Source organism: Capsicum annuum, chromosome 8, assembly GCF_002878395.1.
Source record: "Capsicum annuum cultivar UCD-10X-F1 chromosome 8, UCD10Xv1.1, whole genome shotgun sequence".
NCBI lineage: Eukaryota > Viridiplantae > Streptophyta > Magnoliopsida > Solanales > Solanaceae > Capsicum > Capsicum annuum.
The window spans coordinates 6,710,697-6,782,785 of NC_061118.1; the positions used below are offsets into that span (position 1 = coordinate 6,710,697).

Sequence of the window (72,089 nt, forward strand, 5' to 3'; positions counted from 1 at the left end):
TTATACATAGGGTCAGTCTAATAATGACCTTGTAATATTTTGCAAATCATGACTTATCTGTTGGACTTTAAGTTCACTTTTTTGTATGAGGATCTATATAGTTCATTCCATAAATTTTAGCTATTAATCATATCTCTTCCTAATGTTAGGAAATCTAACACTCACCCTAACCTTATTTGGGGATCCATCTTTGTGTGTGGTAGAAATTGTACATTCAAATTTTTAGATAAGTTTATTTGACTCCTGACCCTGAATCAATAATATACGAAAACCTTGTTGGCTTGATGCATACAAATGCTGCTACATTTAAATAAATTTGTCTCATATCAAATTTTCTTTTGGGAAGTCTTGTTCTCATGATCAATGGTTCAGCTATAATTAGAGACATAATATTTTGCTAAACAAATCAACAGTATCAACTTTTATAGTTTGAAATCACGCTCTCAATTTAACAATTTGAGCAAACAACCTTACAAGAATCAAATTGCAAGTTGATAGTAAAGTGCATGTGACAAACCATAGATGCATTTCATTTAATGGTAAACAATCCACATGATAGGTGAATGGGCATGGATATCTAATCCCAACTAAATATAGAATTAAAGTATAATTCGTAGAGATGTATAATCAAATTGTGTTCTAACTTACTTCACTAGAAACAATATTAACAATAATATACTACTATATGAATTATTACTACTAATGCAACTTCTTAATTTGCCTGATGTAGTTTACCTTTAATTATTGGATTTCGTGATGATAATATATTAAAATTAATCTAAGAGTAGCAATATGAAAGAAGTAAACAAGAAAATAAGGAGACAAAACCATATATGAGAGCTTTTCATTCTTCTAATTGTCCAAGTGTACAAGTATATCAAGTCTATATAATATGAAACCTTATACCTCTAGTCATAGTGTTATATAGAGGCATACAAAAGGTTATCATAAACATGACATTAACCATTAACATAATGGAGGAGGTTATGGAGATGTAATGTTAAAGAATAATGATCATGAATGGTGAAGATTATCTTCATAATGGAGGGAAGTAATGAAGTAGCGAGACTAATTTGTAGAGCAGTGGACATCCACACTTATTAATTTTACAACTTGATCATTTTACTAAAAATAATTATTTCAATTTATGAAATCATAATATTTGATAATGTTAATTTAATAACATAAACTCCTAATAAATATTTTTGTCAAAGTTAAAATAATCCAAATAAATTAAGCTAATGAAATATAAAACATGAAATATAAAACTAAGGGATCGTTTGGTAGAGTGTATAAGATCAATGCAAAATATAGTGTATTAGTAATGCTTCCATTAGTAATGTTTGTATTACTTATACTTTTATTAGTTATGCATGTATTATTTCTTATACATTGTTTGGTTTGATGTATAAGAAATAATACATCTTACATAATTTCTATAAAAGAAATGTTTGTTTACAAAAATACCCTTCTTTGATTTTATACATTTTTTTGCAACAAAATTTCTTTGCCATCTCAAATGTAATTAGTACTGTTGAACTAGTATATAGAGGTTTCAGATTAATTGCAAGACCTTCGTCTTTGCGCATGAAACATTACGCCAACGGATTAACATAGTCAAAATAAAAATAAAAATAAAATATAAGACGTAAAATTAAGAAATAGTCTCAATATATCGTCAGCCCCTATGACGAAGCAGACGCGTGATGAAGTGCTATATTTTTGTTATTAAAAATTGGGGAAAAGGCATCGTTTCCACCCCAAACTATACCCAAAAAGTCGAAACCACACTTAAACTATACTAGTGACCTATTACACACCTAAACTATCAAAAAGTGATACTATTACCTCCCCGCGACACCCATGCCCAGTTTTAATGAGTGGAGTGTACTCCACTTACCCCTATGCTGATGACACGTGTTAATATAATTTTTCTATTTAATTAATAAATAACCCTTGTGATTAAAAATAAATAATCAAGAAAATACATTAATTCAACAACTCTTTCTTCTTCACTCTTTCTCTACTTCATTTTCATTTCAAATAACCAAGCAATTTCAACAAGAAAATTTTGATTCCTTCTTCTTCACTCTTACTCTATTTCACTTTCCCTTCAAATAACCAGGCAAATTCAACAAGAAAATTTCAAGGGAAGAAAATATTCAACAATTCACCATTAAAAATATGAAATTGTTGAATTGTTCACTTATTCTCTACTTCACTTTCCCTTCAAATCCACTTCCTTTCTCACTTTCTTCTCTTCATCAACAACTCGTCCTTTTTCACTTTGAGTAAAAGGAGATGAAAGATGTGGTTTCTGAAAACGCGTGGGTAACTAGGTATTTTCAAATTGGACGATTTGACGAGTTAAAAATCACACCATAGATTGGAGATGAAAGATATAGTATTCTCATAAATCTATGGTGTAACAAATCACACCATAGATTTCTTGGAAGACTTTGGGCTTTGGGTATTCTCAGATTCGTCAATTAATGGAGTATTTGACGAATTAAATGTTGTAATATGGAGTGTTGTGATTTCGGGTATGCACAGTCGGATTGACAATTGTGATTTCGATGGCAATTTTATTGACGATTTAAAGCTAAGATTTAATTGCACATATTGTGATTCTGATGTCAATGTTAGTAGTGGATATTGAATTTTTATGGTGGTTGTTTGTGATTTTTATTATATTAATGGTTGTATTGTGATTCCGATAATGAAATTTGGATTTTTAAAATTATTGTGGTGAAGATTTGAATTTGATGATTTAGTGGTGGTGTTTTAATGATGATTTTGTTGGAGAAGAAGCAATCGAAGGCGGGACCCATATATTAAAATAATAAATAAGAAAATTTAATTTTATTAATATTTTTTCAATTGCAAAAATAATTAATCTAATTGTATAAATTAAGAAGAATATTAGTATTATTTAATGATATAATGACAAATGAATAGTGACGTGTATGGAAGCTGCCATTTTAAGGTTTTTTTTCTTCTCTCACGCACCTTAGGAAGGTGAATACACCTTCTCTGCCACATCACCTTCTAAGGTGAAAATAGTATTACTATTTTATAGTTTAGGTGTGTAATAGGCCACTAGTATAATTTAAGTGTGATTTCAACTTTTCGGGTATAATTTGGGGTGAAAACAATACCTTTTCCCTTAAAAATTGAGGATACAAAGGCTTATGTTGAAAAAATTTAGAATTTCATCATTTAACCCAAGTTACCAAAATATATATATATATATATATATATATATATATATATATATTAGAACTGTCAATATAGGTCGGCCCAACCCAGCCCACACGAACTTTGAGTTTGAAGGGCCAAGCCGGGCTATAGCCCATCATTTTGATGGGCCAAAAAACACCAAGCCCATGGCCTGCAGCCTAGCCCACTTTTTAAAAATAATATTTTATAATTTAATTTTAGAATGTTAATAAACATAAATATTACCAGATAATATTACATAGTGTTAATACTTGTTAATCAAGTCTCCAACACCCCAAAAAATACTCCTAATAGCGAAATTAAATAACTTTTGACATAATATCCTTCAAACCAAATAAAAATACTTATAAGAAATCTAAATAATTTCATGTATTTGACTTACGGGCTAGCCCAACCCATATTACTCAAGCCCCACAGTCCACGGGCTTATCCAGACCGGGCTAAAATGTCCTATTCTTAAATGGACTGCAAAAACTAAAGTCCAACTCCATCAAATTACAGGCTGGGTCATGCCCCGCCCATATTGACGGCTCTAATATATATAACTAAGGGAGATAAGTGTAATATTTCAAACCACAAGGAAACTTGGTGTTATTAAAACAGGCCAGAGGGGAGGTTTCTGAAACTATCCCATTACTAATATGTGCACCAATTTCATGGTGACATGCCCATTTTTCAGAAAATGTCTCAAAGCTGAGTCGAGTGAATAGGCAAACGTCACAATGTTGAAGTCTAGAAATGAAACAAAAGGTAGACATTCGGTACACTTGGCAGAAAAGGAAAAAACTTCTATTTACAGTCTCATTTCTGATGCTGTTGGAACCCAGCAATGTCAACTGAAAACATGACTATCAGGTCGTCTTCACTCAAACTGGGCCCTTACCCAATTTCTAACAGAATTTACAAAATACTAACGAAACAAACCTAAGGTTTCTCCATTTCTTCAGAACTATGACTGCTGACAAATGAATCACAAGCACCCTCTGATTCTGAACATATGGAACCCATTTGCCGGTTATTTGGGCCTTGATCGAACTGCTCCTCTGTCTTCAATCGTGTTTTGAAAGGCCTCTCAAAATCTTTTGCAGCCCCAGGATCCATGACTAGTTTACCAAGTTTCTGCTCCTGTAACAATAACATCAAGGGCTTTCATGCCATTAACCAATTATGGGAAGAAAGTGAAACCTAAAATTGGTCAGACTGCAAGTGACATCCAGCATAATTCATGCACACACATTCTAATGTATACAAGGAGAAATTAATACATACCATTAACAATTGATGCATAACATGGAAAAATACATTAACTGTGGACAAGTTATACTCTATAGCCACCTATGTGGTCTTCTAATTGGGTGATGGAAAGAAACTCAGGTTAAATATGAGCCTTGAACTTAGAAATGGGAAGAAGCTGAGATTTTGGGAGTACACATGGTTGGGACACGGGCCTCTGAGAGACCAATTTCCTAACAAGAAGCTGAAACTATTGCACAGTGCAGGAACAATGGGAACAGAATCTGAAATTCGGAAACAATGGCAGAACTGTGAACTGGACAAAGTGGAATGGGAAGGTGAGAACTATGAACTAGATGATCTGACCACACTGTTATGGATGCTGGAAAAAGTGGAACGGGAAGGTGAGAAGCAAGACAACTATTTGAGGCAATAGCACGGGAGATATTTAGTGAAGAGAGAACATAAAAGTTCAGGAAAAGAAGCCAACAAGAAATAGACAGCTAAACACCTTGGCCATCAGTTTGGAAAGACAAGCACCAGCAAAGCTCTTAATGTGCAAGCCTTACATGATGCACACTTGACACAACATGAATTGTGAAGAAAAGGTTTTACATATGCAACAGATGCTATAAGAGCTGTAAGGATATGGAAGACACAACCCACAAGTTCCTACACTGAACAGCAGCAAGAGAAATATGGAACATGTTCTTGATCCGAAGGAGAAGTAAGTCATTAACCGTATCCAAAAAAGAGGGTATTGATCTGAACCAACTGAAAAGAAGAAGGGAATTCCAGCAGAAAGGCTGTCCTTTTTGCTGTAGATACATCATCTAGTTGATGCTAATGTGAATAAAGTTTCAGTTAACTTTTCCAAAAACAAGAACGAAGAAAGAAAAGTATTTCAACTACTCCTTAGTCCCAAACAAGAAATGAATAGAGGGGAGGGATATTTCCAATGTAAGAGAAATGCAGTATCCTGAGGTGGAGTTCAACTACTAGATTCAATTGGGAAGTTCCCAGACTTGCTCAACTTTTGAAAGATTCAGAAACCTGACTCAATGAAAAAGCCAGGATTGCAATACATGGTATTGACAGAAGAACGGAAACTTCGCTGTAAAGGCATGCTATAAGTTTCTTAACTCGGGGGGGAGGGAGGGGTATGGCTCTTCCAGTTGACCAAATAACTCACGGAGTGTAAAGTGCCGTAGAAAGTTTGTGGTTGCAGGCTCATGATGCATGTAGGCTAATATATTAACCTACGGAGGAGAAGTTATGTTATGGAGAAGGTGCTTCATGTGTATCAGTGACGTAGAGTGCACCAGCCATCTTTTTTGTCCTGCCCAGTGGCTGGTCAGATGTGGGCGCTGTTTTCCAATCCCTTCAAGATAAGCACGGTTATGCCATCCACAAGTAAGGACCTACAAATCTGTTGGAGTTCTAGGGGTACTGACAAAGCTCGTAGGAAGATTTGGAGCACCATCCCTGCCAGAATATGCTGGAGTACATGGAAAGAACAAAATGCCAGGTGTTTTGAGGGAAAGACAGACAGAATATGTTGCAGTATCAGTTTCAGAAAAGGAATATACTGGACTATATGAAAGTGCTTATATATGAAAGTGCTTATGGCTTTTGGTGTCATCTACAGGATGTCAAGAATCTATATATATATAAAGGAGAAACATAGAGGAGGTGATGTGGCACCACTCTATGATCTCCATTGGCATTTATCTTTTTTCTCCTTTTTTTGACATTTTTTCCTTCATTCTTTTCTTTTATCAATTTGTTTGATAAATAAAAAGATCTATTGCATTCATTATATCTAATTACATTTCACGAGTTACAAAAAACCTACATCCATTTGCATTCTCTATTAAATATTCTCTTTAAGTAACATGTCTTTTCAACTTTCTTTATCTAATTTTTATGACTTGAACAACCTCTATATATGTACAGTGATTTATTTGGAGGACAATATTGAATTTTGTAGCCATGGTTGGACGTAAAAGAAGAAAATTGAGGTTGTAAGATTTTAGTATATGTATTTTTGGGCATTAGACATCTTTCTTTTTCTGTTTTTTGAGCTTAAATTGATTTGAAATTATTTGAGTTGTACTTGATATTTTAGATTTATAATCATTTGATAATCTTAACAATTTGTTTTGTGTCTTTTCATATATTTGTGATGGTATGATCATTTCTTTCTTTTCATGTATTTACAAGTACAGTGATTTACTCGGAGGATAATATTGAATTTTGTAGCCATGATTGAACGCAAAAGAAGAAAATTGAGGTTGTAAGTTTTTAGTATGTGTGTTTTTGGGCATTAGGCATCTTTCTTTTTCAGTTTCTTGAGCTTAAATTGGTTTAAAATTATTTGAGTTGTGCTTGATATTTTAGATTTACAATCATTTGCTAATCTTAACAAATCGCGGTGTCTATAGTGCACCGGACTGCCCTTTTTTTATGGTCATTTCTTTCTTTTTATGTATTAACAACTATACATACTTTAATGTATGGCATAGGAACAACTGGTAAGAAGTTGTCATTCTTATTATTGAGTACTAATATTGTTAGCTTTATGCCATGAAAAATGTTGATGTGTAGTACTCCTGTCAGGCCTAAAGCAATATATCATGTGGCTCTAACGACAAAATAAATTAATGACAACAGATAGATTGAGCAAGTGGGGAGTGCGAGTAGAGAAAGGATGTGTTTTATGCAAAACACGGGATGAAGACAGAAACAACCTGTTTACTCATTGTAATTTTGCCAGAATGTTATGAAATACGCTACTATATGATTGCAATTTTTAAACTCTTATGGGAACAAGTCCTAACATTAAAGATGATCAACAACACTAAAGGAAGGTCAAAGTAAGCCAAAATCTTTAGAATATTTTATGCTCTATATACATATGTCATCCCCTTTCCCTAAGCCTCCAGCAATATAGATTTTCTTAGTATTTGTTTGATAATAGCATAGGAGTTATTAGAAATCGAGAGGTCTGAAGGTGTTTTGCTTTATGCTTTACATTATATTTGTATTGAAATTTATCATGAGTAGCAATATACAAAATCATGGAAGGACCAATTTAATTATTGAACCTCAATTTGGTGTAAAGAACTATAGAATTTCACTTTCTCGAATAGTGAATATTTTTCACCTTCAATTTTAAGGTTGCGGACTCAAATCCACCATGGAAGCAAAAAGGTGAGAGATTTTAGAAAAAAATAAAAAGAAATTTATTTTACTTTTACTCTTGCTATCTAAGTTAATCACTCAAATACTACTCCATCTTAGTGTTACTTCAGTCATAGCTTTTAGACTAACACTAATTTTTCTTTCTTATTACTCCCTCCGTTTCATTTTAGTTGGCCCTTATTGACTCGACACACCCCTTAAGAAATTATTTAATAGAGGTTTATTTTACTAAAATAACCCTATTAATTATGCATTGAAAATATGAATTTGAGTAAATGCACTTTGTTTAGTTATTTAATGTTGAAGGTAATATTGGAAGAACATAATAAAATCCTCTTGATTTCATCAAAGGAACAACTAAACTGAAACAAATATTTCTAGAAAGAAGGCCAGCTAAAATGAAACTGAGGGAGTATTTTTCATGTGGTAGTTTAGGCTATCGAAAAATTGTACATTAAGATCAAATGTCAAAGCTAGCTTTTATGAAAAGTGATGCGACACATTTTTCGGTTAAGAAAAGCTAGCCTTAATTTATATTTTATGTGTAAAAAATAGTCAAAAGTCACTCCTTTTAACTCTCTTTATTATGTTAAACGTGTTATGTTTATAATTTTTTTTTATCTCTCTTAATTTTTGTTGAATTTTCAACAGTCCATTTAATTATAATTTTAGTAGATATATACAGATTGGAGTCATGTCTAACACTTTCATCATAAGGATGAAACCTTGCAAAAGAAAAAAATAGTTTCGAGCCTTTTCTTTTTTGAAAAACGCATTTTAATTAATCTCAACATTTTCGGTATCTATTTTATGATTACAAAAATGTGTAAAATCGTATCAACTGAAGAGAGAGAGAATCGATGACACAACGTCTATGGACGGATATTTTTACATGTTCACATTTGAATATTTTTAATGTAAAAATAATTTTCTAAATAATTTGTAGAAATTGAGGTTAAAATCAATTTATTTCATTCATCTTTACGTCTTAAATATTAAAATTACACGTTACAGCAATTCTAAAAGTCACGTTCTTAATCTGATACATGTTGTCTCTTTTTTTAATTCTTTTTGGTGCAAAATTCTTTTTTCTTACTCTAGCTAGCTAGAACTTTAACTACTATCAATTATTTAAAATTAATACACTTAATAATATTGATGCCATTAAAATTTCTTAATGCACATTACTCATCTTTTGCAACTACTCAATGTTCATTACCTTATTTAGTACCTATAATTATTATACAAATTTAATTACTTCAAATAATAACATATAATCAATGCAGACCCAATATGCGATCAAAGAAAGATGCTTGAGACAGAGGAGTTATAATCCAAAATGCAATACAGTGTGGTGTGACACCTCTCCTGGTCTATTTTCTTTTTCTTCCTTTTTAGTGTTTTCCTTTTTTATTCCATTCATGTTCTACCTTTTAAAAAAAGATCTAAAAGTCGCCACTAATTCTAACAAAAATGCCATCCTTTTTTTATTTTCAAGCACAAATTCTTTTCTTCCTATTTAAACTAAATAAATCATTTCACATAAAACTTTTGAAAAGTGCTTTTTAAAACAGTTTGGATGTACTTAAATACATTACAAAGAGTTATTTTAATAATGTAATTGTTTTGACAATCTTTCATATATCAAAGGAGAAGAAAATTTTCGTTTTAAGAAGTTTTGATTTGTTTCATTGGCTCCATAAAATATACAAACTGAATTTTTTTGAAAGTGGACGAAAATGATAAAATAAATAGTTGTTGACTGATCTATAGTTCTCGCAAAAAGCATTTTTTTCCATATCTAACACACTCTTGAATCGTGATATCCCCTTTAAGTCCATAAAAAAATGTGTTCGTCTTTTTTCTGATGTCATTCAGTTCTCATGAGTTTTCCTCTTATAAATTTTAAATTAATATTAATGATGATCTATATAATATTTTTTTTCCTGAAAAACTATGATGGTATTAGTGAATTAGCAACGAAATTAGGTGATTAGTGTCATGTATTCATTTTCTCACTAATTTTAATATTTTTATCGCAACAAGAGAGATGGGTTGATAAAACTTAGATATTGCACAAAAGCTAGTGAAACAATAAAGCACTAGAAGTATAGTATCTCTTTCTCCCCCTGTCAACAACCGGACAAAGGCTCTTAACTAAGTTTTGTTTCTTCCCCAAAACATTAAAATTTGAATGAAAAAATCGAATAGGAATTTTGAGAGGTTATGATTCAATTTACATATTCCTTCTACATTTATGTAAATTTACTTATATATATACATATATATATATATATAAAACAACAACAACAACAACATACCCAGTGTATTCCCACAAAGTGGAGTCTGGGGAGGTTAAGATGTATGCAGTCCATACCGCTACCTCCGAAGAAGTAGAGAGTCTGTTTTCGATAGACCCCCGGATATATATATATATATCAAATGGAGGACTACTTTTTTTTTTCAAGTATTCTTGAACTTTCATTTGTTTTTGTTTAAATTTAATTTTTTATTATTAAAAATGTAATTTCACTCAATTTCTTATTGCCGCGCGAAGCACGGTTGTGTTTCTTAGTGAAGATAGAATGTTACAACATCATAAATCCTTGTAAGTTTAGGACTATTCACTACTGAAATCCTACTTTTTTTTGCTTTTGTACAGAAGGATTCCCGACATTTATAACATCTTCACACCAAGCTTGCTGCTAAGCTTTTTCTCCAATATACCAGATTAGTCTTGAACAAATATTCATTGTTGAAAACACCTCAAACTCTTGTTTTTAGCGATTTTTAATAATATTGAAAATTATTTACAATTATAATAACTAACTAGGAAAAATATTAGAGAGAGAGAGATTTGGTTGGAAAGGATAAAAAACACTAATAACTCTACAATACAAAGATCCAAAATTGACAAATGATTTTTTCACTATTTGAAAATAAAATGCTTATTGAATAAAGCTATAATTATAGCTAAATATTTAAAACTTAGGATGATTTAATCATAGGGATTTGAATAAACAAAACTAAATTATTTCATTTAATATTGAATGAATATAAGTAAATCCTTGAATTAATATTAAGGAATTCAACCAATTCTTTTCAAAACTCATCATACAAGTAAAATTATTTGTCAAGATGACAAAATTCCTAAAGTTATATTAATTTGTTTTCATAGGGTGGGGCTAAGATCTACGTACACTCTATCCTCCCCAAGCCCCACTTCGTGTACTACGCTGGGTATATTGTTGTATATTAATTTGATTTGGTAAAAAGAACATTGACGGTGAAACCAAGCAAAAAATAGGACATAGTAGATAATAATATAATATTAAGAGTCAAATTAGTAAAAATTCAAATTTGAAGAATGAGGATGAAATAGCACACGACAAAATGTATTGTGCATTGGTTGTGATTTTTTTTGCATTCAATACAATAAATGACAATGTCTCACCATATTCTTTTTGCATATTAATTTATTCGTCGTAAATCGCAAATCTTAAGACTAGATATGCGCCTAATATCTAGGAGCTTAACTCATTAACAATTTCATTAATTAGATAGGAATTTAACGAGTGTAATAAGCTCTAATTCTATCTCTTTATGTTTTATGAACATACCAATTTTTCATAGTAATTTGAATAAATTGATCTCCTTTTCTTTTTCGTTGTCTATTTGAGCTATGTATTCCCAATTTAATTTGATACGGGAGCCAAACACTTCTACAAAAAGAAAAAAAGAAACACTATTAAGTTTAAGCTTTTGTACTGTTTTAAAAAGAACATAATGTTATGATATTAATGTATATGAGTTGCAGTGAATGTCTATCAAGATCTATCAAGATCTACTTGATATCTATTGGGATTTGAAGTATCTGTCTTTTACTCAGATACTATGAGTAAATTTTTCCTATAAATAAAAGGGTTTCCTTCACTGTAAATCATCCTCAAGAGAAATAACAATTACTCTCTCTATTCTCTCTACTTTTCTTTTTTATTGTTTTATAACACGTCAAGAAATATACTAAACTGAGTTCTCATCTCTTTGTGGCTGAACAAAATAATGATTTGTCGATGAAAAATCACGAGAATCGACCTACTGGATCTGCACCATTCCCTGAGGTGAATGATGTGCATGCTCACCATGCTAGGCATGGAAAAAGTCGCGGCCCTGGACGTGGTCGTGGATGTGGTTGTGGATGTGATCGTGATCGTGGTCGTGGTGACCAAGAAAGAAAACCTATTCCGGGTGTTAATCATTCATCGAACAAAAAGAAAAAGAATGAGAAACGTGAAGCAATTACTTGTTTCCGATATGATGGAAAAGGACATTCTTCACGTGATTGTCGTGCTCTCAAGCACTTGGTTGATCTTTATCAAGCATCACTAAAGAAGAGAGAAATCCCGAGGCTAACTTTCTCTCTGAAAACGATGTTGACATCATAAGCTTGGATGTAGCAGATTTTTTCGAGCACCCTGAAGGAAAGATTGATCACTTGATTGGTGATGGTTCCGTAAACATGGAAGAATGAATGATTTTAATTTTTTTTTATTGTTGATAAGAGTTAATAAATAAAAAAATCATGTAAAAGTAGTTGTTTGCATGAGTATTAGTTTTTTATTAGTATTGATTAGTTTAATTATATTATTGTTGTCCATTATTGAATTGAATTGAATTTCAATTTTACCATTATTTATTGAAAAAAAAAAGGGGAAAGAAAACAACGGTACAATTAATATTCATCTTCAAAGACGCCTAACAACAACAATGATATTAATATTAGTAGCTGTAATAATGATGGTGCTGCCGGCGCCACCACCGTCAAGTAAAATATGTTCAAGATTAACATATGACATTTCTAATCCTAATAATATATATTTTTGCTTGTTGGGTCAAATATCCTTGCATTGGGTTTAGATTATCTTGGGCGTCCTTAATTCTAAGTGTTTTTGGTGATGAGAAAAAGAACTGATCTGATAAAGTGATCATTTTTTTTAGCAAATTAGTCTTCAAGATGCCTTTCTGTAAATTCCCTTTTACCTCTGTGATCTTAGACATTTGTACAATTAACTAGCATATCAGTTACACGAATAAGGACACATATTATAATATTTAGATAAAATGTTCTCTGCTTTCATTTTTTTAGTTATTATTATTTCATTTTATTATTATTATCATTATGGATTTAACTAACTATATTTACTGTCATTGTAAAATACTACGTCTATTACGTAACTAATTACTTAATAAAAGATAATTAATAATTATTAATGATTTTCACTTTGTGCAAAGATATATTTGTTTTATTTTGTGTATATTCTTATTTGAAGATATGGATAATTTTCAAAGTAAGTTGTCCAATTATGAAGATATTTGTTTGATTGATTCTGGCACTACACAAACGATATTCAAGGACAAGAAATATTTCTCTCATCTAAACATGGGCAAGATTAATTTTACTACAATTTCTAGTAGTGCTAATTTGATTAAAGGCTTCGAAAAAGCCATAATCTTGCCCAAGGAAACTAAACTCATCATAAATAATGTTATGTTTTCTCCTAAGTCTCGGAGAAACTTAATGAATTTTAAAGATATCCATAAAAATAATTATCATATCAAGACAATTGATGAAATGAATCTTGAATATCTTGGTATCACAAAGAATATCTCTGGGCAGACATGTGTTATAGAAAAGTTACCTGTTTTATCTTCTGGCCTGTACTGGACAAAGATTTGTGCAATTGAGGCACATTCTATAGTAAAACGGAAGTTTACTAATTCCAATACTTTCGTACTTTGGCATGATCGTTTGGGATATCCTAGATCTATAATGATGAGACGAATCATAGAAAATTTAAATAGGCACCCATTAAAGAACTTGAAGGTTCTTTCGAATGCTGAATTTTCATGCAATGCTTGTTATAAAGGCAAGCTGATTGTGAGGCCATCACCAACAAAAGTTGGGATTGAATTCCCCGCGTTCTTGAAACGCATACATGGGAATATTTATGGACCCATTCACCCACCTAGTGGATCGTTTAGATACTTTATGGTCCTAATAGATGCTTCGTCTAGATGGTCTCATGTGTGCCTATTGTCATATCGCAACTTGGCATTTGCAAAATTGTTGGAAAAATAATACGATTACGGGCACAGTTTCCCGATAATCAAATTAAGTCTATTCTCCTTGATAATACTGCAGAATTTTCATCTCAAGCATTTAATGACTATTGCTTATCGATTGGGATAAGAGTGGAACATCTTGTACCCCATGTTCACACTCAAAATGGCCTTGCCGAGTCATTAATTAAACGTCTGCAATTGATAGCAAGTCCATTGCTTATGAAAACTAAGTTGCCCACTTCTATTTGGGGTCATGCAATTTTGCATGCTGCAACACTTGTTCGTCTTAAACCAACAAATTATCATAAATTTTCTCCATTGCAATTGATTTTGGGCCAAGATCCTAATATATCTCATTTGAGAATCTTTGGATGCGGTGTATATGTGCCTATAGCACCACCAAATCGCACTAAGATGGGCCCCAAAGAAGGTTAGGAATTTATGTTGGGTTTGAATCACCCTCCATTATTCGCTATCTTGAACCATTAACGGGAGACATGTTCACTGCTCGATTTGCAGATTGTCGGTTTGATGAGATAGTTTTTTCAAAATTAGGGGGAAAAAATAGTGACATCAAAAGAGAAAATTTGTGGAAAAACTCATCATTATCTCATCTTGATCCACGTGCTTCTATTTGTGAACAAGAAGTACAAAAGATTATTCATCTGCAGAAAATTGCAAATCAAATGCCAGACGCATTTACAGATTTGAAAAGGATCACTAAATCACATATTCCTACAGAGAATGTCCCAATTCGAATTGATTTTCCTAAAGGGCCATCCACTAGTGTCATAGCTAATGAATCTAAAGCACACTTGAAGCGTGATAGATCATTAGGTTCTAAGGATCAAAATCCTAGAAAAAGAAAAACAAATGATCAAGATGACACTACGAAAGATCCTCATATGGAAGTTCAAGATTTGAGCAATGTTAATATTCCTAAAGGAATTAATGAGCCTGAGACTCAAGAAAATGAGGAACTATCTATAAATTCAAGTGATGTTGAAACTAATTTGAATCTATCTGAAATAGTAGTGGATTATGTCTTTACATATAATGTTGCAACAAAAATCATGCAAGATAGTGAGGATTTTGAACCTCGATCTGTTACAGAATGTCAACAAAGAAATGACTGGCCAAAATGGCAAGAAGCAATTCAATCTGAATTGAATTCAATTGTCAAACGTGAAGTTTTTGGACCTATAGCTCAAACACCTAATGATGTTAAGCCTTTTGGCTATAAATAGGTCTTTGTGCGAAAAAGAAATGAGAAAAATGAAATACAAAGGTATAAAGCACGCCTTGTTGCACAAGAATTTTCACAACGGCCTGTATCAATTATGACGAGACATATTCACCAGTTATGGATGCAATAACATTGCGTTATCTTATTAGTTTCACTGTGCATGAGAAACTTGAAATGCATTTGATGGATGCAGTAACAACCTATCTATATGGATCACTTGATAATGAGATATACATGAAAATTCCCAAAGGATTTAAAATGCCGAAAGCATATAGTTCAAAGCCTCATGAAATGTATTCCATTAGATTGCAAAGATCATTGTATGGTTTGAAGCAATCTGAACGCATGTGGTATAACCGTCTTAGTGAATATTTATCTAAGGAAGGTTATACGAATAATGAAATTTGCCCATGTGTTTTCATAAAGAAAACAACGTCGGAGTTTGTTATACTTGTTGTCTATGTCGATGACATAAACCTTATTGGAACTTCAATAGGGCTTCAAAAGGCAATTGATTACCTAAAGAAAGAATTTGAGCTGAAATATCTCGGAAAGACAAAGTTAAGTTTGCAAATTAAGCATTTGACAAACGGTATCTTTGGCCATCAATCTGCCTACACAGAAAAGGTGTTGAAACGATTTTATATGAATGGAGCACATTCATTAAGTACTCCGATGGTTGTTCGATCACTTGATGTGAATAAAGATCTATTCCGACCTCAAGAAAAGAATGAGGAACTCCTTGGTCCTGAAATGTCATATCTTAGTGCAATTGGTGCACTAATATATCTTGCAAATACTACAAGGCCTGATACAGCCTTTTCAGTTAATTTGTTAGCAAGGTATAGTTCTGCTCCTACTAAGAGACATTGGAATGGGATCAAACACATATTATGGTATCTAAAAGGGACTACCGATATGGGCTTATTTTATTCTAAAGATTGCAGTTCCGATCTTGTTGGCTATGCTGATGATGGGTACTTATCTGACCCGCATAAAGCTCGATCTCAACAGGCTACGTGTTCATACGTGGAGGTACTGTCATATCTTGGAGATCAACAAAACAGTCTATCGTAGCCACTTCATCGAACCATGCTGAGATTATAGCTATTCATGAAGTAAGCCGAGAGTGAGTGTGGTTGAGGTCCACAATACATCTCATTTGAGAAAAATGTGGCTTGAAATATGACAAAGTACGTACGATTTTATATGAAGATAATGCAACATGTATAGCACAACTTAAAGGAGGATTCATAAAAAGAGATAAAACGAAGCACATTTCGCCAAAGCTCTTCTATACATATGAGCTCCAAAAAAATGGTGATATTAATGTATAACAGATTCGTTCAAGTGACAATGTGGCTGATTTATTCACCAAGTCTCTTCCAACTGCAACTTTCAAGAAGATGGTGCACAAGATCGAAATGCAAAGATTCAAGGATGTTCTTATTAGGGGGAGTTAATACGCGTAGTACTCTTTTTTCCTTACGAGGTTTTGTCCCACTGGATTTTCCTTGTAAGGTTTTTAATAAGGCAGTCTATATGCGTATTGTTAGACATTCAAGGAAGGAGTGTTATGATATTAATGTATATGAGTTGTAGTGAATATCTGTCAAGATCTATCAAGATCTACTCGATATCTATTAGAATTTGAAGTATATGTCTTTTACCCGGAAACTAAGAGTAACTTTCCCCTATAAATAGAAGGGCTTCCTTCATTGTAAACCATCCCTCAAAAGAAATAACAATCACTCTCTCTATTCTTCTTTATTCTTTATTGTTTTATAACAGATAACAAAATTTGACAAACTTTCCGTGCAAATAGATTATTATACTTTTTATTTTCAACTTAATTCTTTATGATTAGAGGTCTCTGTTAACCTATCAACCGAGTTGTCTTGCTTTAGCCTATGATTTTGATGTTTTAATATTCCATATAATAAAAATCAACCATACTTATAAGTTTTTGGCTTTTGCTTGGTTTAATTTGATTTGATTTTCAGAAAATATTTTTCTATAAAGTCAATCCGCTACAAATAGCAAGTTGATACCTGCACCTAATGCGTAATTGACTAACTATGAGGAGTTTACCCTCTACAAATAAAAATGATTTGCTTACAAAATCTCAATATTACTACAAACATTCAAGTAACTTTAATAGATACCAATTAGTACCCAATAATAGTGCTTCAACTATAGTTAACTTGAGTACATATTATTGATCTTCAAATTTATCAGTTTGAACTTCGAAGTAAACATGAAGTACATATTTGGACCTATTTTGCTTTTGGTAACAAGGTATACATTACAAGGCAGAAATTGCAAATAATCTACTCTTTGAAACAGGTTATCTTGGTAACTTGAACATATCACATGATGGTCAGATCCTTTAACTCTTTGTTACTATCAGTTAGACATTCTAACTATTTGTTACTATTTATTATTCACTATTGCCAATCCTCATTAAAAGTACACCAGTTTTTTGAATCCAACAGGCCATGTTTTATTTATAAAACAAAGATAAAACAAGATCCAAACAAACTAAAGTATAAGAAGTCTTAGGAAAACTCAATCAGTGGAAGCAGCACCAACCTTCTACAGCAACCTCCTCCTTTTGTTAAGGATCTAATAGAAGCAGATCAGGAAGGTGTCTCCAGTAAAATTACTCATTTTTTTTTGTAACCACCCATCACTAGCTACTACAAAAACTACTACTAATAGGAATGTTTGTAATGCTAGCAATAGTACAGCTACTGATACAAACAATATGTACTCCAATATGGCAGCTACTGCCTCCCTTGTACCTCTCATTTAAAATCAATAGAAGTTTAATCTTCATGACCAAAAAAAGGTATTGTATGCTAACTTGACTAAATTGATCATTTGCAGGTTCAGATAATGTCCATTGAATTCAAGTATTATGCCTATTTTTTAAAATAAATTAAATTTGGTGTGACAACATATAAATAATTGACACGAACACTACGCGATACTTATTATCATGCAACGCATGTTCATCGAAACTAGTTAGAACTCAAACATGATTCAATTAGTGTTCCAAGACAATCAATTTTTCACTTTGTTTTGCAACTACTGTTTTCAAATTCTTTAGCGCTTCTTTTGCGCTCCCTATATACGCACAAGTATATCAACCTATAAAAAAATTCATATTTACGGAAAACCAATGAACCAAATACCCTCGAAGCACTATGAACTACCATATCAAAATAGATATTAACCGTGATGCAAAAATGGGGTGTTCCGCTGCTATTACAACTATGTATAACTGCGATGTTTAGGGACATTTCACTAAATGTGCAGGGCACTCTGCAAGTTACGTCTCTTTCCATTTAATCGAGGTAAGAAGTTATGTCCTGTCTATTATTTTCCCTTCTTACTACAATCTTAGAATATAGCATTTAGATATCTATTAATTTTTCGCCAGCCATATTGCAGTTTATCATTTAAAATAAAAGGAAAAAGAAGTCGGGCATTATTTGAACTTCCCCCTAGGGTTTAACGCAAGAAACCTGGAGAATCTTGCAGTTTAGCTACAAATCAGACTACATTTGCGCGAATATAATTGGTATTGCAATTTGACAAATGATAATGCAACAGTGTAAATTGCAATGGCATATGCTGTTACGAAACTGCATCCAACATGCTAATGAAACCAGGAAGTGTAAGGTGGTATCAGTGGTAACCAGGTGGTAACCAGGTGGTAACCAGCCTGGAGATGTAAAGATTTTAACTGCAAGAATCATGTCGTGCACTTTACCATATCTATAAGCTAATATTAGGGGCAATGAATGCTTACACTTTGGAGTGCGTCAAGCTTTCTCTGCAGAGCTTCATGTTCTGCCTGAATGCGGAATGGAACACCATGCTTCTGGTAAACATTAGTTTGTGCCAGATCCTCATCAATTTCACTTGCAGTAGTAGCAAAAGGATGATTTGCAGGAATCCACCTGATAGTGTCAGGATCCACATCAGGAGGCACTGATTCACCTTCTCTAAGAAACAACGTTGGTCTCTTCCACTGATATGCACGTGACCTCCGCTTCTGATGGACAGCTTGTTGCTCCTTGGTAAGAGTTACTGGTGCCAAACGGTACACTTGCCCACACATCTCTACAGTTGAATTGCTCTTGCTGACTTTCACTAATGGATTATTGAATGGGTCGTCATATTTAAGAGGATTCAATCTGAATTTTAAGACAAATCAATAAGGAAAAGCACACATTACAGCACTTAAAAACTATGCAAGCACCAAATGTCAAAAAATATCATCTCAGCAGCATATGATCAATCATATGAGTAAAATCTACATCCTGAAAAGAGATGAATCTAACAGCATAAGAAATACATCATAGACACGCAATCCAAAGGGTTAATGATCCATACATGCCTCTTCTATCGGATCTTAACTGGCCACGCCTGACAAGATCAGCAACAGAACCAGGGCGATTGCGTCTTGACCTCTTTGCAACATAACTCCTCACCACAATAACCAGCAAGGTGAGCATGGTGGATACTCCAATTGCTAAACTAACACCAGAATGTTTTTTCACCTGTAATTTAAAACACATGTTGTGAGAAATAATGGTAAAAAAAAATATTATTGAATTGTGTCTACGTAATTACATTGAGACTCTATTCGTAGACACTATTTTATAATCCTTTTCCAAGTAGGAGTCTATATATTATTCCTATTTCTACTCATATTCTAAAACTCCCCCTCAAGTTGGTTATACAAGTCATGTGTACCAAGCTTGTTACAAATGCAATTAAAACGAGGACTGGTGAGGAACTTGGTGAAGATATCCGCAAGTTGACCACTTGACTTCACAAATTTTGTAGTTGTTAAGTATCCCACATCAAAAAAGGAATGGGTAATTGATATCCTTATATGGACTTGGGCAATCCTCCCCTCATGAGCTAGCTTTTGAGGTTGAGTTAGGCCCAAGATCCATTCTTTATATGGTAGCAAAGTCTCTGTGATCTTGATAGAGAATCAAAGAGTTTTCGTAGGCGACAAGCGGCTATAACCCATATATGACGGTCCGTCTAGCCAAGGATCATGTTAGCAAAAGTTAGGCTACCATACTTCTTTCCGATGGTATCAGAGCCAGACTCATCCCAATCTTTATTTACCGATGTTGGGCCTCTATATTATATTGTCCACGCTCCAGTTAACGAAACCTAAGCGTGCGGGGGAGTGTTTAAGTATCTCAAATCGGAAAAGAGATGGGTAATTGGTCTCCTTATAGGGACTTCGGCAATCCTCCCCTCATGTGAGGTTGAGTTAAGCCCAAGATTCATTATTTACAGTAACAATATCTCCTAAGAGTATCTTTTCTCTGACAAAGTGGCAATCAATCTCTATGTGCTTAGTCCTCTCATGAAACACTAAATTTGATGTGATATGAAGGGTTGTTTAATTATCACACACACAAGTTCCATTTTACCAGTTTCTCCAAATTTTCGTTCTCTCAGCTTGTTTGATCAAGACTAGCTCACAAGTTGCCACAACCATTGCTCAATATTCTGCTTCCGCACTAGACCGAGCAACCACACTCTTGTTTCTTACTCTTCTAAGACACCAAATTACCTCCTACTAAAACACAATATCCGGATGTAGAACTTCTATCAGAGGGTGATCCTGCCAAATCAGCATCTGTATATCCAATGATATGCCCATGGCCTCAATCTTCGAAGAGTAGTCCTTTACCTTGAGATGACTTTATATATCGCATAATACGAACTGCATCCCAATAACCATCACATAGGAAAGTCATAAACTGAGTCACAATACTCACAGGAAAAGATACGTCAGGTCTAATCATTGTGAGATAATTCAACTTTCCAACCAACCGCCTATACCTTCCAGGATCACTGAGTGGCTTCCCGTCCTGGCAAAAGTTTAGCATTTGATCCATAGGAGTGTCAATGGGTCTATATCCCATCATTGCCTTCTCCTCAAGAATGTTTAAGGCATACTTGCATTGAGAAATAACAATACCTGATCTAGACTGAGCAACCTCAATACCTAGAAAATATTTCAGTCTGCCGAGATCTTTAATCTGGAAATTGCCAAAATGGATGTTGCTTCAAATTAGTGATACTATCTTGATCATTGTTGGTGATAATGATATCATCAACATAAACCATCAAATAAATACACAAATTTGATTCAAAATGCCGCTAAAACACTGAGTGATCAACTCCACTACGAATCATGCCAAACTCCTGAATTATTAAGCTAAACTTCCCAAACCAAGCTCAAGGAGATTGTTTCAGACCATAGATTAGCCTGCGCAATCGACATACGGGGCTACTAGACACTACCTGAGCAACAAAACCAGGTGGTTGCTCCATATAGACTTTTTCCTCAAGATCTCCATGCAGAAAAGCATTCTTAATATCCAACTGATAAAGAGGCCAAAGACGAACGGCAACCATAGATAGAAAAAGACAGACAGATGCTATTTTAGTCACGGGAGAGAAAGTGTCACTATAATCAAGCCCAAATATCTGTGTATATCCTTTGGAAACGAGGCGAGCCTTAAGCCGACCGACCTAACCATCTAGACCAACTTTGACTGCATAAACCCATCAGCAACCAACAATAGATTTACCTGCAAAAAGGAAACAAGCTCCCAAGTTCCACTCGTATGTAAAGAAGACATCTCATCGACCATAGCATGCTTCCATCCTGAATGGGAAATGCTTCACCTGTAGTCTTGGGGATGGAAAAAGAGGACAATAATGATGATAGATGATCATAACTCAAGAAAGTATAACGTGGGTTAGCGTTACGAGTGGATTGTGTACATTTTCGAAGTGTAACTGATTGGCTAGGAGGAGGCAAGTCTGCAGTAGCAACCATGATTAGGTGAATAGCACCGATACCCTTTTTAAACTCAAAAATAACAAAGGAAGACACATTTGAGAGCACGAGGGGCTAATTTATCTTTTTCGTGAGCTAAGCTATGAACAAAACATGTTCTCCCAAAGACACGATGATACAAGAGCAATCTACGAAGACGAGAAGCAAACACAAACACTAATGAATAGGCGAAATTGAAAATACAAGAAGTAAAAGGATAAAAGGATAGATGATAGAAAGATAGACACAAAAAGATAACAAAAGGGCAACCAAAGGGTGTATCAAACCCAAAGACCTCTTTTATTGAGCACCTAGCTCTTACGTGACTGCAAAGGGAATTAAATCCTCCTTACAACCAACGTTTCTAAACAAGGTTCAACATATGCTTTTCCAAGCACTCAAAACACTCCCATGGAGTTCTCATGAATACATCATGTAAATTAATCAACAAAAACTAACTAATGAAATGTCTAAGGCACTTATTTATAGTAGTTGCCTTTGCACAACTAGCCTATTACAAAAATAGCCCAAAAGTGGCTATTTCAAAAATAACCACAAAGGCTCTCTTTATTCCTGCGTCATGGCTTTCCTTGGCTCCAAGCTATCTTCCAAACACGACATTTCTTTATTAAGAGCTCAAAGAAAAGTCTCCAAGCACATGCTTGGATCCTTAGGGCGATCATGGCTTGGACCTCCTCATGTTGGCCTCGAGTTGTATGATCAAAAGAGTTGACGCCCATTTGACTTGTATCATCCTCCCCTTCTTAAAAAAGATTCGACCTCGAATCCAAACCTTGCAAAATCAAAAGAAGGACAAACGAACACAAATTCCTCATGGCATGAGGATTAGGGTTAGCATAAGCCATAATTTCATCATGCCAAGGTTGCACACACTTACGATATAACCAAGGATCCTTCGTTTTAATCATTAAAAACTTATTGAAAAACCGCACAAAGAAGGTGGCTATGGGAATCACCAAGAGGTAAGGAAACCACAATGGTCATAATGGCATCACTAAATCCAAAAGGTAAGGTTACCTTCACCTTTGGATCCATAAGACACAAAAGTTTCATCACCTCAAGAGACCACATCAAGAGTGGTGCCTCAATTAGTATTAAAGTCCACAAGATGCATAAAGCAATGTCACTCAAACAAGGGGACCAACCAACAAATTTTCTACCTCCACATAAAACAAATCCAAAACTAGCATGGATGTCATCATAGACAAAGAGGTAGTATAGGAAGGAATCAAGTATAAAGGCATCATCCAAGGCGCTATCATCTATAAATTGCCATTTGGCTCAAATGATATAGCAGATAAGGCACACAGGGATGGAATCAAAACATTTAAGCACATATGACTTCAACCTTTCAAGTAAATCATCAACTTGGCATCCACAAGTTGGGGTTCATGCAACTTAAGCACAAGTGTGTCAAACAAGGATGCAAAGTTACAAGCAACACCCAAAGGAGACAATGACACATTTGCCCTCGGGTTCTCAAGAATGATACCACCTTTGAGAAGGAGGTCATCATCTCTACTCACATAATGGGAAAGGTATCACATGAATGGAGTTCATCCAAAGTAGTTTCAATAGAAGACTCTCTGCTTGACCTACAAATGGTGAAACCTTGGTCAAGAAGGGAAACACACAATGGTGAACTCTCTTGGTGAACTCTCTTGGACCTTTTCATGGCTCCCCTTCTTTAAAAACCCTTCATCTTGGTTGGAGTTATTTCCCTTACGCAATGTTGGTTCCTCAAGTGGATTGTGAATCCCCGAGAAAGACTTCTCATCATAGGGAAGGATACCAATACCCTCATTCAAACTTTGCTTGTCATGTGGACCAAGCAATAAGTTGGGTGTACCATAATCACCATATCCAAATTTGGCATTGGGGTCAAATGGAAAGAGTGGTCATAGACACGAGTCTAGACAACACTCTTTTCCCCCACTAGTTTCACCCAAACTAAAAGATATACTCTCCTCATTAGCATAAACATCATCAAAAGCAAAGGAAGAGTAGAGAAAGGTATCACTCAAGTCAGCTTCAACTAAAGTGCCCTCATGCACGTACTCACTATTAGATTCAAAATCATCACCATGAGTATTCTCAACAATAAGGTCACATAAAGTAGAAGAATAATCAATTTCCAAACAACTGATACTTTCTCTTTCAATGGAGAATCCTCAAGTAGACACATACCACCACCAATATCAAAGGGATTATTACTTGGGCCTTCATAAGAAGTAAGCAATTCATCCTTATAAGTATCAAACAAAGGTGGGGTGTTATATAAAGGATCATATCCATAATCATTTTCTAAGGAACAATCACTTATTGGGTTTCTTAAGGATTCAAGCAAATCAAAGTTATCATCACCCAATTGATTATTCCTTTCCAAGACATCACATTCCTTTCCCTTAAGAGTACTCTCATCTTCCAAGAAGAGATTTCCATCTTTAGGAGGAATGTTGTCACACCATAATGGATTGTCATATGAAATATAACCCTCAAGATGAGCTATATCAACAATGCTATCCACACCACTAGGTAATTCACTAGGAGTGAGCTCATCATCTTCAAACAAGATATTGTTCTCAAAGAGAGAAGGATATATCCATGAAGAAGATGTAGAGCATGCAAGTCCATCCTTTAAAAGACCATTCTCAAGTATCAAAGATTTTTCAAGCACTTGATTATCCCTATGAGCCAAGCAAGCATTAGGATCTTCACTAAAAGACAACCTTAAAGGGTCATTCCCATTTTCTTGACCAACATTCTCAATTTCATCACTCACTTGAGGTTCCCTAATCACATTAAACACACCCTCAAGTGGTGGACCAATTACGCACATAAGTTGATCAACACAATTTCCACAAGATGGTGTACTATCATCCAACATAATGGCTTCAACACTAGATGGACACAAATTGATCTTACAAGAAGAGTCAATTCGGTCATCAAAAGGATCAACTAATGTATCCACACTCACAATATGTACATCAACATCAAGAGGCAAAGAATTAATAGACTCACATGTAGGTAAGCTACTACTCACACTCAATGGGCTACTAACCACACAATCATCATTCACATGCACAAAAGTGTGAGTTAGCTATGTTGAAGTTCTTGAGCACATTCTTCTTTACCTTGGTGTGAAGGTCCTCCATAAGCCTCGAAAGCATCTAAGATTTCCCTCTTCATGTCTTCAAAGGGAACCTTCTCTTTTGGTACTTGTTCTCCTCCGTTTGCCATATTGGTACCTACACACAAGTCCTTATTAATAGAAGGACCAACAATGTTAGCTCCGATTGGTGGCAACCCTCTCACTTCACTCCTCACAACCTCTCATTTTTCCTCTTTTAGGTTGCCACCTTGCACATCCTTACTCCTCTCAATCTTTTGTCTCTCATTTTCATAAGGCTTGGAGTAAGTGGCCATCTTTCCTTGAGATTTGGGAAGGGTAGGTGGAAAGAGATGATTTCCCTATCGATCCTTTCCCAACTTAGGCCTATTTTGCACATTTGGAATCTTGTGTTGTGCAAACCAATCGGCACCCAAACGTATGTGTCCACATTCCAATAGGAATATGTCACACCGCACCTCCTCATAGTACCCATCTCGGGTGAAGGAAACCTTCACGCTCTCGAAGACTCTATAGCCTTCCAAGATGATACGAGTCAAGGGGGCATCATACGTAAAGACTCAAGCTTGGGATACCTAACCCGAGAGCAAGCATTGAAGGGTGGAGAAGGGCTTCAAACACTCCAAAGCCGCCCCAAGCCTACACTCAAAGGCCGCCCCTTTTGTTGCCCTCATTAAGGGTCTTTTGGTCATTTTATGTAATAAGTTTAGCCAAGACTATAAGTAGCTTCATTTTAGGTTTGTTGTCTTTTAACCTTGATATTATATTTTGAGAATACTCTTAAGAGTGTCTTTGCAAGTGTGGATTCACTTGTGACAAGTGTGGATTCACTTGTGGCCGAACGTGGAATCGTTTGGTGTTGGTTACTCGTTTAGAAACAGAGGTTGCTTGGGGATTCCAGTTCCCTTGAGGTCTTCGTAAGAGTGTGGTGTTGATATTGTGGGTCTTAGGGGTTCTAGTGTTTGATACACACTTTAGTTCCCAAAGCTTGTAATATTGTATGTCTCACTATCTATCTTTATAGTATTGTTGTTATCTTGTGTTCTCGATTTAGTGTTTGTTGTTTTCATCTTGTTTCTTGTGTTTTGTTGGATAGTTTGTATCATTTGGTATTAGAGCAACGCTTGATTTTGTTCCAACAAAATCACTCTTGGGATTGTTGCCTAAAGAATCCAAAAAAATAAAGAGTGTCCAAACTCGAAAATCTCACAAAAAAATAGTTGTTCATGTTTTCTACCTGGGCCAAATTGTTCTTGTTTTTGTTCCTTGGCCAAAAGTTTGAACTTAGATCTAGGAGTCTTTTGTGTGTTTTGATTGTTCCTAGTGTTAGGTTCTTTTTCACTAACACTAATAGAGTCTAGATCTAAATCTTAAGCTTGAAAACGTATTGTTGATGCTTGTTGTTGAGGATTGGTGGCTTGAAAAATGTGTTGTTGATGTTTATTGTTGAGGATTTGAGCTTGAACATGTGTTGTTGATGTTTGGGGGTCCAACGTGAAACCTTAGAACTCCAAGATTCAAAAGTTGTGTTCTTGGTGTTCTTCACTATCTTCATATCTTGTTGAAGAGAGAGTGGTTTGTTTGATCTAAAATTAAAAAAGAAAGAAGGTGTGGTCTTGTTAGTCTTGAAACATATTCCAAGACTATTACAAAAGAAGAAAAGGGCCAAAGACTTTCAAAAAGTCTTATTACCGAAAGAGAGAAAGGGGTCTTCCCAAGACCTACAAAATAGGAAAGGGGGACAAAGGATTCAAAAGGTGTTTTGCCAAAAAGGTGAAAGAAAAGTCAAGCCTTTTTGAACATTGAAAGTCTCCAAGTCTTGTTGTTTCCCTCCCAAGACCGGATATACACTCTTCCAATTGAATATTGATCAATACAAATTGAAGACAAGAAAAAAAATTCAACTTTCAACAACCAATGATAGGCTGCCACGTCATCACTCTACACGAAATTGCTTAAGCTCAAAATTTTAGATTCTAAAGTTTCTTTTCTTTGTTTCTTTAGTTGCATTGCTTGATTCTAATACTAATTAGCAACTACTAATCATCTACTAGGTTGTGAATTAGTTGTTTTAAGTCCATTACTTTCGTGTTACTTTTCTTTGTGTGCTTTTATCTTTTTGTAATTCATTGTAGTTTCTTCGTTCAAGTAAGTAAATATTTTCTTTGAGTCGTTTCAAACAAGAATCTATTCCAACCTCAAGCCACAATTGGTACCAAGTAAACTCATTGGAGTATAAACGAGATACCAACACTTGCGAGGCCAATTGAGTGATATTTCAAAGGTGTGAGCTTGTGAGGTTGTTTCGTGTCTAACCTTAACTTGTTTGCTGTTATTTTTTTGTTTTGTTTAGTATTTTTGATAGGTAACATGGCGGATGAAGGTGAAATGCCTAGTTGGGCTAGTTCCATCATGGAGAAGCTCAATACTATGGAAATTAGAATGGATGGGAGAATGGAGAGAATGGAGGGAAGAATGGAAAGGATGGAAAGTTCTTTTTCGAGGAGAATGGACACCTTGGAAGTTCGTCTAGACTCTAACCATTCAACAACAACAAACCCAGTGTATTCCCACAAAGTGGGGTCTAGGGAGGGTAAAATGTACGCAGTCCATACCGCTACCTCCAAAGAAGTAGAGACGTTTCCGATAAACCCCCGGCTCCAAGTAGTGAATAGTAACCAAAGCGTAGTGAAGCATGATAGATGACATAACATAAAAAGGAATAAGACATACTAAATTAAAAATAAAATGAAGTATAAATCCAAGCAATACTAAATAAGATAAATAGGCGCAATAAATAAGAGATAAGCGATAGGGCATCCAGAATACGACACCCCCTAGTAGTAACAAACATTCACAGACCCCCCTGGGCCCTCCAAACTAGTGGCTCCTACCTACTTGGTACAACTCACGCACTCATCCTAGCCTTCTACTCTTATCCGCAACCTCCACGCCTTCCTATCTAGGGTCATGTCCTCGGTAAGATGCAGCTGCTCTATATCGTGTCTAATCACTTCCCTCCAGTACTTCTTCGGCCTACCTCTCCTCCTCCTGAAACCCTCCAACACTATCTTCTCACACCTGCGGACTGGGGCATCCACACCCCCTCTTCATCACATGCCCAAACCATCTCAACCTTCCCGCATTTTATCCTCCACGAAAGCCACTCCCACCTTCTCTCGGACTATCTCATTCCTAACTCTATCCCCTCTAGTAAGACCACACATCCAATGCAACATTCTCATTTCCGCCACCTTCATTTTCTGAATATGGGAGTTCTTGACTAGCCAACACTCTGCTCCATATAGCATAGCTGGACGGACTGCCACTTTGCAGAATTTGCCTTTAAGCTTAAGTGGGACCGACCTTCTTATCGCACAACACTCCCGAGGCAAGCCTCCACTTCATCCAACCTGCTCCAATATGATTAGCGACATCCTCATCAATCTCGCCATTCCCCTGAATCGTAGACCCAAGATACTTAAAACTATCCCTCTTACAAACATCCTGGGAATAGCGAACCTCCCCTATTATAACTCCGGATACACTTCACCAAATGTTCAATCCACCTAGACAAGTACATAAACCCATCAACCAAGCCCCTACTGATCCAAACAACCGAAACCAAATCCGCCAAGAAGCTCCACAAAACCAAGAACCCCAAGAGATGCTGGGAGCCCCACTTAACCGAAACCAACCAATCCAAATTGATGATGTGGGAGGTGAGGGTCCTTATGGAGGTAAAGAGTTAGATGAAGTGGCTCTTTTTGCGAAATTTGTGAGAAATAGAAGAGGAGGGCATAGGGGCTGAGGGGGAAGGTTTGGTCCGATTCCCCATGGTAGAGGCAACTTGGGACACCGTCCTCAAGTTCAAGAAGGTCCTCAAGCGGATCAAGGAGGAAATTTGGGTAGAGACACGGGTCTTAACTCAATCAAGATCACTCTTCCTACCTTCAAAAGAACTAGTGATCCATCTATCTACCTTGAGTGGGAACTATAATGCAATCGAATTTTCTAACTCATTGAGTTAACTCCGCACAACAAAGCCGCACATGTCATTGCTCAACTTGAAGGATATGCATTTACTTGGTAGGAGACAAAAAGATTGCAAAGGGCAAGAAATGGCAATCTCGACCTTCCGAATTGGGATAAATTGAAAGCACTAATGCGAGAGAGATATGTCACGGAAAGGTTCAAGCAAGAGCAACTAACAAGGCTCTACAATTTGAGGCAAGGAGATAGAAGTGTGGAGGAGTATTATAAGGAGTTTCAAAACCTGATCCTCCGCCTTGATATTGTTGAACCTCCAAATCATTCCATCGCTCGGTTCAAGGGTGGTTTAGATTATGAAGTGGTTTCTCAACTAGTTGAGAAACACGTTTGACCGAATAGAGGATCTTGTTGAAGCGACCATTGAGGTTGAAAGGAACAATCATGCCAAAAGGACCTTCAGATGGAACAAGAACAAGGAGTCCTACAAGTCCTTAGAGAAAAAACCCGTTGATAGGGCAATCCAAAGGTATCCACCACGGCTTGAAGGTAATGCATCTTCTACTCCCAATTCTAAAGGTGTTGTTTGCTTTAAATGTCAAGGTTGGGTTCATAAGGCTAGTGAATGCCCCAACCGAAGGAACATTGTATTGGTGGAGGGTGATGATGGTGAAGAAACCTCTCAAGAGGATGATGGCATTGATGGTGATGGGGGATTGGTAGAGGAAGAAGCAAATGTATTTCTACCTTGTGGATTGATGATGAAGGCTCCTAATGAAGATGTTTGGCCCGAAGAAGGAAAGGTCTTGAATTTTAACCTCATGATGAGGAAGGACCCAAATGGTATGGGTGAGGAGTTTCGGGTTCAAGAAGAACTAGGTGTCAAAACCAAGCACTTGTTATTCACTACATTCGGTACTAGCATTGTGCCAAGTTCCAAGTTGAGGCATGAAAGGATGAACTCCCATGGTGCAAGTTTAGAAGACAAGAGAGCAAGCTCAAGTCTTGGCTCCAAAGGTATGTACCTACCCCCTCATATTTCTAGATTTCCTTGGAATCATGATGACATTTACCCTAGAGTAGACAATACTATGAAGATATTTGATTTAAAGTCCTACTTAGATGGTATTGATGTCTTGTAGAATGACTTAAATGTGCATGGAATGTATGGCCTTTCCATTTCAATTTGCAAGCCTATTTGTTGTTCCAAGAAGAGTCTAGGGAATCCACTTGATAAACAACTCGTCTCTTGTTTCTTGTCACACTTATGTGGATAGACAAGTTGTTTCTTTCATGGAAGGGTATTTGGGTTATTGTGATTGGAAAGGTATGTTACTCCCTAAGAGCCCTCGCCATGTGAAGTGTGTGCAACCTTGGTTTGATGCTATGGTTGATTGCGCTAACCTTAACGCTCATACCATGAGAAAAATGTGTTTGCTTATGTCTCCTATTGTTTTACAAGGTTTGGATTCGAGGTCGAATCCTTTTCAAGAAGGGGAGGATGATATGAAACAAGAGGGCATCATACGTAAAGACTCAAGCTTAGGATGCCTAACCTGAGAGCAAGCATAGAAGTGTGAAGAAGGGCTTCAAACGCTCCAAAGCTGCCCCAAGCCTAAACTCCAAGGCCGCCCCTTTTGTTGCCCTCATTAAGGAAGGGCCTTTTGGTCATTTTATGTAATAAGTTTAGCCAAGACTATAAGTAGCTCCATTTTAGGTTTGTTGTCTTTTAACCTTGATATTATAGTTTGAAAATACTCTTAAGAGTGTCTTTGCAAGTGTGGATTCACTTGTGGCCAAACGTGGAATCGTTTGGTGTTGGTTACTCATTTAGAAACGGAGGTTGCTTGGGGATTTCGGTTCCCTTGAGGTCTTCATAAGAGTGTGGTGTTGATATTGTGGGTCTTAGGGGTTCTAGTGTTTGATACACACTTTAGTTCCTAAAGCTTGTAATATTGTATGTCCCACTATCTTTATATTATTGTTGTTGTTATCTTGTGTTCTCGGTTTAGTGTTGTTGTTTTCATCTTGTTTCTTGTGTTTTGTTGGCTAGTTTGTATCATAAGAAGTATGGGAAACACTTGGACACTCTAGGTATCCCTAGATAATCAACCATAAGAGGAGTTATGTAGTTTGCGTGAAACCAATCATCAAGTATAAGAACACATCTCGGAACTCCACAAATCTCTACCCATCTTGAACAAGTTGGTCTTCTTGGATCACTATTATAAACCTTCATGTAACTCTTCGGCACATAGATTGGACTCAAGAACTCTTTCGAGGCAACCCATGTTTGCGTAGGATTCCTTGCAAGGTTACACCATTATAAGGTCAGACCTTGAATGTACTTAAAGGCATATGTAGCTTGTTCGGCTTCGCTCAAAGCATAATCCTCGAAGACTCTTTCACATTGCCATTCCCGATCAAGGTAAACTTCGGGATCCCATTCTCCTTTAAAGATTAATAGAGTAGGAAGACAATGACTCCTACTATACGCTCTATTTCTACCTTGGTTCCTACTTCCACACGTTTGGGCACTAGAACAAGAAGCTTGAGATATAATATCCCTATGCTTTGGAGATGCACATGTCTTTAGTCCCATGGAGCAACCTATACTATAGCTAGTATAACTATTCACACCACTTCGACTTTGATGAGAAGCACTACAAGGAGAGGAATATGAATCTTCATAATCCTCACGTACATTCTCACCACGATCCTCATTGGATTTGTAAATGAACGAGTTATACCTTACATCAACTATAGGCTCGGAGTTGGAAGTGTAATACTCCTCACTTGCCTCATCTTCCTCATGAGAACCATCACAAGGCTCTTCATTATCTCCATTCTCACTTCAAAAACTAGGATCATAATTCATCTCACATTCTCCTTCGGAATAGTAGCCCTCATTTTCATTCAACTCTTGATCATGGCTATATTCATAGCACCCATAATCTCCATCTTCTTCGTAGTCATAACTATTTTCACCACAATCATAGTCTCCTATGTCATAGTCATAACTGTCCGAGGCTATCGAAGACATGATTCTTTATATCACCTTGTACCTACAAAATGAACAAACAAGATTAGCAGTAAAGCTCCTCACCAACACTCTATGAATCTCACCTTGGTGATCGTCACAATTCGAGCGAAACTCCAGGGGTCAATAAGGTGTCAATCTTTACTTTGCGGCCGGAGTGGACTCTTGTTTGAACGACTCAAAGAACTAGAAACTATTTAGGGACTCGAATCAAAAAACTACAACGAAATAAAAACTAGAAAAGCTCAAAAGAAATAGGACGATGAAAGAATTCAAACTCAAGAACAAATCGATCAACTTAGTAGACGAATTTCTAGTTGATGATTGGTTTAAGAATCAAAAAAAGAGATTAGGAAACGGAAAAAATGCAACTAAAGAATCAAACCTTGAGCAATGGAGTTTTTAAGGTGCTGAGATATGTTTTAGAACTTGAATTAATGTTGGAGAAGTGTTGGTGTGCGTTTTGGGTGTGTTGGGGCTGGTTTGTGTTCAAACTGAGGTGTTCTGCGATGAGGCTGCGTTGGGGGAGCTGCTGCAGCATGTGGGGCGCAACTTGGACGCAGCTGCTGCCTTTGCTCACTGTTTTGGGGTGCTGCTGACCTGCTGCAGCAGACCAAGGGCACCTTGGGCACAGGTGGAAGGCAGGCTGGACGCAGGAGGCCTTTTGCTCACTGCCTTGATCTGCGTTGGGTCTGTGGCAGCAGGCTGGACGCACCTCAAGGGCAGTTTAGACGCAGGTGAAGGTTTGCCCACTGGGTTGACCTGTGGCTGACCTGCTGTAGCAGTTCAAGCACACATCATGCGCACCTCACCCGTCCAACGCAGCCTCCAAGTGTACTTTGTACCTTCAAATGGTCCCCCTTTGAGAATATTCCCTTGAATCTTCGAAAAGGTGCTTATACAAACACTTTTGTACACCTTTCTCTTCACTTTTGAGGATCAAACAACCACCTTTTCCAATAATTCCTCTTGAAGATTTGAATTTCTCCAAGAACACCAAAACATTAAAAAACTCTATCTCTTAAACCGTTGATCGGAATGCGATGAAGTTTTGAACCAAGGCTATTTTCAACCTTCTATACACATTCCAAGCATCAATTCGTTCAAATTATTCACAAATTTTTGAGATTTTTCAACCCATTTAACTTCTCTTCAAGTCCAAGCTTTCAACAAGGATAGAACACTTAAATAAGCTCCGATTTGGCTGAAATTTGATTTATAGACTCGTATAGTGTTAGAGAACACAAATCTAAGACTAGAAACAAAAGAAAAACACAAAATAAAAATCTCAAAATTTGGAACACCCTAAAAAACGTTTTGGGACTCTTTTTCTAATTTTTTTGTGATTTTCAAGATAACAAACCCAAGATTGACTTCGTCGGAACAAAATCAAGCTCAACTCTTATACCAAATGATACGAGAGTAATCTACGAAGATGAGAAGCGAACACAAACACTAATGAATCGACGAAATTGAAAATACAAGAAGTAAAAGGATAAAAGGATAGATGATAGAAAGATAGACACAAGAAGATAGCAAAAGGGAAACCAAAGGGTGTATCAAACCCAAAGACCTCCCTTATTGATTACCTACGAGTACCTAGCTCTTACATGACCGCAAAGAGGATTACATCCTCCTTGCAACCAACGTTTCTAAACAAGGTTCAACATATGCTTTTCCAAGCACTCAAGCACTCCCATGGAGTTCTCATGAATACATCATGTAAATTAATCAACAAAAACTAACTAATGAAATGTCTAAGGCACCTATTTATAGTAGTTGCCTTTGCACAACTAGCCTATTACAAAAATAGCCCAAAGTGGCTATTTCGGAAATAACCCATAAGGGATCTCTATATTCCAGAGCCATGGCTTTCCTCGGCTTCAAGCTATCTTCCAAACACGACATTTCTTTATTAGGAGCTCGAAGAAGGGCCTCCAAGCACATTCTTAGATCCTTATGGTGATCATGGCTTGGACCTCCTCATGTTGGCCTCGAGTTGTGTGATCAAAAGAGTTGACGCCCATTTGACTCGTATCACACGAGGTGGAACAGAGTACAGATGTGATTAAGGAAAGTGTATGGAATAGGCTAATTCTAAAGTGAAGATGATGTTATTCCATTAATGAGATAGCAAGATGTGAGGACTGCATCGCCCCAAAAATGCAGCGAAACATGGAATCCAATGAGAAAAATGCGAGTAATCTCAATGTGATGCCTATTTTTTCCTTTCTAATATACCGTTCTGTTGAGAGGTGTATGGACATAATGTCTGGTGAATAATTCCTTAGTGAGTCATAAACTCCTGAAACTGGGAGGATAAGTATTCTAAGGTATTATCACTACGAAAAGTACAAATAGAAACACCAAATTGATTTTGTATTTCAGCATAAAAACTTTTGAATATAGAAAATAACTCAGACCAATCTTTCATTAAGAAAACTCAAATACATCTTGAAAAATCATCAATGAAACAACAAAATAACGAAATCCTAAAGGTGAACTGACTCTACCAGGACCCCATTTATGTCGTGCCAATCATCTATTCCGTATTGCGGTCCTACATAAGAAAGAAATCATCAAAAAACTAGTTATACTACAATAAAGGGAATGTGTCAAATAACTAACAGATACAAGATCAAAAGGACAACTAGGGACATAAAAAACAGAGTCTAGAGTGACAGAAGATAGGGGTTTGGCTTGTCCAACTCTTTTTGGCTTTGTTCAAATCCCATTGGCTAAAGTAATAGCAGGAAGAAATTGTGAATAATAATATCAAACAGAAGTTATTTGTTACCAGAAATATGATCAGAAACACCAGAGTCCACGACCCATGATTCAACAATACTAGACTGTGAAACACAAGTAAAATAATTACAGCAACAGAAGCATCAGGCTGAACAATCAAGGCTACTTGTGGAGATGTCTGCTTACTTGCTCGATAATGAAGGAACTCGTCAGATTTTGTTTGAGCCATATGAGCATTATTAGATGGTCGATTAGGCTGTGAAGATGTCTTCTTACGTGCCCGATTCCGAAGGAACTCATTATATTCCTTTACCACAATAGGATTATAATTGGGTGATGCAAAATATGACATATCCTAAGTGTGTCCAAGCTTATGACAATAAATACACTTGGATCAAGATTTTTCGGAACGACTTTTTTCTCGCCGATTATACATAGGTTAATATGTTTGTTTTTCTATGGTTTGTGATGCGATAATAGAGGAGTCAACGATGGGTGATGAAATTACTTTGAGACTGGGAGGTCCGGCAAGACAAAGTAGACGAGAGAATAACTCAACAATTGTAGAAACCGTAGGACTAGCTAAAATCTGATCACGTACTGAATCAAGGTCAGTAGAAAGTCCAACAAGTGTAAGACCTAAAAACAACATCTATTTGTGCTCTTGTTGTTTTTCCACATCCGCAGTGACAAGAATCAATATTTCAAATTCCTCTATAACTGCTCGTACCTGTCCCAATTAAGTAGACACATCGGATTCTTGTTTCTTTAAGTTGGTCATTTGAGGTATCACATCATAAAAATGAGATATGTCATTAATGTATAAAGCATGAGCCTTTTCCAAACTAAATAACATGTCTGGAATGGGTGCTTGCCTTCTCTCATTGTTCTTTGGCTTTCACATCTTCCTTACTAGACTTTGCCTTTTCATCTACCACACTAGTCTTGATCTTTAAGTGATCTTGGACACCTTGACCTTTGAGTCACAGCCCAACTGAGAAAGCCCAAGCTAAATAATTTGAACTTCCCATTAATGGTTCAGAAGTGATCATAGGGCTCGAACTTCCGATTTCCGTATTTTAGGAGCAAAAATATTACAACCAAAAGATATCTTGTTAATTTTGACTTCAAATCAGCAAGAAACAAAGATCTAAGTGTCTGATAATTCAAATCTTGCTAGAAATCTCGCCTAAAAATACGCTACGAAGTCGCCAAAACCCTAGAAATAGTTAGAATCCTAACTTCACCGATCGAAATCGGGAAAAAACTGTAGGAATATGGTTGGAATAATTGGACGACTCCAACAACCGAAGAAAAACTCATAAATGAGATTGGAAAAAGGTCTCACTTACCGGAGCGTAACACAGATCTCGCCGAAAAGCTCATTGTTCGTCGGCATGTGAGATGAATTTTTCTGATGGTTCTTGATGGGGTACGGTCGTGTGAGATTTTCGAGCCACGTGGTAGTGTTGGTTTTCACACAACACTTCCCAAACAGAATGAAAAAAATCAATCACCGAAAATTGATGCACGGTTACTGAGATTTCTTTTCCTGAAGTTTCTCGCTAATTCAATAATGGATAAAAAGACATTATTGAATTGTGTATCTACACGATTGACCCCACGAGGTGGGAATACACCGGGTATATTGTTGTTGTTGTGTATCTACACAATTACATTAAGACCCTATCATTTTCCAAATAGGATTCTATATATTATTCATATTCCTACTCATATTCTAACACATGTATTAAAGGAAAAGGGCCAAAAAACAAGAAAGCACTTCCCTTTCCTTTGACCAACGGGTCTCAGACCTTTATGATTTCACCTGGTCTCCATCTTCAAACATCGGAATTATAGAAAGGGATGAGAGCCGATCCATTTTCAAGGTTAAGGCAATTACCAGGAGGGTAGCGGGAGGGAGAGATTTGACAGTCTCTTGTAATTTGAAAACAGCATGTTGTAGTAAAACAGGTAAATTCCGCTTCTCGGACTTGACAACCATGACTTGGTCTGGAATATTCCTGCCATCACCCAAGGCAAGTACGTCAAGCTTCTTCAACCTCCTCTTTCGGAATGCATAATCCACTGTCTTTCCCGGCGGAACTGAGACTGTATGAAGTTGTAGAGTCCAAACTGAAGCTGCCATTTCTTCACTTATCTATAACTAATGTCTCTCAATACAACAAAAACTAGGGCTTCATATCGAAAATTCTAAAATTAAACAGTTCATCAGTAAATAGCCAAATATACCCAAGTCCTTTTCTGGCCGTCCCTTTGGAGAGAGAGAGAGAGGGCGCCCTAGAGGCCATACATCTCGCCGATTGTTCATCCTTCCAGATTTAACTAGCCATACGAGGATTATTCACTTCAAAAAAATATTTAATTTTACCATATTTGATCCTAAAATATATTCTGATCTCACTTTGTGGAAATACTGTTGTCGTTGATCATAAAATATATAAAATCAACTTGAAGTTAAAATTTCAATTTTTAAAAAGTGCTTCAATGTTGTCTTTTATCGCCATCTTTATAAATTTCAAATAAAGTATTCTTATGGATAATAAAATTTTATTAAAATTAACTTACGAAAAAATTGTGATATTTTAGTAAATTAGTGGTTAACATAATTAAATTAACTAGTTTAACCGAACATATTTTATACATATAATGTTTAATTATTTAAAATTAAATAATTTTATCTATTTTAGAGATTTCTAATAAAGTGTAAAAATTTAATTCACTTGTCAAAAAATCTTCAAACTTTAAGATAATAATGTAAATATAAATATATATTAGAGATGCATCAATTTGAATCATATTATGGTATGGTTATATTTTTTGTGTATATTTAAAATCTTTTTTTTATTTTTAAAGTCAAATCTTTATAAAATCATCAATTATATTCTTATTACGTACGAGAAACAATAAGAAAGAAAGTCAAAAGATTTTTCGGGTGAAGTTGGACTAGATGATCGGTATGATGATATTGATAAGGGCAAGAAAAATTATAAGGGTAAACTGACAGAAGATTAGTCATACTATGATAGTTCCCATCATTTTTTCACATGCCTTATAAAATTTTTGATTTGTCCATTATTTTAATTCATAAAACTTTTTACATAGACTACAAATAAGTAAATTTTATTTTAAAAAATTAAAAAATTTCATATCAAAATTGAAAAGTCAATTCTCAAAATTTGGGACAAGGGGAGTAGCAAATTAACATGCACTCTCTACCCTAAAAATATACTCGTGTCGGTGCTTATATAAACTATATCAACTTATTATGATTAAGTCATTTAACTAAATGATACTCCCTCCGTTTTAAAAAGAATGACCTACTTTGACTTGGCACAAAGTTTAAGAAAATAAAGAAGACTTTTGAATCTCGTGGCCTTAAATTAAAGTTGTGTCAAATGTACCAAAATGCCCTTTAATCTTGTGATCTTAAACATGTGTAACACCCCGATTCGCTGAACCGGAATGCTACACGGTGCTCCTGACCCCGAGGGACCACAAGCTAACCCATGACTGATATCAGAATACATAGAACTGTAAGGCCATAAGGTTCAACTGAATAAAACCATGTGGGTGAAAATACCCAAAACAACTCAATATGAACGTAAATCTGAACATAAATCTGAATGTAAATTTGAACATAAATTTGAACGTAAATCCGAACATAAATCTGAAAGCCTCTAAACTATCTGAATAAGGAGTTGAAGGAACATGTCTCCAACTAACTCCGTAAAACTGAACTAAAGAAATAAATAAATGTATCAAATTGTATTATCCTTGAATTAATAAGGACTCACTGTGTCTCTACTACTGGAATGCTACTGCTACTGCTGGGCTGGAGCTCGTGTCTCGGAACCTATGGTGTAACATGAAAAGAAAGCACCATAGCGCAAATGCGTCAGTACAACTGGAGTACTGAGTATACGAGGAAGGTAGGCTGAACATAAAGGGTTTCATGCATGAACAACACTGACTGACTAGTATGAACGTGGGAGTGCAAACACACATATATAGAAACTGGGACCGTGAATACATGATAGCATGACCTGTAAGCTAATACATGGTTTACTGATAACTGTCATGATTGATACTGAAACTGATAACATGAACAGCTGTATCTGACAGGCCTGAATATACTAAAATATGAAGAACGCCTTGAGTTCTTTCACTGAAACTGATACTAAAACTGATAACATGGACGACTGTATCTGACAGTCCTGTATATACTGAAATCTGAAGAACGCCCTGAGTTCTTTTACTGAAACTGATACTAAAATTGTGGGAAGTAGTGTTTAACCAACATACCCCATGTATGCCGTTATAGCTAAGCTGGGGTCCAATCTCTGCCCCGATTGGAGGGGTGTCAATATCGTGCTATGGGTAAGGATAGCCTGTGAGTGACCCTTATCTGACGGGTACTCAATGAGAATGGTGGGAACCCTAAACTGATGGGTTAAGATGTCTCAACCTACACTGGCTACGTAGTTCTGGAACACAAGGATGACTACTAAGAATCACACCCTGAACTGGCGGGTGAGTTCCCATCCTTGGGTTCACTCGGTGCTAACCTCTACTCCCATCTGGAGGGACTGGACATGAATAAATGACTATGCATGACTTAATCTTACTAAATTTCATTGACTGGCGGAATGTTACTGATATCTGACAACTGACTAAGATCATGAGGTTTTCCTGAGTCACATGACTGACTGAAGTCTATAGAATCATAGCTTGAGTTCGAATATCATGAAACATGACATGGATCTAGGCACACAGCTATAGTTTTCAGGTACAAGTACCCCCAGGACTCGATGGAAGGAAACTAACACACATGACTGACTTGATCATAACAGTAGAGTCCATAATTTATAATATCATAAGTAGGGATCTCATACTAAGCATGGTTATCAACAATGTATTTCATGGAAAGGATTTCATATCACATGGAAGTACTTGCACAATCTTAATATCATGTTCATTGCATATTGGCAACACATGCTGATAGCATGGAAGTTTATGTGGATTGCATGGTTATCATACATTTTGTTCATAAGTAGGATTTGCAAGTAAACATAGCATAATCTCATAAGAATAGTTCATGAGTATTCCAACAACATCTGCAAGGCATATTATCAAAATAGAAGTCATTGGAACGGAAGGGCATATCATGAATCCTTCACTTAGTCACAATTTAGCTAGATTGCATGATTTCTAGTTTCTTAGGCATTTTATCAAACACCTTACATGCACATCTTAAGCATAGGTGAAATCATCAAATTATACATCATGAACAACCAAATTTACATATTTCCAACTCATATGATATCATGAATTCATAAAAACATATAAAAATTCCATCTTGGGAATCACCCAATATCAACAACATGATCATCAACACCCAACAATATAGAAATCATACTTTATAATGAAAAAGTGGGTTTTTGAGCTTTATGGATGAAAGGGATCCATAAATCAACTCATGCATACCTTAGAAGGAAGATTCTTGATGATTGATGGAGGAATTTCCTTGAAATCGGATCTTCAAGCTTAATTATGCAACCCTAGTTGTTTTTCTTTTTTAATGCTCTTGGATGATGAGCTTTGAGATGAAAATAGGGTTGCAATATGTTTAGAAGATATATATTTCGTAGGGTTAAGTTTAGGGACGTGTAAGGAGTATTTAAAGACTTAATTACCTTTAAAATAACTCAAAACAGAGTGTTTTTGACACCTAGAATTGACTTAGGTGGCGCCCAAGTGATCGCCTATGCTTGGGTTGGGCGGCGCCTAACCAATCGTCTATGCTTACTGTCTCTCACGAAAATGGACATAACTTTTCGTTCGGGTATTGGATTAAGGCAAAATTGGTATCGTTGGAAAGATAATTCGATTCTCTACAATTTGGTGGGTCTAAATTAGCCAAAATACCACATTAACATTGAGTTATACTCGTTCAAAGATGACCTTTGCAAAATCGAACACTAAAACTTGATGGATTCAAAAACTCTTAGCTTGTATTACCTTAAGCGACTCATATGAACATGCTTAATACATCATAAGCTATCATATTATTAGGATATTCATTGTAAGTCATATACTCAAGTATGAATCACAGGATAGGAGATTTCACACGTAGGAATACTTATTCACTTCCTAGCTTAGAAACATGCGGGGTATTACAACATGCCATATGGAAAGTTGAAATTAAAGTATTGCCAAAAAGGGAAAGAGATCATTCTTTTTTAAATGGACTAAAAATAAAAGTAAGTTATTCTTTTTTAAACGGAGGGAGTAATATACTAACTATTTATGATTAAGTGAAAAATGTTTGTTCAAGCATATTGACATGCATATATTGATTTGATGTAAATTTTCAAAAGCGCGAACAAACTTTTATGCATATGCTACTGGATCAATAATTTTTTCATGTATACACACTTCTAATGATTTAACAAAATTATGTCATGAATTCCTTTTATCTGGCATGAACATGAATAAAAAAATTTCACATGGCATCAATAATTACAGTAGTGATGTATTTTTAAAATATATTATAAGGCTAAATAATTTCGTGCCTACAAGATAAATGTGTTAATATTATACATGGTGTGAATGGTTATATTTATTTCTTGATTTTTCAAATATTCTTAAAATCAAATTTAGTTGATTTACAATTTTTAAACTAATGAAAAAAATATTAGTTGTTATTGATTCTAATGACTTCTAATAAGCAAAGATTTTACCATAAATATATTTAATTAATTTTTAACTCTTAAATATTAGAAAAAAAATAATGAAAAGATAATTTTGTCTAAAACAAAGACTTTTAGTAATGGGTAAAAAGTTCAAACAATATTTCTAAAGTCCTTTACACTTTTAATATATTATAGAATATAGATTATTTGATTAAGTTTAATATGAGTTTACTTTTAAAAAAATTAGACAAAATATTTATTGGGTTAAATTTCTTACTACTCGAAGTGATATTTTTATTACTTGGGATAATCCTTTGGCTTATTTTGTTGTCGGCAATATACAACTTTGCTCCTCCTTCTACTTCTTCTTGCCCTCCTCTTCGTTGTCTTCTCCTCTTCCTCAACCTCTTTCTTCTTCGTTTTCTACTTTTCTCTTTCTGCTTCTGCTTGTTCTTCCTCCCTAGTCTTTTTTTTGCTTTCTTTTCCTCTTCCTCTACTTCCTCCCCTTTTTCTTCTTCATCATCATTTTCTTCTCTTCTTCTTCATTGCTTTCTTGTTTTTTTCCTCCATCTTCTTTGCTTTCAACTATGAAAAAATTTCAAATCTCGATTTTAAATTTTTATGTGCCATAAATATGAACCGTTTTAAGTAAAAATATATACTAAAAAACTTAAAATATTAAGAGAATCACATATCTGACTCGGTAATATCAAGAAGTCATATTTTCTTGTAGATAGAAAAAATTTAGGATGATGAAGAATAATTGTATTGTATTGAGTAACCACTCTTTCTTCTTATGTCTCTTTTTTTCTCTAGAATTCCTTTTTTGATTTTAGTTTACTTTTTGAGAGAGTAAAAATGGAGGGTGAAATAGACAATTGCGTGTCACGATCTAAAATTCAAGGGTCATGATGGCACTCGTCGCGGCAAACTTTGATGAATAAGCCTATCATCCAAACTGATACACTAAGGGGAAAAGACTGAAATACTTTCAAAGTAAGGCTTATAGAATGAAGTTGAACCATATAAGTATAACAAATGTAGAAAGAATACAAACAACAATGCAACCATAACTCCCAAAACCTTATGCCAACAGTATAAGAACGTATCTAGTATAACTCAAATCCAAATGGTATATATAAAAAAATTCAATAGATACAACTCTGTCTCCAAAAACTAGTAAGTACATATTCTAATGATAGAGAAGATAGTAGAAGACACCTGGACACCTGAAAACCATCCACTACCTTGAAAACTCAACAATCGCCCGAGTGAACACTAGGATTGTGTCCCCTTTGGCTTCTCAACTCCGTAGGCTTATCGTGCTTTTTTGAACCAATCTGATACTTTGCATGCAGAATCAATAAGTTGTGTACATTTTACAGTCTTTTGGACAAGTGAAAGGATTTCACCCTTTACCTTTTGAGTCTGAGGATGTCACCTTAATAACCCTTATCTTGATCCCAGTTAACTATTACCTTTTGAGTCTCTAGTTATTAGATGAAACCTAACCATCATACTAAGATAGAACCTATAAGCATGGATCGACAGATAAACTCCAAATTACTGTTTTCTTTATTTTTTCTAAGTCAGTGCTCTTCTTTTGGAGTAAGCAGTAATATCTAGGGGGGATCCTAATGTGTGCACCCATTAAGAAATCTACCATAACGAAGACAAATAAATACATGCATGAGTATTAGTTCAGAACAACGAAAATACTTTCCCTACTTTGTCAATCTACCAGGGTTTCCATAATCCTAGCTATGGGTTTTAGCCGCTCATGATTGTGAAGAAATCAATAACATTCATATTCAAAAGCATAAAATTAATCACAATGATAAGAAGTAATAAAATCCACAACCATAACTGAATTAATGAACCAAAGTCAAAACATAAACATCCCAAGATCAAAGACAGATCTTGGAATCAAAATATGTTTGTGAATATCAAAAGTGTGTGACTCCGACTAAAAAGTACATAAAGAGTATTTATAGTACAAGATGTAACCCTAAAACCAAAGCCCAAACAAAATAGGAGAAAATTGGGTCGATGCCACATATGGTCTGTACTTGCGGTCTGGAACAGGGCGCGGGTAGTATCTGCGGTCCTGACACTAGGCGCAGGTACAAACCACAGGTAGCAGGAGCATAAATCCTGCAAGTTCAGCTCTTGGGATTTTGGACTTCTGGTACTTGCTTTGCCTATATGCAGTCTATAAGTCCTACTTGCTGCCATATGTTGACTTGGTAAGTGCTGAGTGTTATCCTTTTGGCTTTTCTTCGACTTTCGAACATGCTTTAATCACGAACAAGCTGGAAAATATCCCGAATTTCCACAATTGCTCCAAAATATAAAAAACAACCCCTTTTCACCCTTTTCACGAACTTATCATCCAAAACATAATTTTCTGCAAAACATACCCAAAACTAATCATATCTAGCAAGATAACCACAAAAACTTGCATATTTTCCTTGTTTTAAGCAACGAAAGTGCTATATTTCTATAGCACATCAATACCCTCAACTTAGAATGTTTGCATGTCCTCAAGAAACTAAACACAATAAAAACAAATATGATGCTTAACTAAGAGAAACTAAGTTATTCAAGGTAGTCAGTCAGTCACTTAAACTCAAAAGACAACATCCCCCTCCAATTTTATTTTTTAAAATGAACTGTGTGTGAACATGAAGTACTACAATGTGATACAATGGGATCAAAGTATGGTAATTAAATTAGCAACAGATAACTACTCATATATACAAGTTACACTACCCTAAACAAGCAAATAGCACAGCATGACCCAAGTTTCCTTACTATAAGGTTGTCCCACTCACTTATATAAAGTCATGTAGGTCAATACAGGGACGGTTAAGAGATACTCACACTTAGAAGAGAAGTTCCAATCAATGCATGTCAAATACCACTCACTCACACCATGATTTTGGGAGCTGATCTTGCTAAATTCAGGGCGACATTGGAAAAATTAAAAGCAGATATTAGGGTGCTGCAATAGCACCAAATTATGATGCCAACAGGTCCCACCTTACCTAAATCTGAAGAAGAAATTCCATACTTGACCTCACCACAGATTCCCCATAGAAATAGAAGGAAAAAGGGGGAGAAGAAGTGCAAAGATAAGAGAGAAGAGCCAGATAGTGAAGAAGAAAGGAGAGTAAAAAGAAGCCCAAGAAGAAGGTAGAAAAGGAGGAGTTGAAGAAGGCAAAAGTGGAGTCCTTGGCTGATACAGAGAAATAGGAGGCATCCATCTGAGCTAGGGCTGCAGGTGCTTCATCTAGCCAGGCTTTCACCACTACTAGGCCAGATAATCTTGATGGAGAGAATACAGTAGATGATGCAGTAGTCGGGTCGGAGACCCAGGATACACGTGCTTGACTGTCTTCAGGTATACCCTCACCCTTAGTGCATTTTATTTTTAAATTTTAAGTTGAGGGTATAGGGTAGATTGCTGTTGTAACATATTCTGTAGATAAATAGGAGTAGTACAAGTACTTAAGGCAGTTAGCTTGTGTTATAATTTTTGAGTACCTCTCCACTAGTCTAATCTATTGTGTACTGCGTGCATTGCATCCATTGTGACCACGGTGTATCTTTTTGTGGCGTTAGTATGGCAACCGAATGACCTGTGTTAAACAAGTGCACGAAACGAATAAGTAGTGATATGCGAGATACTTATGTGCCATGTGTAAGGTCTTACTCAGTTCCTATTGTGCGTTGAATCTAGAACTTGCCCTACTAGTTTTGCCATGGTAATAGGATAGGAGTTAGGAAAGGACCATAGGCCGTTTTTTTTTATTTTAGCCCACTTTAGCCAAAATGATCTTCCTTATGTACATAATATCTCTTGATCCCTGTTTTGAGCCTAATTAGTTTATTTCTTTCTATGGAACCTCTCACCTTCCCATTTATATCATAATGAACCTATTTTGGCCCTGGTCCTTCTTGGAAACTGTGCACCTTGACTTAGGCAAATAACCTAAGTTGAGGGTGGCTATCATAGGGGTATATAATACAAAATGAGTATGAAAAGAGGAAGAATAAAATAAAAGAATAAAAAGTTGGATGCGGTGAAAAAGGAATAAGAAATGAGAAAGTTGTGTAAAAGATGATAAAAAGATAATGTGATAATTAAAAGACCGCATCCATCTTGAGCATATGTGGTAAATAAAAGAGAGGAACAAAAAAAGGTTGAGAGTTGAAACCCCAAGAGTTTAGTGTAGTGTCAAAGAGGCATAGTCACTTGAAATATTCGTGAATATCATAACAGCCCCTAGCCAACGTTACAATCTTAAGAAAAGCCCTATAGTGATCCTAATTGACCTGTCTGGCAACTTGGGTACTGACTATAAGGGCAAGCCTATGGCATTTGATGTGCAATGTTGGAACTTTATTCTGAGAGTGAGTCTTGTATTTATCCCTGTGTTTATGTATGGGAATTATGATATGAGTGAAAAAAGGGATTTCTTTGTTGTGAGGGCACACTAGGTATGTTGCTAATCACTGACTTATTCAGATAGTGTGATTTGGGTATGTGCTGGGTTGTTATTGCTAAAAATCTTGCCATATCTTAATCCTCATGAGTTGCATGGGTGTTTTCAATAATAGACATAGTTGCTCTTTATTTGACTGACCTTGGAGATGGTGCATATATTCTGAACTGATATAAGTAGTTAGCTGCCAACTTGTACTTTATATACTCTTGGTTATATTCTGGTTGCTTGAGGACAAGCAATTGTTTAAGTTGAGCGTATTGATGTGTGAGCCTATGCTAACACATTTAAAGCTTTCAACTCTAAATAATTGTAATGTCTTGAGCAACTTTAGTCATTTTTGATTAGTTTACTTTGATTTTGCAGTAAAAGTAGAGAAGAAGGGGAACCACAAATAAAGGAAGCAAAAATCATGAAATCAGAAACAAATAAAGAACAAAGGGTGGTTGACGACATCCATGACATGCCGTCAGCTTGGTGATAGGCTGTCAAGGATGCCGTCAACCTTAAATAGAAGATGGAAGTTGCAGGAAGTTTATGACGACATGTCGTGATAAGAAGTTAGAGTAGTGATAAGGCGTCAGGATTACTATCAACCTTAGGCAGAAATTCTCAAAATGGAAGAGGAGCTGACGACATCCATGACGCGCCGCCAGACTCCTGATAGGACGACATTGTCGCTATCATCCTGAGACAGCAAAAGACAAACTTAAAAAAAATCTGACGACGTCCGTGATAGGTTGTCAAACTCTTGATAGGCCATCACGGTCGCCGTCATCTATTATGAGGAAAATCTATAACTTTAGTTTTATTTCCTTATTTAGGGTTAACTATTTAAAGACTTATTTTAGGGTTTTCTAAGGATCGATTGCCATATCCAGAAGATAGAAGATATGATTTTTCTGTCTCTCTCTCTCTAAGACCAATATTTTAGAGCTTTGCCTTGTGATTCAATTCAAAGTATACTTTTGATTTTCTTCATCATTGTAAGTTAATCCTTTCAGTTATGAATTCAATTTGCATACTTGTTTCTTGCATCATGAGTGGATAAACACTTGTAACCTGGATCATGTGATTTAGGGTTAGGTCATGATAAGGTATTAAATACTCAAGATTTAATAGGTGTTAGGATTTCTTGGTAATTTTGAGATTATAATTTACGTCTATTGGTTGCAAATAGTAGGCGTACCTACTTTGGTTTGCTTGAGGAAAAAATCATAAACAGTAGGAAGTGAATTATCAACAGGGACTCAGAAAGGCTTCGTTTAATAATCAGCGTTGTAACAAGGTTGATTAACCTGAGGTAAAATTTGGATAGTGCATAGCGATTCCTTAAGTTTGAGAGGATTAGAAAATTAAACTCTTGAATAGGTCGAGAGATATTTGAGCCTATCATCGATAAAGATAGCTTGTGATCCTAATCATCATGAGAGTCTTGAGTAAATTTTAGCATCTGTCATGTATCGTAAGCCCTAGTGAACATAATCCTGGTTATTTTATAAAATCTTGGTTACAAACATCAAATTCAAAGTGACAATCAATTATCTGTAAAACTTAAACCCTATTTCAGGAAACAGTAAACTACCAGTGAATTAAATCATAAACAACTTGAGTTCACACCTTATTCCTTGTGGGATTCGATCCCAACCTAGTTGGGTTTTATATTGATAACGATCGCTTACACCCATTTAAGAGTGTAATTTAAGCGTTATCAATTTGAGTTGGGTGAGGCAGATATATTTGGCCTGGGTTTGGTTTATCAGGCTATGGAATAGGTGAATGTGATTTGGGATAGGCTTAAGGCTTCCCAAAGTTCCCAAAAGTCCTATGTAGATGTAAGGCATAGGACTTGGAGGTTGAGATTAGAGATAGGGTATTCCTAAAGGTGCCTCCCATGAAGGGAGTAATGCGGTTTGGGTAAAAGAGGAAGCTTAGTCCCCGGTATGTTGGTACTTATGTGATTTTGATGAGGGTTGGTAATGTGGCATATGAATTAGAGTTTCCTTCCAGTTTAAGCTCCATTCATCTGGTTTTCCTTATCTCTATGTTGAAAAAAGGGTATAGGTGATCCTTCATCTGTTATTTCTTTAGAAGGATTAGGTATCTCGGATTCTCTATCTTATGAGGAGGTCCCGATTGAGATCTTGGATCGGGAGGTTCATCGGTTACGGACCAAGGATATAGCTTTGGTTAAGGTTCTATGACGGAACCACAAGGTGGAAGAAGCTACTTGGGAAGTGGAAGAGGACATAAATTCTAAGTATTTACATTTGTTTTCTGCTCTAGATATTCGTGCGGAAGGTATGTGTTCTTGATCACATCTTTGTTTTTAACTTGGGTAAAAAAGGTTGATTTACTTGTATCTTAGTTTTCTAACTTAGTTAAAGGCTGGAATGGTTATGTTGGGGTGTAATTCATACTTGTACTACCTTGTCCGTCATTCAGGGATGAATAGTCCTAGTGGGCGAGACTAAAACATCCTAGGTTTTGGTCCTTAGAAATTTCCCAGATTTTTGACTTTTTGGACATCATACAACTCACCAAAATATTCGTATGGTGAGGGTATAGGTTAGGTGACCCAGTAATATATTGTCTAGTATTATGTGGTGTTGGGTGGTTACGTTTCTTGAATGGGTACAACTTGGGTGGGTACGAGTTGTATGGTAGGTGATAGGTTGTAGGGTTGGGTTTTCCTTTACTTAATCTGAAGTTTAGTAACTTAACTTGGATATGAGTACGAGTGGCTCACCATGAGTCATGAAATAGGGTACGAGTGGTATAGTCCAACTTATATGTTGGAAGTGTCAACTTCTCTTAATTTTGCCTAAGATACAGGTTAAGGGTACTGTTGTATTATTGGGTACGATTAGGTCTTGGTGGTTGTATATTGGTCAGTGTTGGGGTTCTAAGGGATGCCTAGGGTACGAGTGGGGGGTATTACTCGTATGATATGATACGGCTAGTATAGTGGTGTCGTACCCTCCTATGGGAATTTTATGCAGTTTAAGTTGGGGGTAATCTGGACATTTTGCCTCTTAACCTCTTAAGGCCCTATGACTTATATCACTCTTAGGACATCATTTACCCTATTATTCTAATCTTAAACACTTGGAAACTCTCTAAAATTCTCTCAAGGCTTTTGGGGTAAATGAAGACTAGGGTTTCATCAGTAGGATCAATTTAGGGCTTACAAGGGTGATTTCTCTCAGTCATCTTTATAATATAAGGCATGTTACTCCTACCTCAGTGCTAGTTCTAACTAAAGGAATGTTTTATGAATTGCTTTCAAGGCATAAATCTTATATGTATTGGGTTTTCAAATATATGTTGGGGGCTTCAGTTACAATGGTTGGTTATGGTTTTCCCATGTCTTTTACTTATGGTTTTCATATTATTTTGGTGGTTTGAACATTTTGTTGCATGGGAATGCTTAATTGGTACTTGGTTTTTTCTTTGGAAGTTCTATGACCTCAATGTGTTTGATAAAATGTCTATGAGAATGTTTTTGGTTAAATTGTTAGACTTTAATTGAACTATTGCATGGTATAACTCGATAATGGAACCCTAATTGGTGTAAATGGTTTAAATGGTTAAATGGTAAGGTCTTGGTGGTTATGGCTGATCTAATTAAAAGCCTTATGGGGTACAAGGGAATCCCCAAAGCAAACTTAATAACGAAACACTTGTGGGGTAAATGGGACTCCCCCAAGTCATCTTGATAATGCAATCTATGGGTACATGGGAATCTCTTTTTATTAAAAAGGATGGATAAGGACATTGCTAGCAAGCTATAGTCGGTATGACGATACCACTACTTATAGTCTTGGTTAATAATAAATGTAAGAGTGGTATGGTTGTGTGGTAATGGTTTTAATTGGACAATAATGGCGGGGTGTGATAGCTAACTGTGAAGGTGCGAGTCCAATGGACGGACACTGGAAACTCATGTTTGCCGACTTGAGGATTGGTCATGACGACTATATATTATACTTATGGGGTACATAGGAATCCCCTAAGTACACTTGTAAATATTTATTATGGAGAGCTTAGGGTACTTGGAAATCCCTTACTCCTATGGCATCTTTGGTTCGTACGGCTATACGCATCAGGGCCCATTTAGGGGGTTACACTGGACCCATATAGCTCGTGGGTGGTTCTTGGATGGTTAATCTACACATAGCCAGGTTAATGGTTTTAAATGCATGCTAAACCCGGCTCCCTTTCTCAGTATGGTTATATATATGTGTGTGTGTACGGTTGTTAATGCATATGGTCGATTTACTTGGTTTTAAAGGTTGGAATTATTTTATCCTTATCTTGAGTACTTGTGAGCATTCTCATGCTAACCCATTTTTGGGTGGCTGTATCCCTACGCGATTCAAGAATCGACCATTTTACTCCTCCTGCTTAGCGATCGAATTTGAGATCAGCTTGGTTGGATTGAAGTGGTGAGCTTTCATATTTCGGAAGGCTCCATTTAATTTCATGGAAGCCTTTACATACTTTGGTTATTTCATAGACATTGGTTTTGGCTATGGTTGGGGGCATGTCCTAATTGGATATTATTTTACTTTCAGTTAGAGGCTTTGTGAAATTACTATAGGTTGGTATAGGCGGTGTCGGTAGTGGTGTTAGCCTTAGTATTGGCATTGGTAGGGGTGGGCATGGTATGGTATATACCGAATACCATACTAAAACAAAAAAATTTTATACCACGGTATGGATGTTATGGTATTTGGTATGGTATTTGGAAAGAGTTTTAAATTATTATGGTATTTATTACGGTATTTGATATTTATGTAATAAATACCAAAATACCGTATACCACACTGAAGTTTTTTAATAATACATAAATCCCAAATATATTATATTTAAGATTATTAAATATATTTATATGTCATCCATTAGACAATTGAACATAAAAATAACTTTTATTCAGAAATAAATTTTTTGGGAATCTAATTATTTTGAAGTACTATGCTTAAGTTTAGGTAATTTTGTTCAGAGTTTCTATCTTGGATTACTTAATCGTGATTGAAATATTCTTTTTGTGTAGATGATTAACAAAGATAGTTGTCAGTTTGATATGCTTGAGACATTTTTATGTTTTAAGGTTATAGTTTTTTTATATGAATATATGTAAATTGAAATCAAATAAAGTATGGCTACCGAATTACCGTACCATAAAATACCGAAACTGATTTTAAAAGTACCGAACCATACCAAACTAATTTGGTATGGTAATGGTATTATTCTTTTAGATATCGAAAACTGAAGTTACTGTACCGAAATTTAAAATACCGTACCATACCATACCATGTCCACCCCTAGGCATTGGTATTGGTGCTGATACTATTTGACTGTATTTATAATTGTTCCATCCTTTTATGTTTTGGACTCGTACTTGGTTATTGTATTGGTTTTGGTATGGTTATTGGATGATTGGACTTTCTTGGGTTGGTCACAGTTATAGACCTATCCCAGAGTTTGGAATTGAATAATACACTATCTTGTTATACGTTCTGAAGTCATCCGACTCAGGGTACATGTTTCGAGTTTAGGTTGGGCAACAGGTGTGGTCCCCGATCCTGGATAGGATTGGGATGCCCATTATGACAAGGCCTCAAATCGGGTCGTATCAATAACACATCAAACTGCTCCCTCATCTGGTCTAGATCTTGTGCATGTGTCTTTGTATATCGGGCTATAACCTGTCTCTCAAACTCATCGAGATGTGTCTGTAAGTCGGCACATAGCTCTAAAAGTTTAGTACTCAGTGCAGCCTCCCATCGGGCCTATGCCTGATAAAATATAGTCCTAACCCCTAATCTCTTCTGATCGTAGAGGGTAGTCATCTCAGTCTCAACAACCCCCACTCTAGCATCTGTGGTCCTCTGGTTGTCCATTAAGATCTGCAAAAATTCACTAGGTATAGTAATCATACCTATTGTAGGAGCTATATTGGATAGGTGAGTAGTCTCTGTAGATGCACCCACCAACTCTGAGGTCAAAGCCAGGGTTGAAGAAGAAGTAGCCTGTGCCCCGTCTCCCTGTGTGCTTGAATTAGGAGCCTTTCTCTGCTCCCATATTTCCATGTCAATACTAACGTCCGCATCATCTCAATGTGTCTTATTAGGCTCTGCGAAAACTGTTGGGCCCTCAGACTAGGCCTATGGTACTGCTGCCTACTGTTTTGATCTTCGAGAAGTTCCTGGACATACCAAATTCATGGTCCTTGTCTGTGTAGTTGCCGTCAGAGATACCCTCTCTTCTACACCTGGTATCTCAGGAACACCGACCTTATGAACAACCTCTGAATCAAGCAGGGGAAGGTCAGATTAGTCAACTCTCAAAATGCTTTGTTATGTAACTCATGGCGAAGAATAGCAGCAAAATCAACATCATAGCTATCCATCAGATAGGAAAACCAGTCCTGCTCCCTCCCATGCTAATGTATTATCTGAAGCAATGGGTATCAGTCGGTATCTAATTAGCAACCACCAAAACTTGGCCTCCAATCTCAAGAAGCCCTTATTTATCACAACTTGCCCCTCGATCCATAGGGTCGTATCACCCAATAGTGAAATATAACTAGCTATCTACCTAGCCATCTCGATCCTCTCACGTTGGTGCTCATCCTCCTATATGATATGTTGATCATGTGCGATCTCAATCTGTGTTCGCACTCAATTGTAGATACAGGAGTGATGTAATCTGGACCAAAGATGACTCTGTGGATAGTCTCCTCTATAATATCAACTTTAACCCCTCTAATCAGTGTATGATCAAGATATGGCTGCCACACGAATTTGATCAGGCCTGGATGTGTGTGCATAGGAAGGACCACAGTAGCTCTGTAGGTTGATTAAAATTCCCGTACCATAGCCGGGTTATAGGAATCGAGTGGCCTAGTCATCCACTCTAGTTGATATCTATCAAATGTTGCCCGCAACTGTGGTACTCAATCTAGCCCTGATAAATCAATCTGACGCTTCTCAAAAATACACCTCATAGGCCTACCTAGCTCCCAAATATAACTGTCAAGCAAAAATATATTCTGCATCCCTTCCATATACCACCTTGGAGGTCCCTCCTCGAGAGATGACTCTAGGGTATGCGTAGGTGCTAGGCTCTACTCTACTAAAACAACGTGAGAAGGTTACTCGATACCCTTATCATACTGGGGTACCTCTGTCTTCTGTACGTGAGTAGTGGTACCCTCCTAAGACTGGGGCATCACAGATGAATGCTCATACACAACCTCATCAGATGAATCTTGGGACCCCTCCTCAGACTGAGGGTCCTGAGCAGTAAACTGTTGAGTAGTATCGGACTCTGTATCCTCCTCCTCCTCATCCTTCTCATCAGGTAGAGGAGTGTGTGGGGGTGATATCTGTGCAGACTTCATCCTCGATCGGGATGCAGCTGACTGAGTAGCCTGGCTAGTCTGTCCTCTTGTGACTCTATGTGTCACCTTAATGGTAGTATCTCTATGTCGTTACCTAGGGTACTACTCCACTGAGCTTCTAGGCTCGAAAGACTCTGCCTGTCTCCTTAAAGTACCAGCCTTCATGATAACACTCAACTTACATGTCAATTTAAGTGCAAGGCGGTTGTCGTCAATATATTTACCATACTTTTGAGTAGGGGTCGAATCCATGAGGAACAATGTGAGTGGCGATCATATTAATTCGATATGATATAGACAAGTTAAATTCAAACAAATGGAACAAGAAAAGATAAAATGGGGGATAGGGTTCTATACTAATGTTTCTCTTTTGTTTTTTTCTAGTATAAATTCAGAGCTACAAAAAATTAGAGTTTTAACAATTATGCATGAATCTTGGGATTATGCATTGCTTAGGGAGTGACATATAGGAGTTAGTAATCAACATCAATTTAGTAAATCAAATTTGGATAGGCCTGGTTATAGATTTTCATGTTAGTCTTTCAACAAAACACCAAATTTTCACCCATTGATTCTTTCGAATACTTAATAGGTGTGTTCAATAATTTGTAACCACAACCTCAATCTAGGCATCCCTATTTCTAGGATGATACCCATGGCATAGTTGACCTCACATTCACCCTTATGTCTAAGATAGTAAAAATTTAGCAAACTACACACATAATTGTCTATCATTGCTTTGGTCTCCCCATCCCTCTTTCGAGGATGATATGCATTCCTAAAGTTCACCCAAAACCCTTCTTTCGAAGATGTCCTTGAACTTTCTAGAGCTTAGTGCTTTCACCCGTCAAACTCATGTGGGTATTTGGGGATTTCACCCATCAAATCCCAACCAAAGTAGCATAGAAATGATAAAACCCATAAACATGAATTATCAAATAGATGCTAACAATAACAACCTACACACACTTTAACCCCTATTTTAACATAACTCCAAGAGGGAGCTTTAGCTACACATAAGATACATAAGGATAGATATACCCATAATATCCATTGAAATGACTTGTTGAAGATCTAAGTAAATGTTACTTTAAACTTGGTTCTCCAAAAATATCAACAATGGAAGTGAGCAATCTTCCACTTAGAAAGTCTCCAATGTGTTCTTCACCCAAAATTTATACAATATTTTCTTCTCCAAAAATGGAGGCTATGAAGTCTGGAGCAAAAAACCTAAAAAATTAGGGAAAATAGAAATTGATTCCAAGGCTAGGGTTTGAGTTTTTTTGTCAAATTATGGTATCAACTTGTGTAATTATAGATTTGCCCTTAGGCTGATTTGCTCTACTAGGCAGTGATCGTGCAATTCTGGCTGCGATCACAGATACGTGACCACAGTTATCATCAGTGAACGAGTTTGGAAGACTTTTTCTTGACCGCTGCGATTGCGGTCAATAGATCGCGATCGCGGTACCTGAGGTTCTTCTGCTCCAAATCTTCAGCCGCACCTTTCTTGTTCCCTTTTGATCATCTTAAGCTCTAATCCAGATCATTTGATCTCTTCAACTCTATACCTGCAAAGAGTGGATATTAGTGCATTTACTTATGAATATGTATCATTTATTCATTCAAATCAAGGCAATGTTCATGAATAATAAGTGTGAATGAGTGGTAGAATCACCACTCATCAACACCCCCAACTTAAACTATTGCTTGTCCTCAAGAAACACTACCTCTCACCATAAGATACAATCTTTTATGCCCAAACTTCATTCCTTAAAGAACACAATGACTTTAACCTTAGTCACTAACATAAGTAACTCAATGCACACGGGCTAAGCTAATTTCGCTACACCCCTCCTTATAAAATACTATATATAAGGCTACATAGGACTTCAAAGAGCAATAAAGCAGCAAAAACCAATACTCTAGAAGTGACTCCCTTTTGACCTCAACTAAGCTATAATCCATTTGCCTCATTGCTAGAAGGTGACAAAATCACCTACCTCAACTCGTTTCCCATGCCGACCTTACAAGAAAGAGAATTCCACACACCAAACTAAAAATTATACAACAAGGAACTTTAAGTACACAAACTCTCTCTCTCACAAAATAAATCTCAATGCAACAAGTGTCATACTATAGGTTTGCCTCTATATTCAATCGCCACTACAAAAAAAGAAAATGATCGGATATCTCAAAAGACTTTCTAAGCTTGTAATGTAGGTTTGGGTTAAGGTAGGATATCATTTAGGAACAACATGGCTACACCCTTCCTTGAGCGTCTACATCAACCTTGACAATTCTACCTTTTTCAACTAAGGGTCCTCTTCTTTGTTTTCTTTCTTTTCTTATGCCTACATTTCGATTCCTTTGTTCACCACTTTTCTTTTATTTTTTTTCTAGCAACTTGTGAGTAATTCATTCCTTTGTTGGGTACTTTCTTTTTCTAAACGTCTATTTTCAACACTCAGACACATTGGTTATTTGACTAATACTTTGTGGATCCTAACTTCCTTCCATCACTTTCACCACCCTAACTTAGGCTTTGAGCCTCAATTTACATTTTTAAGTTCAAGGAGGGTACGGTTCAAAAGAGGGTTAAATGAATGGAACACGTCTTGTAATGAGTTTGCGAACGAAAGGTCCAAATGCTCAAAGTGGGTACTAGGGATTATAATTATCCATGGGTAGGCTTTTTAGTCTAGAGTGGGTTTCAAAATCATAAAGGTGGATTAAGATCATTTCACCAACCAACTACAACCAACATTATCTTTGAAAGACTAACAGGGCAAGGTCTAGATAACACAAGTGTACAAAAGATAAATGTAAAAAGCTCGCCACACATGGCATGAAAAAACTCACCAAGGAGGCTCAATTGTCCCTCCCGTGAAACAAAATTAGAGTATCTATCATTACATACAAGTCAACAACTTATGGAGTCACAAAAAGAGAAAAAGACTAGTTACAAAATTGCTCATGTCCATGCCCTTGATTTTTGAAATTTTTTGGACAGAGGAGGGTGTTTGTTTTGCATCCACACCACACACAATTTGCTAATCATGGCAACCACTAGTATTAGTCTCACATTTAGGCTCAATATGGGCAAGATAACTATATGGCTACTCAGACTTCGCCAATGGTGTATAAAGTGACCCCAACTTCATAAAATATAGTGCCATAAGTACTCAGACTTCCCTTGCATCTATGTCTCAAAACCCAAACAAGATGCTTTACCCTTAAGAATGTCGTCACACAATCCATCATAGGGCAAAGCTAGTCATGCATCAACAAGATCAAAATAAAATTAAATTACAAGAACACACCAAAAAAAATCATGATAATCAATAAAACGTGGACAGCATTAGAGTGCCCAGATAAAGCATCTAAAAAACAAAACAGAATAATATCCAAAATGTCATCCCCCCCAAAAAATTAAGACATCATCCAACATGCTTAAAATAATATTAAGAGCATCTAAACACTATAGATATAGGGGTATACACCTCAACTAAAAAGCTAGCAGTGTCCCCAATGCCTAATCAACAAGTTAAGAGAAAATGATGCTCCCTTAATCAGCTTCATCATCTTTGGTATACCCTGCATTATCTCCACCATCATCAGCACTATACCTCTCAACAGGGGCTCCATCATCACTCTTTCTCCTCGATGAAGGTAGACGTTCTTGAGGTTTGAGCACCTTGAAGATGCCCTTTACCCCTCTTCACATCTTGGTGAAGAATTTTTCTCTCTTCTTTTCCCTCTTTATCATCTTTTCCTGTGACTCCTGTAGGTTCTTCTATGATATTTCCAAAGCTAAATATGATCTCTACAATTTGGCAATCCTGAAACCTTATTTTTTCAGCTCTTCCAGATATATTTCATAGTCGGATTGAGCCACATATGAATGGCGAGTAGGGCAGGATTCTCCTGGCCCCTGGGGTAAACCTGGAGCATGTTCCCTGATAGCAGCAAGTCTATTAAAGAATTTTGGGAACTTCTCTAGAACTCTGTCCATAGAGATACTCCTTTCTAGGAATAACTTGGACCTTGGGAGGTCATTGTAACACTGGTTGTGGCTCTCCGGGGATATGGGTCTGGTATTATCTAAGTTTCCCATTTTGTAGCTGAGTACCTATATGGAACACACTTCAGACTATTTTTAATATTTACAAAGAAAAACTTATGTTAGATTAGCAAGAGAAGCATGTGTGGCAATGCTATAGGAGGTTTAGGGGTGAAAAATAGGTGTGCAAAAATTTGTATTTCTGTAGACAGTAGTCCTTAGGTATAGCGATCGTAGAGCATTGACCGTGATTGCACTTCAATGATTGCAGTCGTTGGGACCATGATCAATATACCTGAGACCACCAACAACAGTTTTGCCCCCGCTCAAGATACGCACAGTTGACAAAACCTTTGTCTTCCAACTAGGCACATAATCATCATGATATTATAAAGTAAACCCATCTTGTGTGATTTTAGCCCCCTGCTCAATCTTGAAGGAGTTTACCTTGAACTCTTTTGAGCATTGAATGAAGACATAATGTACACTTCTGTTTTAAACATGTTAGGCTAAATATAGGTACTCAATACTTCCCCAAATGACGTGTAAACATCCTACATCTTCTGACCACAATAATAAATACAAGCAAGCATAATTTTGGCATTGTAAAAACAAATTTACTGCCATTTTTCAATCTACACGTCCCAGGCTTGCAACGATAATAAAAGAAAGAGGGTTTGAGATTACATACTAGATATATAATGCAAAAGAGTTGAGATAAAGTCTTGGATACGCTACATAATGCCAACAGATAGGAGAGTTTTGATAGAATTTTGAGAATGAACGCATGGGAAAAATGGTAGGTGGATGACCACTTAAACATTTTTGACCGCGATCGCGACCATCGTTCTACGATCGTGGACTCATGGCCTCTACAATCCTATTGACACAAACCTTGATTGCGGTAATCAAGGCCAAAATCTAGGCCTCTGCACTTAGTTGTTCAATCCAACAAGCCACTTTACCAACTCTTCTTTTCAATTTCAATCAAAATTTCTCCCAAAAATCACTTTTTTATGGATCATGCATAAGTAAATACAAAAATAAAATCTACTCTATTATGCATAAATAAAAGGATATATGCCACTTTTTATGGAATGATGGATTGCCTCCTATCGAGCGCTTAGTTTAACATCGTAGCGCGATGCCTCCACTCCTTCCTTTTATGTTTCCACTTTGAAAATTTGAATCTCTGTCTCAACTTTTGTTCAATATGCTATGAGAGACAGAGGGACAAAAGATTCAAATTTTCCAATATAAAACTTGGAAAATATGAGGGAATGACGAGCAAGCCTCGATCTCACCATTTTGAAGACTTAAACCCTTTATCCAACTTTACATCGATCTTCTGGATTGGCTCCATCGATTAAAGGGTGTACATGATAAGGCCATTCCTTGTACATTGGAAATTGAACGTCTTGGCCTTTGATAGATGGGGTTCTATGTGCTCCCTTGGAATAGAAAACTCCCAAATAAAAGAGTCGTACTCTGCTTACCCATAATTCTCCATTTGTTCAAAGGGATGGATCCTCATCACATCCTTCATGCCTAATTTTGAAAAGTAGGTTGAACAAGGTCCAATACCTAACTTTAGGGTAGCCTCCACCGAAGCATATTCACCTCTAAATGAGCTAGATTTATTGTAAGAGATTTTCTTAGATTTTTCTCTCGACTCTAAGCTCATTTCTTTTATTTTGGCTTCTTCTTCCTCAATGAGTTGGATTGTTGGGAAGACACCGAGGATTCTTCGCTACCAAGCTTATTATCATAGCTTGGTTTCTCTTCTTGACATACTTTCTATTGGGTAATAGGCATGGTAATGATAGTTTCAAGATTTTTTTATTCACCCATTACATCCTTCTTGACACTTGTTCATTCTTGATGTATGTATTCTAGGTCCTCCCCCATTGCTTCTAACTGATCCAAAATGGCTTGTAACCTTGGGTCATAGCCATTGGACTCGGTGTCTTGCTCTTCTTTCTTCTCTTCATAATTCCTATTAATCTAATAAGAAGAACTAGCAACTCAGTTAGTATAATGGGGGGAGGGGGAACATGGACAATCAATCCATTATCCATCTCGACCACTACATAAAGAGCACCTATACTCCTTATAGGATTGAGATGGTGAATCCATCACTCTCCAAGGAGCATAGTCATAATCTCTCATGAAGTGTGGTACGTCGGAATATGGGCATGAATCTTTAAGATAGGACTTCCAGCTACCAACATCATATTTGTTGAAAGATGACATAGAGAAAAGTAAAATAAAATAAAAAGCTGCCTACAAAAGAAAATCACAAACAAATATATACAAGCTTGAATTCATCAATATATTTATCCAACTTTGGAATCAGGGTTGAATCCATAAGGAATAATGTGAGTGACGATCAAATTAATTCGAAATGATAGAGACAAGTTAAATTCAAATAAATGGTACAAAAAGAGATAAAACGGGGGATAGGTTCCTATACTAATGTTTCTTTTTGTTTTTTTCTAGTATAAATTCGGGGCTACAAATAATTAGAGTTTTAACAATTATACACAAATCTCGGCATTATGAATTAATAAGGGAGTTACATGTGGGAGTTAGTAATCAACATCAATTTAGTAAATCAAATATGGTTGGCTTGGTTATAGATTGTGATGTTAGTATTTCAACTAAACACCAAACTTTCACCAATTGATTCTTTCGAATACCTAATAGGTGTGTTCAACAATTTGTAACCACAACCTCAATCTAGGAATCCCTATTTCTAAGATGATACCCATGGTATAGTTGACCTGACATTCACCCTTATGCTAAGATAGTGAAAATTTAGCAAACTATACACATAATTGTCTATCACCCACACATACTTTAACCCCTATTCACACATAACCCCAAGAGGGAGATTTAGCTACACATAAGATAAATAAGCATAGATATACCCATAATCTTTATTGAAATGACTTGTTGAAGGTCTAATCTAATGTTACTTCAAACTTGGTTCTCCCACAATATCAACAATGGAAGTGAGAAAATCTTCCGCGTAGAAAGTCTCCAATGTGTTCTTCACCCAAAATTTATATAATATTTTCTTCTCCAAAAATAGAGGCTATGAAGTCTAGAGCTAAAAACCTAAAGAATTGGGGAAGATGGAAATTGATTCCAAGGCCAGGGTTTGAGTCTTTTTGTCAAATTTTGGGATCAGCTCGTGTAATTACAAATTTTCCCTTGGGCTAATTTCCTCTTCTAGGCCACAATCACACAAGTATGGCTGTGATAGCGGATACACGACTGCGGTTAACATCAGCGACCGCAGTTGGAAGAGTTTTTCTTGACCACGGCATTTATGGTCAATAGACCGCGATCGTGGTACCTAAGGCACTTCTTATCCAAATCTCTAGGTGCACTTTTCTTGTTACCTTTTAACTATTTTAAGCTCTAATCCACATCTTTTGACCTTTTCAACTCTATACCTGCAAAGAGTGGATATTAGTGCATTTACTCACTAATATGTCTCATTTATTCATTAAATCAAGGCAATATTCACATATAATGAGTGCGAATGAGTGGTACCACTCATCAACACTCCCAACTTAAAGCTATTTCCTGTCCTCAAGCAACACTACCTCTTACCATGAGACACAATCATTTATGCACAAACTTCATGACTTATAGATCACAATGACTTTAACCTTAGTTACTATCACAAGTAGCTCATTGCACATGGGCTAAGCTAATTTTGCTACACCTCTCTTTATAAAATACTATATCTAAGGCTACATAGGACTTCAAAGAGTGGCCAAGCAACAAAAACCAATACTTTAGAAGTAAATCCCTTTTGATCATAACTAAGCTATACTCCATTTTCCTTATTGCTAGAAGGTAACAAAATCACCCAGCTCAACTTGTTTCCCATGCCGACCTCACAAGAAAGAGAATTCAACATACCAAACTAACAATTATGAAATAAGGAGCTTTAAGTGCATAAACTCTCTCTCTCACACAAAATATATCTCAATGCAATAAGTGTCATACCATAGGCTTTCCCCTATATTCAATCACCACTACAAAGAAAGTAAATGACCAGAGATCTCAAAGGACTTTCTAAACTTGTAATGTAGGTTTGCGTTAGGGTAGGCTACCATTTAGGAACAACATAGCTACACCTTTACTTGAATGTCTACATCATCCTTGAAAATTCTACCTTTTTTTACTAAGGGCCCTCATAATTGTTTTCTTTCTTTTCTTATGCCTACATTTTGCTTCCTTTGTTCACCACTTTTCTTTCATTTCTTTTTCTAGCATCTTATGAGTAATTCATTCCTTTGTTGGTTCATTTCTTTTTCTAAACATTTATTTTCAACACTTATGCCTATTAGTAATTTGACTAATACTTTGTGGCTCCAAACTTCCTTCCATCACTTTTGCCACCCCCAACTTAAGATTTGAGCCTCAAGTTGCATTTTCAAGTTCAAGGAGGGTACGGTTTAAAAGAGGGATGATAAGAATGGAACACGACTTGTAATAAGTTTTCCAATGAAAGGTCCAAAGGCTCAAGTAGGTACTAGGAATTATAATTATGCATGGGTAAGATTTTTAGGCTAGAGTGGGTTCTAAAATCACAAAGGTGGCCTAAGATTATTTCTTTAACAAACTACAATCAATATTAGATTTGAAAGACTAGTGGGGCAAGTTCTAGATAACACAAGTATGCAAGAGATGAATGCAAAAAGATCGCCACACATGGCATACAAAAACTCACCAAGGATGCTCAATTGTCCTTCTCATGAAACAAAATTAGAGTATCTATCATTACTTATAAGTCAACAACTTATGGTGTCACATAAAGAGAAAAAGATTTGTTACAAAATTACTCCTGTCCATACCATCAATTTTTGAAAATTTTTGGACAGAGAAGGGTGTTTGTTTTGCATCCGCACCACGCATAATTTTCTAATCATGGCAACCACTAGAGTCTTAGTCTCAAATTTAGGCTCAAATGGAAAAACTAACTATATGGCTACTCAAACTTTGCCAATGGTGTATAAAGTGACCCCAGCTTCACAAAATATAGTGCCATAAGTACTCAGACTTCCCTTGCATCTATGTCTCAAGATCTAAACACGACGCTTTACCCTTAAGAATACCGTCACTCAATCCATCATAGGGGAAAACAAGTCATGCATCAATGATCTTGGGTGTATTTATACGCCTAAGCACCATAACTTACCCATATTTTAGCTAAGTTTGGAGAACAAAGTTCCTAGTTTCTTATGCTTTTATTCTACTTCTATGTAATTGAGCTAACCGATATGATTAGTATGATTTTAGGTATAAATTAGGTAGACAGAGATATAATGGGACTATGGAATATGGATGGAATATGAAACAAGAGAGAGTATCAGTCTAGACCAAATGTGGTTCCAAAAAACTATGTCCAAGACTAATTTGTCATTTATAGTTAGTCTAGGGACTTAGAAGGAAATTATGAGGGAAAAGTTACTAAAACTACTTGATGCTAAAAAGTCATGTGTTATTCATTATCCGGTATTATTTTTGCACTGAGTGTGGTGGCTTAGCACTAAGGGAGAAACACAACTTCTTCTTCTCCACCAAAAAATTGGTTCACTTTTTAGTATGATAAATATTTCTATTATCATTTCCGTTTTATTCATGAGTAGCTAAGTTTATTAGTTAGGGTTATGAAAGCCTTGTAACATACAATCTATTACTTTGGATTTTTGAATTCATCATGTATTGACCTGCTTATATCATACTCTCTTCGTATATCTTGAATTATCGTGGTTGGACACAAAAAATGTGCCTTAAAACTCAACTTGTTCAATAGAAAGGTTGAGGTTTGAAAAAGAGATTAGTGACAAGAAAATAGGATTTCCAACCCCTATTTCATATGTTAATGCCTTAATAGGATTAACTACTTGGAGATTTCGTATTATTTTTGTAAACACTTTTGATTCGAGAGAACTAAAGTGAATTAGTCCTTGATGGTTGAGAAACACTAGGATTATGTTATTAAATACAATATGTTTCTCTGTAAGCATGATACATGTATGAATTCATAAAGCCCATAGTTAGAAAGAATTGAAAACTACAAGGTGGACATAACCCTAACTTGCAATTTCTCTGAATTCGAATACTACTACACATATCTCATCTTATTAAACTGAAACCGTTAATTTGTGAACTGAATCCAATTCCCTACTTTTTGTTTTACAGAAATGAATGATTAAAAGTCAACTAATCTGCGTACAAATTAATTAGAACCATATTTTCTATGGGATTCAACCCCAACCTAGTTGGGTTATATATTTGACAACGACCGCTTACACTCTTGTAAGAGAGTTATATTTTGGGCGTATCAAATTTTGGTGCCGTTGTCGAGGAATACGATTGTCAATTGAGTTTATGTGTGTTTATTCACTGTTAGTCAAGTTTCCTTATTTTGTGTTTTTGTTACAAGCTCATTGTTGTTTATGCCACGAACCAAAAGTTTAGGAGAACTATTATAACTTTTCAATCCTGAACCTCATCTCATTGAAAAAATAGCTAACCAATAGGAAGCTGAAAGATTAACCTCTTTGGATAATGCTCAATTAAATCAATAGAATGCACATAACCCAGGTCGAGTACCTAATCTACATGAAGAGGACCTAGGAGATGATGATTTAATTGACCCGGCTAATAGGAGGTGTGCATCGGGAGTAGTTGCACCTGTAAATCAAAATCGTCAATTTATAGGAAAACTCGACCGCCAAATTGTGTAGATTGATATTGATAATAACGAGGATCATTTAGATAGAGATGGATATACAGGGGCGATCATTCCACCTCCACTATCTCCTGGGGTAAAATTCGACATCACCAGTACTATGATCCAGCTACTGAATTTGAAAAGACTCTTTTGTGGATTACCTGGTGAAGATCTAAATCTATATTTGGTGAATTTCATCAATATTTGTAAGTTGTTTGATAATCCTAGAGTAGGAAAAAATTCTATTCATTTGAGTTTGTTCCCAATGTCTCTGTCTGGAGAGGCAACTATGTCGTTGAATGAGCTGACTCTTGATTCTATAACAAAATGGAGGCAATTGAAAGGAGCTTTCCTAGAAAGGTTATTTCCACCCTCTAAAATGTTAAAGTTGAGGGATGAGATCAACAACTTTAGGCAATTGGCTAATGAAGCTTTGCATGAGACTTGGGCGAGGTTTAAAAAAAAGTTGATTCAATTCCCAAACCATAAGATGACTGATGAAGACTTGATATAAATATTCTACAGAGCTTTGAACTCACTTACAAAGCTAATAGTGGATAATGCTGCCGGAAGAGCTTTTATGGAGTTCACTTTTCTGAGGCTGCGGACATCTTAGAAAGAATGACTAAGAAAAGTAGAGCTTGGCATAATAGAGATTCTGTGGTAGCAAGAATTATTGGGTCTAGTGTAATATCAATAAAGCAACGTAGGAGAGAAAAGGAGCATGATCAGGATATGGCTCACATAAAAACCTAGATAGATCTGCTCATAAAATATTTGTTATCAGGGAATATAGAAAAGGTAAAAGCTATGGGGTCCCACAATAAGGGAGCTGAATCAAACACCAAGGAAGAAGATAACTACTTGCATAACCAATGGGGTTTTCGGACCGGTGGTCAAAGAAACCAAGGTTGGAATGATCAAGGAGATTGGAAGAAAAAAAGTAATAGTAGTGGACTGTATATACCTCCTGGAAACCGTGATAATGCTACCACCACTTCAGGAAAAATATCTATGGAGGTTATGATGAAGAAACTATTAAAGGGAGTTGAGGCGACCAATTCTGGGGTGACTACGATGAAGAGTGACATATTTTACATAAGTCAACTAGTAAATTTCCACTCAACTGCTATTAAATAACTGGAGCAGCAGATGAGCCAATTATCCACAACATTCAACCAAAGACAGAATGGGACTCTACCAAGTGATACAATTCAGAATCTGAGGACTGATGGATCGTGTATGGCTATTACCACTAGGAGCAGTAAGATGTTATCTAGTCCAAGATTGGGAGAATCCTCTCATACTGATGTGGTTGAAATAGATTAGGAGATGGTTGATGAATCTTTAGTGGTGCCTATAAAGTAAGAATGTTCAAAAAAGACGAGTGCGGAAGTGGAACAACCACCTTACCAAAAACATGTTAGTGATGTGGAGCAAGGCATAAGAATAGAGGTAAAAGTTGCTCTAGTTGATATCCCAAGGCCACCACCCCATTTCCACAATGATTAAAGAAGCAAGAAGATGATGACAAGTTTAAAAAATTCATGGCTATATTGAAGAAATCGAAAATAAACATGCCTTTAGTTAAAGTACTTGAGCAGATGCCAGGATATGCTAAATTGATGAAAGATCTTGTGATGAAGAAAAAAGCGGTAAGCGACGAACCAGTGGATAATGTCCATCATTATAGTGCTATTTCTACAAGATCTCTTGTGTAGAAGAAGGCAGACCCAGGAGCATTCACCATCCCTTGTACGATTGGGTCTCTGGATTTTGCTAAGAACTTAAGTGATCTAGGAGCTAGCATGAATCTGATGCCGCTAGTTGTTCATAAAAATTTAGGTTTGGGAGACCCTACACCCATAAACATGCAACTTGTAATGGTGGATAGATCAGTGAAAAGGCTAGTTGGGATTCTACATGATGTACTTGTAAAGGTGGCCGATTTTATATTTCCTACCGACTTTGTAATTCTTGATTGCGAAGTGGTCTTTGAAGTACCTATTATTTTAGGTAGGCTGTTCTTAGCAACTGGGAGAGTGTTAGTTGACATGGATCTGAATAAGCTAAAATTTAGGCTCAATGAGAAAGAAGTTAGTTTTGAAGTATGTCAGTCTTAGTTTTGAAGTATGTCAGTCCATGAAATAGCAAAGGGAGATAAGTGTCTTCTCGATTGTTGATGTATCCTACGAAGATGAGCGAGATGTACCAGTTAAGGATAGGTCTGCTTTGGAGACCACAATTGGTTTGGTTTAACTGACAAGCAAGGATATGAGTGACTTCAAAGTGGCTGGACTTGGAATAACGCATTTTTTGATCCAACATATGAGGTACAAATGGTATCAATGATGTATCTTGACGAAGTTTGAGTAGTTAAGATAATCGAGTTATGTCGCGATATTAAATCAGGCGCTGCATGAGAGGCAACCCATGATTTTATTTTTATTTTATCATGTTAAATAAAATTATAAAAATAAGAGTCGAGCCACGACCAGAACTATGATGCGTGGTGGGAGGCAACCTATTCTTTTAATGATTTTTAGATTTTTTTGATTAAGTGTAGGTGCATAAAGTACTAAGGAGGTGATTGGTACCAAATGCGATTTAAAAGTGAGCCATATTAAAGGTGGTAAGTTTAGGAGTAGCGGGAACATTATAGGTTAGTTGGAGTGGTCAATATGTTAAGGCTCGATTCATGATTCGTGTGAGAGTTGTAACTCAAATTATGCCTTATATGGAAAATGGGGTGCATGGCGTCCAAGTTTAAGTGTACGATAGGCTGTATGACACCCAATTTAACATAGGCCATGGAAAAGGCGTCGCCTAAGAAATAGCCTAAGCTTACTGCCTCACTTACGTGTTACCTTGTGCGGCGCCTAACCTAATTTATGCGACACCTTATGCTGCACGCACCTTAATTTTGGCAATTGCTTGTGCGTCGCATACCCAACCGCACACTCTCACTATTTCACTTGTGCGACTGCCTATGTGGCACCTAACCAAACTTATGCGATACCTTAGGCCGCGTACACCTTAATGTTGGCGATTTCTTGTGCGTCACATACTTATCTTTGTACGATGAGATATGTGGTGCCAACCATACTGCATAGGCTCACTGTTTCACGTGTGCGATGCCTAATGCGATGCATACTTAAACTTGTGCAATAACTTATGCACCGCACATCACTTCAAAATTCACCCCTAAGCCATACAAGATTGTGCTCTCAATATTTTTCTTGTCCTTCAAGGTTATTCTTTGCTTAACAATCTTAAGAACTTTCCCCTTCTTTTCTCAAACTTCTATCTTTAAGGAAAAATGGCTTCGATGATAATCTCAATGCAGGTGGCATGACTCCTAATGTGGATGAGGAGTACTAATAGCTAGGTTCTTTATCTTGTTATTTTCACTGGTGACAGTGCTTAGCTTAAGTGTGGGGTAGTTTGTTACTTTGCTACATGCTTTGTAAAAAAATAGTACCTTCTTCTTAGTATACTTCTGTAATAGGAATAGTTATTTTGTTTATTTTGTTTCTTATTAGATGTTTGTTTGATTTAGTCATAATTAGGTGCTTTTCTCGATGATGGATGTATGACGATCGTCTTAAGATAAAATTAGTCATTTACTTGCATGTAACTGTTCTTGTGGATCACATGACATTATAACATAAGTATGTGATGGATCATTACGTTTGAAACACCTAGGCTCTAGTTATGACTCTTGTTGTGATTGTTGATTTTATTTGAATTCATTTAATTATTGGGTCAAGAATCTATAATGCTCCTAATTGAGTTGACCATATGCTATGAGTGTGTAAGATTTGTTATATATTCCTTAGTGCAACTGATGCTAGATCTTGCCTGGTGTGTGTGCAAAGCAAAATAAAGATTGTGAGTTTAAGAGATGATTTAGGCTTTTCTTTGACAGCCATTGTTTATGCCTTCTTTTGACCTACCTTTGCACATTATCTTAGCTAGCCCCACTGACCCTTTAGCTTGTTCTTTTGTTAGCCTCATATGTAGCCTAACCCATTCTTTAATAGACCGTAATTTGATCAAAAAGCTCCTAAGAACTTTAATGTAAAATCAATTTGAGTTAAGAGTTTGATAATAAGAGAAAAAAAGGTGAAATTGATGCCCCAAATTCTAGTTATTGGCGTGTGCAATTGATGTGGTTGGGAGTAGAAAAAATTGTTAAAAAAGTTCCAAATTTTATTCCGAATATGTTATAATGAACTATTTTGGCCCTGGTCTTTCTTGGGCATTGTGCACCTCAACTAAAGAAAATCGCTTAAGTTGATGGTGGCTATCATCGGAGTGCGTAACGTGAAATAGGTGATTTTTTTTTTGAAAAGGTTGCATACTCCAAGAGCATTGTTAGTAATTGAGTTTAATGGGATGGGGTGAAAACAAAAGATTAGATAGATGAAAGTGGTGTAAATTAGTTGTTAGAAATTGGTCTTAGTTGCATAATGTAGTGTATTAAAGCGCTTAGGGAAGATAGTCACTACTTCTTGCCAAAATAGTTCCTACCTATCCTTTAGCCTCCATTATAACCCGTAAAAGACCTATTTGATCCTAATCTTAGCATTCTGATATTAATGGAGCATTACAATAAGGGCAACCATATGGAATCAGTTGTTTTTTGAGAATTCTTTGTGAGAGCGAGTGCAACTTGATTCTTGTACCCATTTTGTTAGAAATTGCATGATTGTGAGTGATTATGGGTAACTTTATTGTTGTGAGGGCACATGGTTGATGAAGGTTGGATAATTTATATGATTTCTTTGCTTAAACGGTATGCATGAATTTACCAACTTAATGACTCTATTCTTGAGGGTAGGTTGTCTTTAGTAATGACCCATGAATTTACTTCTTTTTCATAATTATTGTGTGAGCCTATTTGAGCATCTTATTTTTCCTTCGTGGGTGTTAAGACTTGTGTAGTATGCAAAAATGTATAAGTTGTTTGAGGACGAACAAAGCTTTAAGTGTGGGGTGGTTATCTTTGGTGTATTTACACGCCTAAGTACCATAAATTACCCATATTTTAGCTAAGTTTGGAGAACAAAGTGCCTAGTTTCTTATATTCTTACTCTACTTCTATGTAATTGAGCTAACCGATGTGATTAGCATGATTTCAGGTATTAATGAGGTAGACGGAGACATAATGGGACTATGGAATGCGGATGGAATATGACACAAGAGAGAGTATCAGTCTGGACCAAATGTGGTGCTTAAAAACTATGTCCAAGACTAATTTGTCATTTAGAGTTGGTCTAGGGACTTAGAAGGAAATTATGAGGGAAAAGTTATTAGAACTACTTGATTCTGAAAAATCACGTATTATTCATTATTCGGTATTATTTTTGCACTGAGAGTGATGGCTTAGCACTAAGGGAGAAACACAACTTCTTTTTCTCCACCAAAAATTGGGTTCACTTTTTGGTATGATGAATATTTCTATTGTGATTTCCATTTTATTCATGAGTAGCTAAGTTTATTAGTTAGGGTTATGGAAGCCTTGTAAGATACAATCTATTACTTTGAGTTTTTGAATTCATCATGTATCGATCTGCTTATATCATACTCTCTTCGTTTATCTTGAATTCTCGTGGTTATAAACATAGAGGATGTACCTTAAAGCTCAACTTGTTCAATAGAAAGGTTGAGGTTCGAAAAAGAGAGTAGTGACAATAAAATAGGATTTCCAACCCCTATTTCATACGTTAATGCCTTAACAGGATTAATTACTTGGAAATTTTCTTATTGTTTCTATAAACACTTTTGATTCGAGAGAACTTAAGTGAATTAGTCCTTGATGGTTGAGAAACACTAGGATTATGTTATTAAATACAATATGTTTCTCTGTAAGCATGATACATGTATGAATTCATTAAGCCCATAGTTAAAAAGTATTGAAAACTACAAGGTGGACATAACCCTAGCTTTCTGTTTCTCTGAATTCGAATACTACTACACATATCTCATCTTGTTAAACTGAAAGCATTAATTTCTGAACTGAATCAAATTCCTCGTTTTTGTTCTATAGAAATAAATGATTAAAAGTCAACTAATTTGTATACAACTTAATTAGCACCATATTCCCTATGGAATTCGGCCCCAAACTAGTTGGGATATATATTTGACAATGATCGCTTACACTCTTGTAAGAGAGTTGTATTTTGGACGTATCAAATTTTGGCACCGTTGCTGGGGAATACGATTGTTGATTGAGTTTATGTGTGTTGATTGGCTGTTAGCTAAGTTTCCTTATTTTACGTTTATTTGTTGTTTTTGTTCTTTATAGGCTCATTGTTCTTTATGCCATGAACCAAAAGTTTAAGAGAACCATTATTACCCTTCAAATTTGAACCTTATCTCATTGAAAGAATGGCTAACCAACAGGAAGCTGAAAGATTAGACGCTTTGGCTAATACTCAATTAAATTAATAGAATCCAGATAACCCACGTCGGGTACCTAATCTAGATGAAGACAACCTGGGTGATGATGATCTAATTGACTCAGCTAATAGGAGGCTTGCAGCAGGAGTAGTTGCACCTATAAATCAAAATCATCCATTCAGAGGAAGACTCGACCACCAAGCTGTGCAGATTGATATTGACAATGATGAGGATGATTTAGATGGATCTTGAGATATAGGGGTAATCATTCCACCACCACTAGCTCCTGGGGTGAAATTTAACATCACCAATACTATGATCCAGCTACTGAATTTGAAAGGACTCTTTGGTGGATTGCTTGATGATGATCAAAATCTATATTTGGTGAATTTCATCAATATTTGTAAGTTGTTTGATAATCCTGGAGTAGGAAAAAAATGCTATTTGTTTGAGTTTATTCCCAGTGTCTCTGTCTGGAGAGGTAACTATATGGTTAAATGAGCTGACTCCTGATTCTATAACAAACTGGAGGCAATTGAAAGGAGCTTTCCTAGAAAAGTTCTTTCCACCCTCCAGAATGTTACAGTTAAGGGATGAGATCAACAACTTTAGGCAATTGGCTAATGAAGCATGAGACTTGGGCGAGGTTTAAAAAGAAGTTGACTCAATTCCCAAACCATAAGATGACTGATGAAAACTTAATGGAAACATTCTACAGAGCTTTGAACTCACTTACAAAGCCAACAGTGGATAATGCTGCTGGATGAGCTTTTATGGAGCTCACCTTTACTGAGGCTGCGGACATGTTAGAAAGAATGACTAAGAAAAGTAGAGATTGGCATACTAGAGATTTTGTGGTAGCAACCAATAGTGGGTCTAGTGTAATATCAACAGAGTAGCGTAGGAGAGAAGAAGAGCATGATCAACATATGACTCATATGAAAACCTAGATGGATCTGCTCACAAAATATTTGTTATCAAGGAATATAGAAAAGGTAAAAGCTGTGGGGTCCCACAATTAGGTAGGTGAATCAAACACCGAGGAAAAAGCTAACTACTTGAATAACCAAGGGTTTTTCGGACCGCTAGTCAAAGAAACCAAAGTTGGAATGATCAAGGAGATTGCTAGAATAAAAGTAACAGTAGTGGACTGTATGTACCTCCTGGAAGCCGTGATAATACTGCTACCAGTTCAGGCAAAATGTCTATGGAGGTCATGATGAAGAAACTATTAAAGGGAGTTGAGGCGACCAATTCTGGGGTGACTACGATGAAGAGTGACATATTTTCCATGAGTCAACTAGTAAATTCACACTCAACTGCTATTAAATAACTGGAGGAGCAAATGAGACAATTATCCACAAT

The 72,089-nt window shown here is 36.2% G+C and overlaps 1 protein-coding gene across 1 annotated transcript; it reads right to left on the reverse strand.

Moving 5' to 3' along the window:
- Positions 1–4,007: 4,007 nt before the first annotated feature.
- Positions 4,008–37,396, reverse strand: LOC107838820 (protein MULTIPLE CHLOROPLAST DIVISION SITE 1). Its single transcript, XM_016682039.2, has 4 exons — positions 36,768–37,396; positions 19,451–19,617; positions 18,864–19,251; positions 4,008–4,365 (listed from the first exon to the last, which is right to left on the reverse strand). The coding sequence occupies exons 1-4, from the start codon at positions 37,011–37,013 to the stop codon at positions 4,165–4,167; spliced, it is 1,002 nt and encodes a 333-aa protein (XP_016537525.1). The 5' UTR covers positions 37,014–37,396; the 3' UTR covers positions 4,008–4,164.
- Between the last annotated feature and the right edge of the window lie 34,693 nt (positions 37,397–72,089).

Bases quoted from the DNA above. Each gene is read 5' to 3' on its own strand.
- LOC107838820 (XM_016682039.2), bottom strand. From the start codon at position 37,013: ATGGCAGCTTCAGTTTGGACTCTACAACTTCATACAGTCTCAGTTCCG. The intron at 19,618-36,767 runs GTAATTGCCTTA...TTTAAATTACAG, and splicing joins TCCCTCCCGCTACCCTCCTG to GTGAAAAAACATTCTGGTGT. The intron at 19,252-19,450 runs GTATGGATCATT...CTTAAAATTCAG, and splicing joins AGATCCGATAGAAGAGGCAT to ATTGAATCCTCTTAAATATG.